The following is a 72089-nucleotide window of genomic DNA, read 5'->3' on the forward strand; positions in this document are numbered from 1 at the left end:
GCATGAGTGCAGCTGCAGATCTCATAATAGCATATTTCTGCAAAGAAAAGCTCTATGTCTTCTACACATCCTCTTAGCTTGATTTTTCCAAACTCCTCTCCCACATAAGAGAGATCCCTCTGAAACTCCTTGTTACTCCAGAAGCAGCCATTTTACTTTTGAATCCTGCTGGCCTCAGCTCATATGAACAAATCTGACTTTGCTCTCAGCTGGTGAAGAAGCAAAAGTTCTCAAAGCTAATATTTTGAACAATGTCCTTTAGGAAATCTCATGTTTGTTGGTAGGTGGCCTTCTTTGGATCATTTGTGAATATTCCTGCTTGTTTTTTCTCCATAGCCTCTTACTAGATAAAACAAGCACATCCATATAATAAACAATCTGGGTTAAAACACATGATCTGCGCATCATTACCGAATGGCTCCTCAGCTATTGCAGCTGAGCTCTGAATTTGGGTATGTGCTTTTTACTACAGTTTAGACTAGACTAGCGCTTTGGAGCCTGTTACAATACAGGCCTGTGTTGTTGCAGAAACATCTATAGCACTGCCTGTTAGTAACATACACACAGAGAGTCCTTACTTCACATCATGCATGTGAAAACTTCCATATGTTCGGCTATCATTTTAAAATGTGGTTTCCTGTTTGCTTTCTCAATGAATGCTCTTCCTTATAAAGTCTGCGATCCATACACAGTCTGTAGGCAAGACTAGGCTAGATTTGAAATATCACTTCCAAGTACCACCCCAATATCTACTGTAGAACACATACTCACTTGTCTTATTCTTAATTCTAGTACATTTCCAGTCCTTAACACACCAAATATTTGCTGTAATGTTTCTATGCCCTTTATTCTGTATTGAGAATATGAGAGAAAAAATTTGAACAGGAGAATCCCTTAAAACTCTTTATATTACATTTATTAAATTTACATTCTCCTTCTGAGTTTTTATTTATTCTACATTCTCCTATAAACACGAGGGCAAGACTTTCAACTAATAAGGGAGGGATAGATGGTCTTCATTTTGCTAGCCAAAATTTCACCCAGAGTTTTGATCTGCAGGATGAGCAAAGAAATTGGTGCCATTCCCAAATACACCTACTGCCTTTAATAACTTTTTGGCACAATTTGTATTCTTCCAAAATGGCAAAAGAATAAAAAGACTGTTCTTTACACTACTATCAGTCTGGATACACCATATGGCAAATTTTAATGCCTCTTTAATTATTTTATTTAGGTAAGATTGTGTGTCTCCAGAAAGCATATTTTGCTAGTCAGAGAAGTCTCCAGGTTTCCAATAAATTAACTGACGAATAACAGGGATGGTTACAGTAGCCTCTCTTCACTATTACATCCAACAATTTGTTTGCAAGGGGTTTGGCCATGACTCAAAGCACAGCTCTGAAAGCAAAGAGCCAGCTGCCTATCTAACTTGGACTAATACCTGGACCTTGGGGAAGTGATGCAAGAAAGATATGTACAGTAGCGTGCTATTTTAAAAAGATATGAACAATTTTGACATTGAAGGCCTGAAAACTTCCCCTTCCAAAGAAAATAAGAGACAGAAGCCTGGACTTATCAGAAAGGTTGTTAATGCAGCTATTTCTCAAATCACAACCCGCTGCATAGTGCATTCCAGATGGTTGCATGAGATTATAGGTATCCTCTTATTCTGCAATATAATGAGGGGAAAAAATCCCCTCATCAGTTGACTCCCCAGGCAATATAGCCTTACCTCACATGTTGGCTAAATGATAAAAAGTCCTGCTAGCTCCTGTCAAGGTGGCGAGTGTGTGTGTGCGTGAAGACAGACCCTTGAGCTGGAGAACATCAGCAGAGATCCAGGGGAGCTGTGCCAGCAGACTTGGGTTGACAAAAAAAAAAAAGCATTCTCATGGGTCTATAGTGCCTTAATATTCTGTCTCCTACCTTTTATTCCCTCCCTCCCATTTGGTTTCTTGTCTCCCTCTTTGCTACCACGGACCTTTCTGTGTGCAGTTTAAAGTATGCCATAAAATGTACCGTTTCTGGAAGTCACAATGTATTATCATTTCTGTGAATGTACCAAGAGCCAGAAGACTTGTGTTTCATCACTATGTATCTGTCGAGTCTATGTGAACCATGTAGGAGGCCGGCCTCTTACATAAACACAGCCTGGCCATAGAACTGGAAGTAGCAACACCTGGACATCGTTTTTGGTCGTAAGTTTGAAATACCAGCTTAATCTGGAACTTTATCCCCTCTGCTGGGCTGGCTAGCTGCTGTGAACTGTGCAAAAACTAAAGATGAAAGCATTTTATAGTACACTGATTTCCTTCTCTTGTTTCTCAGTGTGGAGTAGGGAACAGGAGGCTCCGGACGGAAGAGCTGTCCTGTCAGACTGTCACAGGCAGGGGCAGGTCTCCAAACACAACACTTCTTCCACAGTGGGAGATTCAGCTCTAGTGTCCTGACTTACAGTCAGTTTAGTCCTTCCCTTGATGAGAAGGACAAATAATGCAACAAGCTGAAGGAACTCAGACTGCAATATCTCAAGAAGTATTTTATACTTGTGGTTACATTTCTTCTTCTTTGTGGAATTCGCCAACAAATTTAACAAACTGCTTCAATTCACTAACTGATCACCTACAGGCAGTGGGTGTATGTGGCTAAAGCACCATTTTCTCAGTCAACCTGAAGATCAGACCTCCAGATGAATGATTTGACAGTTGTTCATTCCAGTGGTTCACTCTAGAAGGGTTCATTTTACACCCTTAAAGCTGAATAGAAACAATAAGAGAGAGAGTATGAGGTTTGGCATTTATCATTTAAAACTCCAAGACCAGTTAATTCACTGTACCTTATTGCCTTTGTCCCCTGGCTCTCCAGGATCCCATTCAAGTAGAGAATTGGAAAGTTGCATCTGAAATTACTCCTGATGTCATTAATTTGGTGTGTGCTATATTTTTTTTTCTCTACCATATTTCAGCCATATGTCTCAAGTTTCTGTTTCCTAAAGAAATGTGCTGTGCTCCCCAAGCTTGTTTATAGGCCATGTTTTAAAAAGAAACACATTTTAATTTAAGGGTCACAGACTAGAACTTGAGGAAGCATCTGCATTTTGCTTTTGCAAATATTCTGTGGTGAGGCGAAGACTTTTTTGTAAACTTTCTGGAAAAATCTTTGCTTTTTGAAAATGTTTTCTGAGAAGAGTTTTTCATTTGATAATACAAAATGCTAATGCTAATGTGGGAGAAGCAAGAAAACATCAATTTTTTAGCATGATTTTATGCATCAATAGAATTAAGGAAAAAATAGCCTACTTCTCTGGCCATGTGGGCCCTTATCACTCACATATTCTTCATTTCAAGGGGCATCACTTGGTTTAATACCAAAATATTTATCAAAAATGAAAAATTGGTACTCCTTCTTAGTGCTCCAGATGTAACTCGTTTCAACTGTAAAGATCAGGGATGCTTAATCTTGAACGAAACTAATAGAATTCTTTCAATGGGACTTTAAGATTCCTGCACTGATGGTTCTGTGGGTTGTTTTCCTTTCTTTGGGGATTTTTATTGTATGTTATATCATTTATTTGGGTCTTAGAAGGTTAAGAAGTGGTCTAAGGCCTCAACACCATGGTGCCTCAGTGTCTCCCAAATTATTAAAAACAGATAGAGCAAAATATGAACATCTATCTAAATGTCTAGTGCAATCATTAGTATTGTGACCCCAATTCAGAAAAGGATGTATATCCAGAAAACAAACAAACAAACATATGTTTAACTAAACATTTGTGGGAAATACATTGAAGTGGTAGGCCTTAAGGAGATGACTAAAGTTAAACAAGGAATTTCTATGAATCATATACTCATCCTACATTCAATTTCCTATCAGTATCACAAGAAAGCAGAGCTGCAAAACCCTTTTGCTATTGAATAAAATACAACATTATGCCAGTTTCAAGCTAGTTATGCATTTCCTGTAGGTCATAAATGAGTATAATATTTCTGCCTATCTAACTGCTTCTCACAACATTTGCGTCTTTCTGCACAGCTTCAGTTGTTGCAACAGAGATGCCCAACTGGAACCAGGTTCGCCCATTGATTCCAGCCACATGAGAACAACCTGGGAGAAAATTTAAGTCACAAAGTAGTGGAACAGGAATTAGAATTATAACTTCTGAGACCGACTTGTGGTCTTCTGAAACTGTAAAAAGGTGAAATAGTATATTGATTTATATTGAATTACCAGGCCTTTGCCAGCTTCAGAAAAGGATCAGTAGTGCAAGGGACTAATGCCAAACTAAGAATCCTAAATGATGGCAGTAATAAAAGTACTAAGAGCCTGCAGAGAGTTCAGCAACACTTGGGAAACAATGAATTCGTTTTGAAATTGCATTAGTATACACAAAACTACCACTGATTTGTTAAAAAATCTGCCCTATCCTTTTTGACCTAGTTATTTCATCTCTTGATACTTTTGCTAAAAGAATAAAGAGCAGCAATGGTTCTTCCTCTGTCTCTGAAGACCCCCAGGGGTCTGCAGACTAATTTTAAGGAGTTCAAGAAATGTAATTAAGAAAAGCATCTCTATTACTAGTCAGCTTAAATAAGGCATTCAGGGACTGTTGTCTCCGTGGAAAAAAATAGAGGGTCTGCCAGTCAAAAAACTAAACCTCCCTATGTGTTCTTTATGTATACATGCCTGCGCTTTCATTTCATACCCACGTTCCTGTGGGCATTTGCACCGGCTTCCTCGTCCCAGTCACATGTCCTAGCCTGGCCAGGCTGTTGCTTTTGTGGTGCCGAGGTGTCTCCACCAGCTGCCCTGACACCGAAGCCGGCCTGGCCTTCTGCCGCGGGCGACTTTCAGCCAGGTGAACTTCCATTTCCCGACACGGACAAGCTGAGGGGCCGCTAGATGGCACTTTCAAAGCGTAGTTTTGCACACTCTGTCCAGCTAGCTGCACATCTAGACAGCAACAACAAGGTGCATGGGAAACCTGTATAATAAATGCTGTTCGCTGAAACTTACTGGGATTTCCCAAAACGACCAACATTTTCAGGAGGCTGACAAAGTAAAAGCCCCCTTTTTACTGAAGACAGAATTTCTCCTGCCCTCCTCGCTGCCCCAGCATCTTTCTCTGTGAAATACAAGGGCATTGGTATGTAACCAAGGCATATTTAGTGTAACATGAGATAACCTCTACAGCATCTGTAAGAGGAGAAACTTATGACAGACGAGATTCATGACGTAGTGGGAGCAGCAGCACCTTTTCTGGTTTGAGAGCTGTTAGAGAGGTCAGATTTCCCAGCCACTAAAAAAGCTACTGTATTTTGAGAGTATTTTCTGTATTTCTTAGCTATTTCATCTCTTCTGAGCTGCTTGTGTTAGAGGCGATGATGATGACCGAAGAGCTTGATTTTATAAACAGATGACTAAAAATTTTATTTCAGGCAGTAAGCTCTTCAAGGCTCTTCATCTTTTTTTTACGTTTCTGTGGTGCTCAGCACCATGGCAGTGCACACTGAATGAAGCCTCAAAATTCTCCTGTAATATGGATTACATCAAAAATAATCCAAACATATAAGATCACAACATGTTGCTAATCAGCCATTAGAAGTATAGTGACTACTTCTTTCCCCCAGGGCAGAAGGGAAGGGAACCTGTAACCAGTGCAGCAGAGGGCAACAATCTGTTTGGCCTCTCTCTAAGTGGGTTTCAAATCACTATAACCTTGGGACACCTGAAATACAGAAATCATTAGCTCTGTGTGCTACTATTCAAAAACTCGCTATCAGAGACTGAAAATTGTAATTTTATTTTTTCTTTCATCATTTATAGACTACTCCTGTCTACTACAACACCTGCCACTCATATGTCAATAGACAACTTCAGTCCTTTAGTCTTGCTATTTTTTTGATCTTCGGACACATGGTGCGTAAGGTTAGATGAGGTTTAATGGTTCTGGGTGTCCCAGTCTCAAGTCTTGAAGGATTTTCTGCTGATGGTAAAGCTAGGTTCCCTGCTGTTGACATCAGTGGCACAGTACCATGCCGAAACAGATGATCTGTGAAAGCACCTATATTGTGCTATGTACTTGCTTGCGCGAAAGATATAAGAAATGTAAAGCTCTAGGGCAAAGTCTCACAGTTTAGAACTTGACAGTTGAGAAAAGAGGCAGAAGCTGGTTGTATTCATGAACCAGGCAAGACTTTTTTCACTTAGCTAGCATTTCTGATAGCATATAGAAACCTCATTAACTAACAGTGTCTGCTTAGTCTGCAAGGGTTTGGGACTTTTTTGTTAGCAGGGAAGCATTTTAAGTGCTTTCCAGGGTGATCTCTTTGTGCAAATATGAGGAAAGTCAGATCTTATGAAAATATATCAATATACAAATAAATAAATAAATGAATAAAAAGAACCTTTAAGTTGTAAAGATGAACATGTTAGCATCAGGAGCTATCAGAAATAAAGTTGCATATGGATCATTAATTTGTTTTTTTTGTGTGTGTGTCTACAAATTCTGTTAGGCTTTAATTTCAGGATAATAGGCTGATGGTGTTTCTTTCTACACCAACCCTGTTTTATTCAGCATGTACTAACTGATCATTCATGTATTTTGTTACTGACTGTTACTGTTACATGTATTTTATCTACTGTCACTCAATGTATGTCTCTCAGCCTTATTTGCTGCACATAGTTTAAACCCTGCTATGAATTTGCTCATCACTTTTCTGCAGCATTCATCACTTGAATAACTAAATGCTTAATAAATCATTATTTTCATAATGTGCATGTAAATTTATGGTAAATGAGACAACAAGAAATCTTACAGTTGGGAAAGGAGGCAAAGAGAGATTAAGAACATTCCTTTTGACTGCTTAGCTTGCAGTTCCTACAACATGACTTTTTGCATGTTTAGGATTAAGCATTGGCTTACATAGGCAAGCAGGACTTTACTGGTGCTCCTGCAGAAAATTAAACACACAGAAGTCGTGAAAAAATAGTTTAAAAGTGACTCATTAGCATCAATAATAGTGGAAGCACACAAGCTCAGATGCTCAGATGCATTTACCTCTTAACTATAGGACATCTTTCACAACCCTCTGCTTGGTTTCCTAGCATCACATCTAGGGCAAAAGAGACAAATCAAGACAGATAACAATATGTCTTCATTACACAGCCTTGATCTATTTGCATAAAAGATTTGCACCTTGTACCCTCAATGAGGTAAGACTTCTTTTGAAAAAGAATAGTGGGAATAATTAAAGTAAGTCCTAGAGTAAGTCTCCATGGCTTCTCCAAAAAGCCATGGAGAAGACTGAAGAACAAAATTTACTAACTTCTTAGTCCTTGAAAGTTAATGTCGTTTTGGTGGGTATGATATGACATGTCAATTTTCTAGTTTTTTTTTTATTAATAGTGATTGGAATGCCTTATTCCTCTCCACCCTCCCAGCCACTGAAGCTATTTCTTAATTTCTTTTCTCCTTATATCTTTCCATCTGAATATACAGCAGGATATAATCAGGTAGCAAAAGACAATATTGAAGAAATATACTCACTACAGATACAAGCAGCATTAACCACAGATGACAAGACAATAATTAATGGATGTACAACATAGCCTATCCTTCAGTTTAAATCCTGAAGTTCAACAATAATTCTGTCCATCTATGAAAAGTCTCTCCCTTTTCAAGTAAAGTTGATACAATGTTCCATTTAGTTGCATTTTTCTGTGTCAAAAAAATCTCATAGTAATGTTTTTCAAATAGTTTGTATGTATGAAAAGTAAGAGTTCTACAAGTCTTTCATTAATAGGCCATTGGAAACACATGCTTCTTCTCTAAATATTGCCTTAGCACATCAGTCACTGCTCTGGTTGCCACAGCGTTGTTCTGGGACTGCAGGTGGGCAAGGTGTGATCCGTGGAACAAAACTGCTGCATCAAAATGCTCTCTGCTCTAAGAAATGATCCAAGCGTCACCAGCTCAGGATTCTGCTTCTCTGTTTAATTCTTCACTCTCTTGGCAAGTACGAAATAAACTAAAATTTATTTCAAACGCACTTTCCACCAAAGCCACTGCACTGGAGGTCCTTCTGCTCACCTGAGACTGGCTCCTTTAACTTTTATTTCAGGAGTTCCCACATCAATGTGAAGTGCAGAGTTTTACAGCCTGATTTGAATAATCATCTACTAAATATCCCATTTAAAATTAGTTGGAAATTAGGTGGAAATATTTTCATGTCTCAAGGGAGAATGCCCAGACAGACTGATAATTTGCAAGGCAAAAACTGTACCTTAAAAGTTATTACAGTACAACACATCCGACAACTGCAGAGAGGAACTTGGGTATCCTGTTCAGTTAAGCAGTTACTCCTGATGTATTACAATAGCTAGATTATTTTATTAGCTAGATAGGTAGGTATTATTATAATACAGATTACAATGACATAGTATAATACCTTATAATTACCAATCTTAACAAGAGATTATACAAATCAAGTAAATTCTACCTAGAGCTGTAAACTCTTGTTTCCTTTTAAAGCTAGGAGTTTCAGGACTCCTGGCTTTGAGAGAGTAACCTGTTACTGAATAGCTCAAAACCATTTTCTTCCTGAAGCAAAAACTGGGAGACAAGGAGCTGCTGCTTCAAATTGCAGCAGAACCCCTGATTTCTAACACATCAAGGTAACGGGAAGGTTTGACAAGTAGTTGGCATTTCAAAATTTCAAGCAGCTGTCGATGGAGTAATTAATTCATTACTCTAAGTTACGTTTTGCTATTGTTTAAAGAAAAAAAATCAGAAAATCATTAATGATGTTTTCATCACTCTTTCAATCTGTATTCATTCATGCTCAAAGTCAGCAAACGCTTCACCAAGTACATAATTTTAAGCATGTCTTCAAGCTCCACAGAGTTTTAATCAAAATTAAACCTGGAAACATAACGCTGAATTGTGCCTTCGACAAGAGGCAAACCCTTTCTCCCACTCTAATATTTTGATCTTTTAAAATTAAAGCAAAGCCACCCTTCTCATATACCAGAAGGTATTTAAGTGACCATGCAGTAAGAGTAAACTATAGCTAAGAAATATGCAAAGCAAAGTGAAAGACACTTTTTGACTTCATAGAGCATACTAGAAAAGACTCCCAAAGACCTGTCTAGCAGGACTGATGTAGCAGAAAGTGGAGATTAACAGTGTAGAGGCAAAATGTCCAGATAGAACAACATTTATATCAATGAGAATTAGAGCACTGTAGAATTTGCATTACTAAAGACCAGGGAGAACCAGGGCTGCTAAAATTCAATGATATTGATTAAATGTCAGGAAATACTCATCAGGAAAAATAACCTACGTGCACTGCTATGTACCTATAACTAGCTACAGAAAGAGCTGATCATTCATGAGAGCCTAGTTCCTACTGAAATCACATTAAGAAATGAGAAAAAAATGTTCTAGGAAATATTTTTTGGATTGAGTGTTCTCTCATTGCAATGTTTTATCTCTACCAATAAATGAATGATAACAATTTAGTTTAATTTACGTTCTTTTGTAAATAAGAGCAGGACAGTGAGGTGGATTAAGAACCGGCTGAAAGGCAGAGCTCGGAGGGTCGTCATCAGTGACGTGGAGTCTAGTTGGAGGCCTGTGGCTAGTGGCGTCCCCCAGAGCTCAGTACTGGCTCCCATCCTGTTCAACTTCTTCATCAATGACCTGGATGAGGGGACGGAGTGCCTCCCCAGCAAGTTTGCTGATGATACCAAGCTGGGAGGAGTGGCTGATCCACCTGAGGGCTGTGCTGCCATTCAGAGAGACCTGGACAGGCTGGAGAGCTGGGCAGAGAGGAACCTCATGAGGTGCAACAAGAGCAGGTGCAGAGTCCTGCATCTAGGCAGAAATAACCCCAGGCACCAGTACAAGCTGGGAGCTGATCTTGTGGAGAGCAGCCCTGCAGAGAAGGACCTGGGAGTGCTGGTGGATGACAGATTGACCATGAGCCAGCAATGTGCTCTTGTGGCCAGGAAGGCCAATGGTATCCTGCGGTGCATTGGGAAGAGTGTTGCCAGCAGGTGGAGGGAGGTGATCCTGCCCCTCTACTCAGCCCTGCTGAGGCCTCATCTCGAGTACTGCGTTCGTTTCTGGGCTTCCCAGGACAGGAGAGACCTGGAGCTACTGGAGAGAGTCCAGCATAGGGCTACAAAGATGATCAGAGGACTGGAGCATCTGCCCTGTGAGGAACGGCTGCGAGAGCTGGGCCTCTTCAGTCTGGGGAAGAGAAGACTGAGGGGGGACCTTATCAATGTGTACAAGTACCTGAAGGGAGGGTGTCAAGGGGACGGGGACAAACTCTTTTCAGTTGTCCCATGTGACAGGACAAGAGGCAATGGGCAGAAATTGAAGCACAGGAAGTTCCGCCTGACCGTGAGGGGGAATTTCTTCCCTGTGAGAGTGACGGAGCACTGGACCAGGTTGCCCAGAGAGGTTGTGGAGTCTCCTTCTCTGGAGATCTTCAAGGCCTGCCTGGATGCAACTCCGTCTAACATGCTCTAGGTGACCCTGCTTGAGCCGGGGAGGGGTTGGACTAGATGATCTCCAGAGGGCCCTTCCAACCTTACCGATTCTATGATTCTATGATAATACCCTTAAGGGATGTTCATTAGGATTTCTAGGTGTACTAACCAAGTAACAGGCCACTAGACAGAAAAAGCTGGCACTGGTAATTATGACACGTCCCAAACTGAAACACCTCAAACTGTATTTTAACTGAAGCCCTTTTCTCTTAAATTTTATATTTTTTAATTGTTTAAAATGAATTTTAATTTGTGAAATGCAATTTTTATCTGTATCTCCATTCATAGATAAAAGCACTCTCTTCAGTGAAGGTGTTGAGGCTAAGGCAAAACTAACAGTAACATTTTGCACTTGCCTGTTGATTTCTCAGACTGGAGCAGAGAAAAAAACAGGTCTGTGCAGTGTTTCAGGGTGAGGCACTGTTCATCTCTGCTCATGGAAACTCCTCTGTAATCTTCTCTTCTGGTTGGGAATGCCTAGTCTTGTTGACCTTTTATCATTTTTACTCACATTCCTGATCAGATTCAGGGATTAACAGTTCCGAAACACTGGGAAAAAATTGTAATTCCTTTCCTTCTTTCTACTCAAAATGTAAGAAGTATTTTCAACTTTGGTGTTTTGAATAAGTGACCAAAAATTAGATGGTCAAGCATAAACTTAAGTCATGGAGAAAATTATGTTACGGTTATGTTACGGTTATGTTATGGTTTTTTTCTTAATATCTTTGAAAGTATGCCTTAAAAAAAAACAGCAAAAAACCTTCATTATTAGACAGTGTTAAAAAAAGGGAGGGAGGAAGCATGTAAATTAATGCTTCCCCTCCCCCCAAGTTTATTCTCTTGTAGAAACCTTCTAGTCTGAGGTATACACCTTTCTCCTCTTCACAGTACTTTACTGAACGATTACACACATTTGTTTTTCTTTTGTAAGAGGCCTTCAGGGTTCACCACTGATTTTAAAAAGAATTCCAATTCAGGTGTTTTAGCGTTACCATGAAGCATATGCCCAAACTCCACAGATTCCAGGTATTAATACCAAGACAGGAAAAAGGTTTCTTCCTTTGAAGGAGACATTCTCATATTGTGGGTGAGTGTTTTAAGCTTTCCCTAAGAGTCAGGACTCAAGGCATTTGATATTTTTTCAAAAGATATTTTTGCAAAAGAGCAAAAGAGTAAGTCCTCTTTCGAAAAAAAGCTATCTGAAAACATTGCTTTTCCAGCCCCATACTTCTAATTTTGAGAATGAGATGTCTACAAGAAACATGGGGCTCCTAAATGAATCCTAGCAAAGATTTGATGTTAGTTTCAGCTAAATAAACCTCTGAACCATAACTGCCTCAGTAGAGGAATGTCATATTTGCTTTACAAATTCATTTGGGAGCTGTTACAGGCAATCCAGCCTCTCTTCTCTAAAAATACGTTATATACCACCAAAAGCTGACATAGGATAAGTCACTGAAGATACAGGCAAGTTCTACTTAAACAACTTATTAGGGGTGCTGTTGTTCAACTCTAAATTACAATTGCTCAATATTTTCCTTTATAAAGGATTCTTGTTGCTGTTTCTCTGAGAAATAATGCACTTTTTATATTTACAGTAAGCAATAGACACTCACCAAGAAAAAAATACCTGGCTTATAAATTTCATTATCCCTTTTCTTTATCCCATAATGCAGCACTGCATTTTGTTTCTAGATTTCATTTTCCCAAGGAATATGCTGTTGTCTCCACCTTCAGAATGAGTGAAGACACCTCTAAGATGATATGCGCCTTTGGGAGATAAAGGACAAAGAGGAGACTGATCAGTTCAGGCTACAACTCCATGGAGAAAGCAGGTCAATTGATATCTACAGTGCAGCTGGAGAAGTGTTCAGCAGTTAAGAGCACCATTTTTGAGAACGTGGGGAAGGTTTTTGATAGTGTCTCAGTGCTGCTGGCCCACAAGCACAGCCCCCATTAATCACGATGGAGCAGCGAGGGCCCTTGGAGACAGCGCCCTGGCGAGGCAACCCCAGGATGACGTTACTCTGTGGGTGAGTACCAGGGGCCTTATTCTGAACCTCGGTCCACACTTGACTTCAGCAGCTAAGTTATCATTTGCACAGCTCTGGCTGTGTATTGTGATAGCAGGAATTTATTACTTCACCAACTTCTACCTTTGGAAATACTGTCTGCTAGAAGCAGATCTGCAGTTACCAGTCTGGGCCCCAGGAACAGGGCAGCTTGTTTTATTTCAGCGCAGAAGCATGCTCTTTACACGTTTGTTAGCCTTTACCAATAGCAATGTACACTGGGTTGGGGAAGGTGCATACAAATCAAAAGCAGTAAAATATTAGTAACCTGCAACTTAGTCACACAACACCCATAAACATTTCTCCTCTGAAGTCTTGACCCCACTCTCCCGTTTCTCTGACATATAGTGTGTTACCACGTTACAGTGAAACATCAGAAGCACTGATGTATGGTGTCCCAAGCCATTAAAATAAAGATTTGTGCTTTATATTCTTTGTACTTAAGTGTGACTGTGGGACCATTCCTCCATATGAGACTAACACAGCGTGTCTGAAGCACATTTGTGTCAGAGGAATCACTGGAAGTGAAGCCTGCTCAGCTTTACCTCACAACCATATCTTATTCCCCGTGAAAGTCTTTATGCTCTTCATCCAAGGGATGACAGGGAAGGATGAGGGGGGCACCTAGCTATTGTAGGGGTGGCAACCATATGATCACATATAGTAATAGCAAATAATACTTATTTCATTTTTAAACGTCTGATGAATAAGTGTCTTTCTTCCTCGTGCTCTAACTTTAGTCCCACTGTAAAAGCCAGTAGAGCTTTAGGGTCTGTTTAGAATGTGAAATACATGAAAGTTCAGTAAGTGCCGAGTTAAGATATATATATATATATATATATATATATATATATATCTGTATAGATAGATTTCTTGCACACACATTCCCAGCCACTCTAATACCTACACTGATGTTTATTTGGACAGCTTTTCTTCTAGAATTCCTTCTGTGTTTAGGAAGCAAACATATTTTAATCAGTTATAATATTTCTGGTTGTTAGTGCTAAGAAGGAAATTCTGGTACCTTGGCTGAGCACTGAACATCCACAACTGATAACTCAGACACTGCCTCTCAATGAAGCTCTAGAAGATCATTAAGGTTTAAAATAGATGCTTTCTTTTCTTATTTAATTTTCCCCACAACAACCGCTTTCAGACTAACCTAACATTCATATACATAAAATTCACTAATCATGTAAGCATGTAGCACATACATGTTATTGCAGACTTGTATCACCAATGGGCACCGAGTGTTGCACAATTACCTTTTACATAACCATTTTCATCCCTTATTCATACTTCATGAGTAATTATGGTACCATAATGTCAGCTTGAAAATGATTTTATCTTACCTGTGATGCCACTACTAAACAGTTACTATTACATATTTATTCTTCATTTTTGACAGGTTGACTCAGACCTGGTAGGCTCTGAAGGACCCTCTGGCTACTAAAGAGCTATGGTAAATGATCAAAACTTTAATAGTACATGTAGTTACAAATAGCCTATTTCAAAACAATTTATATTAACTATCCTAGCTGTCCTCAAGTGCAAATGATACCTTAGGAGATTAATCCTTGGACATAGAATTTGCTGGTATCTAAAAGTCATCTGAGCACAAATACCAGTTGCTATGTTCTTTTATTCCCTGGCCTTTGTTAACTACTACTCCTTTTTTGTTACCAGGTGCCAAGTACTAGGCATTAAGCAAATCAGCAGAATTTTAATAGCTTTGGTTTTATCTGGTTCTAAAAAAAGAGGTTCTTTTCCCCACAAAGTGTATGTGTTTGAAAAAAATACCACTTCTGACTTGTATAAAAAAAATCATTGCATTACACCTTCAGCTTTTCTGAAGAAAGAGGTAAAGTTGGTTCTGAAGGTGAGGAAGCCAATATTTTACATTGCCTCATATCTCACCTTTAATAACTTTACTTATTTAATTATTGCATAACTATGTCATCCTTGTTATTTATAGAGTCCTGCTTTGTATTTAGCGTGTCATATTTCCCAGGCAAAGACTATCTTTTGTTATTTGTTTATATGAAGCCTACGAAGCCAAGCAGTTGAGGATGTCAATCCTTCATCAACCCTTTGAAAATTAGTTTTGACTAATTAACAGTCAATAATGAATAGTGATTTCTGTGTTTGTGTTATTATGCAGAAAAAAGGCACACTCGATTAAATGGATCTACTTTTAATTGACTGAATTCTCTGTCGTACAGAGATCCTAGTTTGCCAATTTCACTGGGTAAATCTAAACTGAAAGAAGACATGGTACACAATGAATATCTTCATTTGACATTGTTTGCTAGAATCAGCTGAATAAGGATCATTGTTAGCATCTGCTAATTTTAAAGTCAAAAGTAATAGGTATTTTTGCATTTCAGTCTGATGTTGATAGGAGTGGGGAAGGTGGATGCTCATCTACAAAGGTGGAGAAGGTATGGAATGTCATCCTAATGGCAATTTGCATTTAGGAGATTTGATCTTGTTACATTGTTCATAAGAAACTTAGATCCAGCAAGGTAAGTACTGTCAAAAGTAACATTTTATGCAAGTGGGCATTTAATCATGATAACTGTCAATACCATTATTCGTGAGAAATTTTTCGGTTCAAACACTAGTGTGTCTTCTTTTTTTATAGAAGTAATTTATTCCTATACTTATATTGTTGTCTCTCCCCCCTTTTTTTTTAAATACACTCTTGGTAGGACATTAAGAACAAAGCGAACATTTTACTAAGAGTTTACTCTTCAGATCCTCTTCTCCATGATTGTACCTCAGAGTACTTGTAAATGGAGAACCATTACAATCCCTTTCTTCCTGATGTGCCTTGGGAAGAAATAACAAGTCTGAGTAAAGGTTTAGCTTAGCTAGATAGTTTCCAGTTGTTATTCCTCTTAGTACAATGGCATGAGGACACATCTCTAGCTGTACACTTTTCTGTCACCTAGTTTTTATGTTCTAATCCTGCAAAGATTATAAGAGTCCCATGGATTTAATACATCTATCAATCTCCACTGTAGTTTTACCTGATGGATTTGCACTGGGACAGTGCAAGTGCCAGCCCCTTCTCTAGGGGTGGCCAATCTAAGGTAGTCCTTGCACTTAAGGGGACCCAGATCCTTAGAGGCACACACGTCACACAGTAGCACAACATTTTGTCCTGTGTTGGGCAGTTCAATGAAATTTTGAAAACCTTACGTACTGATTTTGCTAAACTTGGTGTCACTGACTGGCATGTGCCTTCAGATGAATTTGGAGTGACATGGGGTGGGGAAAGGGGCATTTGAAAGGGCCCAGTTTGAACTGAACTTGCCCTATTCCTTTACTATATTAAATCTGATTACAGTTTTGAGAAGTGATCATGGCATAGAACTTGCAATGTACTCACAGAGGACTGGGTGTCTAGGCTGAAGAAGTGCAGGTATAATTTAGTGAACAATAAACACCTGTGCTGGAGTAACAGCTCTCCAGTGTTTGTTTCAGGGCTTTGCTGGTGCACAGGGAGCCAAAGATTTCCCTGGAACAAGGATAGACAATAAATCTACAGCAGGACAAGCCACGATGTGTATGCCGAGAACAAATGTCATGAACATGCAAGTCTTTGCTGTGTTTACGGTCAATTAAGTTCACAGGTATCTCACACAGCGAAGTCATCGTATAGTGAAGAAGATTTAAGTGCTATATCCATAACTGCAGAACTTACTATTTGCTTACTATATATACATCCTGGCTTTACTGCTATAAAAAGAATGCCTATGTGGGACAAGAAAAATGGCGAAAATATATACATATATAATAATAAATAAATAATCAGACTTTAGGAAGGATTCCATGACTTTTAGCAGGCCTAGCTGTAAGAACAGGACTACTGAGAGGCATCTGCTCTTTTAGGTTGCTGTTTCTGTACAAGCTCAAAGGTCCGTCTTACTTGGACAGGGTAGAAAGCAGTTGGGTAGTCTCCCCTTATCAGCCAAAGGACAGGATTCAAGTGAAAAACTGTATGGGTAGACAGACGTGCTGTAGTCTTGAGGAGATTTTATTCATGACTGTAAATCAAATTATTACTATGCAGAGTGGTTATTCTGCAAAGACTGGAGTCAGGAATAACCATTCTGTAATCCAAGACTGATGAGATAATGATTTGTCAAAGGTGATGTTCTAATGCTCGTTATTCAAAGGATCACTGTCTTTTTGATGTCGTGCACTGCATACTACATAAGGTTTCAGGCAGCTCAATTCTAGCACTATTCCTTTAATTTTACTTTTATATAGGGATATCCAGGAGTTGTTGGAGAGCCTGGAAAAGATGGGTCTAAGGTATGAAACAATCCAACATCACTGAAGTCAATGGTGCCAGAAATTTCTGCAACAGCAAATAAAGCTTTTTAGAAATTATTTTTAAGATTATATAATGATTTTTTTCCTCTTTTTTGATTTTTTGGAAGTTGCCAGCATCCTTCCTATGAAACAGCACCTTATTCTTACTACTGGAAAGGTTTCACTGCAGTACTTTACTTGCATTCCTTGAAGTTGTGTAGAAAGTGCCATTTCCCTTGTTTGCTGAAAGGCTAGCAGTGTTTCCTCCCGAGTGGTGAGCTGGAAGACGGGAAGGAACAGTTCCATACCTTTTTAAGTTGGCAGTGGGCAGCCTGCTGGCTCCTTCTATCTGGGGCCTGTCCCAAGCTAAGAAATGGACCAGTGCTCAGTGGCCACAGGAAGAGAAGACACAAGCATGGTCTGAAGCCACTTCAGCCACTTTGAGTGTTCCTCAGCCAGAGCACAATGTGCTTTGTATTCAGAGACACTGCCCTCCTCCCCCTTTCACAGGGTAGTGCAGATACCTCTGGGTAGGCATTATGCTACTAGCAGCGTGATCATTTGCAAGAATTCATGTGGTTATAGGTAACTGCCAGGTCAGCACTTCAGTGAAAAGCTTCTCGGACAATTTCAATATCCAAAATAAATTCTACCTGTAAGTAGTTGGGAGTGGTGCCTGAGGCATATACATGCTTTTAGCCATGCCTGTCATCTTGAATTTTATCATTTCTATCTGTTTTAGCTACAGATAGAAAGAGGAAGTTAATAGACAAAAGTGCTAAGCACTGTTCCAATGCTGCCTAATTCCTGCAGTGTGTTCCCCTCACTGGGGTGAGAGAGAAGATGGATTTTGGTAATTCTGTCTCCAGCAGCTGAAGTGCAGCTTCTAATCTAAAAATCAGCTGCAGAGTTTTCTGAATATCAGAACTGTATCTAAAGTCTGTGCCATACACAAACTATTCTCAATTTCTGGGCTAAGAAACATCTGCAACCAGCTCTGGAAAGTTGCTTTATGCTTCTAGATGCACAGTTTAAAGAATTGGTGCTATCCTCAGTTTTCTACAGAAAATGCAGAATTGGATGTCTGTATTCATAAACATGATGGATTATGAAAAGCAGTGTACTTGTAGAGTGTTTTTTTAAGTCAAAACTAGTATTTGGTACTTTAACGTAAGAGTTCTTTCTCTAATCCTTAGGTCCAAGAGTGTTCATAGCCAAATTTAGTAAGCACACAACAAATACTTTAAAACTTTAAAAGTTTATTGCCCAGAATAGCTGACTTGCTGCAGTTAGTTTTTTGTTTTGGTTTGTTACATGGAAATTAAGCAAAATAGTAGAAAATATAGGTAGGTAGTAATAAAACAAAAGCCCAACCTAATAATAGCCCTTAATATCCATTAAACTATACTTAAGAAAATGGATAGTCAAACATAAAGAAGTAGAATATCTCTGGAAGAAGACAGAGCTTTTTGTGTTACATTATAGATTCCAAAGCCATAGGAAAGATATTTTCTGTCCACATTGTTAACATTTTTTTTCTTCTTAATAGCAAATTGAAAAAGGTCTATATGGAAAAAATTAACTACTACAAGTCTTACAAACCTCAGTTAACATCTTACAGGTTGACAGTTACAGAAAACAGAAGGAAAATGATAGAACATTTAAAATATACAGGAAATTGATTAAAAATTCAAACACCAGAAGAAAATGGCAGCTGAAACTCAAAATGCACAAATATGACCTTTTGTGTCCCATAATCTTTACTCTATAAATTTGCATTCAAGCATTTTACAGCTTTATCAGAAGAGAATTTAAACACATCCACAAGAGATTTGTTTTAGCCATGCCTTTTTTTCTTTTTTCCCCAGCAAAGTGACTTTGCATGAGTAAATAAAAATAGGACCATAAACAAGATTGGTTTAGGTTTTGCTTTGGGTTTTTTGTTGTTTTTGTTTTAGGAAAAGGGAAATAGACTAATCTAAATCATATGAAATGCAGACATATTCCCTTGCTTGGTGCTAGCGCCCAATAGACCCACTGCTGAACGTTGAGTATGAGTAAGAATATGAAGATGTTGCTGATGCATCAAAACTTCCCCTCCTAGATCCACTGCGTGAGCCCGAACGTGAACCAGAGCGAGAGCCAGAACGTGAGCCGGGTGCTGAGGAGACATTATAGGGACTGGATATGCCTTTAGATGAAACAGAGGCTGCTTCCAGGAGTTTGAGCCCAGTGATGTCCTCCACCATTGACCGATTCATTGCATCTTTGTAGGATATTTTCAGCTTGGTCTTGGGGCAGGTCAGAATTTTGGGATAGCTGCTAGTATCTTGCAATTTCTGGGCAGCACGACCATCAATCAATCCATTCCTAATGGCTTCTTCAGTGCTTATTCTTCCACGCACTTCGGGGTCCACAAGGCCTCCAGTGAGGTACTGGAATTCAAGGAACCGCTGCCCAGCCTCGTAAGGCAACCACTTTTCTTTCACCGCTTCAGCTGCTGACATTCTTTTGCGTCCACCCTTTATGCCTTCAAACCCTAAGTAGGCCTTCTGGGCCGGTTTGAGCCGTGTGGCCATATCCTGATCAATGATGCCCTGACTGATGGCTTCCTGAAGCGAAAGCCTCTGGCCTGTAGTAGGGCATATTATACCCCCTGTGCAGGCCTGAGCTTCAAGCAACCGCTGCCCAGTGATGCTATCCACAATGCCCCGTTGTATAGCTTCTGAAATGGAGATTTTCTCCAAGTTTTCTGTGTCAAATATGGCTGCAATAGGACTGCACTCCTCTGGGGTCTCTGAGAAAGAACCACTCCTTAGCAGTGAGGAAGAACTCCTGACACTCAGCACTGTGGGAGACCGAGTTACCGACTCATGCCGAAACACCTCATCGGTGCCATTGCGGCAGGAAATCATGTCTGCAAACTGCGTAAGACTTAGACTGCCAGAACGGTACTGGTCAAAAAACTTCCTCTCAACCAGACCTTTATCAATAGCATCTTGTATGTCATACTGGCTACCTGTTTTTCTGTCAACAAGGACTACTCTACTGCTACCATCTGATCCTGTAATAGTTATTTCTTCCCACTCGCACTCCTGTTCAGCTAGTTCGGTGTAGGTGTCATAATCTATGAGGCCTTTGCTGTATGCCTCCTGCACTGACATCTCCCTGTTTGTTTCTGGATCTACGATGACAACCCGGCGTTTCCTAAGGGTATTCTTCTGGGAAGTGTGCACCACTTTCTTCTTTTCTCTCAGTGGCAGAAGGCAGAGCCCTGTTGCTTCATCCTTTATGCATCTTTCTTTCAGCTGCAAGTAGGTCAAGTTCTCCTCTGTATTGGGATCAAAAAATCCTTTGGTGTCATCACTGGGATCACTGAGGATTTGGTTGAGCTCCTCATTGAAGTAGCCACGCTTGTAGGCCGTCTCTACTGGCAAGCGGTAGCTTTCTTTGGGGTCAATGATTCCCCCGGTAGCAATCTGAGCCTCCAGCAAACGAATGCCATGGCCTCTCTCAATGAGCTCTTTGTTCATTGCTTGAAACAGAGAAATGATGTTTCCAGTTTCTGGGTCTTTGTACCCAGTGACAGCTCTTTCAGCAGAGAGAAGCTTCTCTTTAAATTCAATTCCAACAAGGCCTCTTTTGTAAGCTTCCTCAACAGGCAACCTCACATTACTGACAGGATCCACTATGAACCCTGTGGCTGCCTGGGCTTCTAGAAGTTCAAGGGCTGTCCCTGGTCTTACCAAACCTATTTTCATAGCCTGGTAAATGCCAAGCTTCTCTTTAGTAGCTTCATTGTAGATACCTGCGATACAGCTAGAGCCCTGAAGGAAATCAATAATTCTCTCACTTACTTCTTCCACTGTAATTGCCCCCCTTTCCAAGTCATTCCTTGTTGATTCCATAATAATTCCAGCTTCAAAGAGTGCATCAACTGAGACAGGCTGCCTGATCCCTTGGAATGACATACTTCTCTTCTGCACTGGGAGGAGAAGCAAACCAGTGTGCGGCTCAATCCTGCATTTTTCTTTCAGTTGCATATAAGTGACTGCCTTTTTGGTGGTGGGATCAATGAAGTTCTTTGTAGAACCTTGGCAGTTGTTCAGGATCCTGTATAGGTCTTTGTCAATCAACCCACGAGATAAAGCTACGTCTTTGGGCAGGAAAACACTGTTGACAGGATCAACAATCCCTCCTACAGCCAGCTGAGCTTCAAGAAGGCGAATCCCAGTTTCTCTGTCAACCAGGTTTTTCTTGATAGCTTCAGACACCGGCACGGTTTTGCCTGAGAAGGGGTCTTTAAATCCTGTAATAGCCTTTTCTGCTGTATAAATTTGTTCTCTGTCATCAAAGTCAATGAGATCTCTGGCAATAGCACTATCCACTGTTAATATCTCATTTCGATGTGGGTCTATCACACCTCCTGTTGCTGCCTGGGCTTCTAAAAGGAGGACTGCATTTTCTGGTGTAAGAAGCTGATTCCGTTTGCCCTCAACGAACGAGTACTTCTGTTTGGGTGAAAGAGACACCCCTGCAATAGCGCCTGCTCCTTTGAGATAGGGTTCAATCTCAGCAGCAACTTCTTCCACTGACCTCTGCCCCTTCAGCAGTTTATCCAGTGTAAGTTTGTCTATTAGCTGACAGTCGTACAGCTGCATTGCTGTAATCTTCTTCCGAAGCCCAGTGAACAGCAACTTGGAGGCATCAATACCAAAGTCTTCTTCAGTCTGTGTAGACCTATGGGACCCATATGGGCGTTGCTTGAGCTTCTCAATCTCTCTCTGCAGCCTCAGACGCTCAGACTCCAACTCTGACTGGCTCTTGACGGCAGTTTCCTCCAGTCTGCACCGATACCTCTCTTCAATCCTTTTAATCTCCATCTGCAGCCTTTCAATCTCACTCCTCAGGGCACTCTTCTCCCTCTCGCTCTTCTCTTTCTCACATTGAATCTTTCTAATGGATTCTTCTGTCCGGGAATGCTGGCTCTTCCACTGATTGAGGTCATTCAGGATTTGTTGTTTCTCACTTTCCAGACGTTGCTTCAAACGACTCTCTGATTCCAGGGTAACTTTCAAACGGTTCAGCTCCTCTTCTAATCTCTGCAGCCTTGCTTTGTCTTGCTCCAAAGCGCTCATCTTTATCAGCAAGGTCTCTCTTTCTTGCATAATGTGACTATACTGATTTTTGGATTCTTGAATCCTATTGGATGCCTAAAATTTAAAAGAAGAAATAAATCAAGAGAGGACAGTTAAGAGTTATACTCTCCACAATGATTTCAATGCTATTTAGCCTGTCACTTAACCTACAGCAAACTCGACACTGGAAGGCATCCTAGGCATTACTGTGTCTTACCCAAGACAATGGATATTTGAAACAGGATTTGAAACAGCAAAGAGACAGATGTCCCTTCACTAAAGTATCTCTAGTATCACAGAGATTGTATTCTACTACCTATAGCCTTGATTTGATTTGTTGGTGATTTACTTAATTCATGATAACTTTTCAATACATCTCATAGTACATCCACACAGAGCATTCAAGATTCATTAAAAGTCTGATGCCTAGCAGATGCACACTGCCATAGTCCTACTGAGCTGGGTCAATTTATACCAGCTAAGGACAGGCCATAAATGTGTAAAAAGGAAATGCATGACTCATTTTTCTCCTTTTCTATCAGTTTCCCATGTTACTCCAAAAGATATCACCTGTGTTCCTTTACGTTTTAATTCACTTAATGTCTCCATAATGTATACATTTATACAAACTCACATACACACGTGCAGTCCGGATTAAACTGAATATGCGTTTATGTATTTGTAATACATGCATATGTATACATCTATGTACTGATGTCAAATAATGCTAAACATTCGTGTTATTTTTTAATTAGCATGAAGATTTTTAAAATCAAGGAAATAAAAACTGAAAAAAAGGAAAGAATATCTGAGAACTGGAATGAAAAAATGATTATAAAGGGTACAGAAAAAAGGAAATGTTTTCACAAGTGCTCAGTTATAAATACAGGAATAGCTCTTTGGACAAGAAAATAGGCAGAAGAAAGACAAAAAATACTTTTTCTTTCACTTTTCTGGGCTACCGCCTAAGATTCAAGTTGAGGAAAAAGAGGGCTGATGGTAAGATTTGCAAGTCTGTCTTAGGAACATATATCTCATCAAAAGTCAATGAAATTTAGGTTTATATACAGCTGAAAATATCACCTTTCATTCTTAGATGTAGCCAAGACTCGTTTTACCCAGCTAAACAGCACCTTGACAGCTTGTTGATTATGGAGCTTTTAACTGGTTTAGTTGATGATACAACTCAGATCAGCCTCAAAGGACTACTGTAAGCTATCCTGGTTAAAACAGCACTGAGAAGCACACAGCTAGCAGGGTACAGCTAAAGCACAGGGGTATACCACATACTCTCATTTCACCCTAGGATGGTGTGGTGAAGACTGGTGCAGACCATGAGGGCAAGGCTCAGCTGAGTGATTAAGATAAGTTATGGCTCCCTAGTACTGATCCCAGGGCATAAAGGGACTGAGGAAGTGGCCAAAACTTGCCCTATTCTTTAAAAATTAACAAGGGGAGAGGTCATAAAAAGGATATTAGTCACAAGTACAGTGAACTTAAAATAACAAGGTGTGAATTAGGTTGATTCAAACGGACATTGCAATTAATTAATCGGAGAGACAGTAAAGTCGGGATCAAAATATGTGTGAATACCTCCAGAGCCTGCTTTTGGAATTTTTCAATTTCCTGTCTCAATTTTTCCCTTTCTTTCTGTAAATCATTAATCAACCCCTGAAGTTCCAGGGTTTGCTTGCTGCTCGTCTGGAGCTGATTCTTTAGTTCAGCAATGGCAGTATTTTTCTCATCAACTTCACTTCTGACCATTCTGAGGTTATCGTATTCCAATCTAACATTTCGCAGCTCTTCCTCTAGTAACAAGTGTTCCTTAGTTAGGTTCTCGGTAAGAGACTGAAGCCTTTCAATTTCTATTTTGCACTCATTCAAGTTTTTGCTTTTCTCCTCAGAGGTTTTCTGTAAGTGCTCATATCGTAGGTGAGCCTGTTTTAATTGCTCTTGTTCTTGGACCAACTGACGGCGTAAAGTCTCAATATCGGATGTATATTTTCTTATCTCCTCCATGTATCTCTGCTTCTCTCTCACATGACCATCTAATGCTTCTCTTTGGTGTCTAAGATCATCTTCATTCCTTTTCTTTACAATAGACACTTCCTCTATCTGCTGTGTGAGATTAGTGATTTTAACTGATTGCTCTCTCAGAGATCTCCTCATGCTTTCTATTTCCTCTTCCAGTTTTTTTCTCCTGGATGTCTCCTCCATTACGTTTTTATTCTGCCTGCAAAGTTCCTCCTCTAGCTTATGTTTCTGGATCTGCAAGTCCTTTATAGTGCTTTGGGACTTTGCACTTTCTTGATCCCTTCCTTTTTTCTCTTGCAAAACTCTTTCATAGTCAATTTTCAGTCTAGCCAGGTCCTGCTCTTGGATCCTCAGCTTGTTGATTGTCTCAGTTGCACTGGTGTTTGCTTTCTGTAAGTCAAACTGAACTCTTTTTAACTGACTGTTCTCATCCTCTAGTTCTTTCCTTTGACTTGTTTCCACATCCAACAACTTTCTCAGCCTGTCAATCTCTTTATTCCTTTCCTTAATGGTCTTAGAAGCATCATCAAGTGACTGTTTGTATCGCATGGTTTCTTCAGAGTGTCTCTGAATAACTTGTTTCAGTTCAATCTCCAGCTGCTGTTTCTTCTGAGAAAGCTCAGAGCCAGCTGCCTTCTGCTGCTGAGCATTCTCCTCTACTTTCCGTAGATTATCTGTTGTTTGACTTATTGTATTCTTCAGTCTCCTAATTTCCTCACACAAATTCCTATTTTCTCTCATGGTATTATCAAGCTGAGTTCTATAATTATTTGTGTCCTCTTCCTTTTGCATGGTGACCTGGTGAATTGTGGTCTTTGTGATATTAATCTCAGTTTCATATTTGTTCTTTAAACTAATAATTTCCTCATCATAACTGTTCCTTACCTTAGCCAATTCATTTTCAAGTTCCCATCGGCTTTTAGCCTCTTCTTGAAGCTGAATCTTTAGCCTTTCTAGCTCCTTAGTTTTATCCTGTATAGTTGCAGCAGCCTCTTCAAGAGCCTGCTTGTATCTTGAGCTGTCTTCACCACGAAGCTGAATGATCTGTTTCAGCTCCAGCTCCAACTGGTGCTTTTGCTGTGATACCTCAGAACTGCAAGCCTTTTGTTGAAGGGCATCCTCCTCCGCCCTCCTCCGCTGGTCTGTGGTTTGCAGAATGGCATCATTGAGCCTCACAATCTCATCCTTAAGGTCTCTGTTTTCTCTTGTCAGTCTGTCAACCTGGGCTCTGAGACCTTTTGCATCATCGTCTTTCTGTGCAGCTATCTGCTGGATTGTGGTCTTCTTAATATTAATTTCAGTTTCATACTTGTTCTTTAAATTACTCATCTCCTCGCTAAACTGGTTTCTTACCTTAGCCAGCTCATTTTCATATTCCCTCTTCCGTGTGCCTTCATCCTGAAGAAGAACCCTTAATCTTTCTATCTCGTACTCCTTCTCCTTGATGACCTTCTCAGACTCTAACTTTTGCCAGCCAAGGCTGTCTTTCTCGTTTTGTCTTGTTTTCTGCAGCTGGTCATAATCATTCTTCTGCTGTTCATATCTATCCTCCAGCAGCTTCCTTTTTCTTTTCTCATCTTCAATCTCATAAGTCAGCCTGGTTATTCTGTCATTTAGATCCTTTATTTGGGCGTAGCATTTGTCCAGGTTTTGCTTAGCAGAATTTCCATCCATCTCAGCTTGTCTTTTCATCTCCTCCAGACTCATCAGCTTTGCTTTGAGTTGAGAAATGTCCAGCTGGTACTTCTGCAAATTTTGTTCCAGGAATTTATGTTTGTTGCTTGTCTCTGAATTTGAATCTCTGGCAAGCCTGAGTTCTTCTTCTAGGAGTTCAATTTTGGTGGCTTTCATCTGCAAAATGAAAACAGGAAAAAAATGCACATATGACAACTTTTTCAAAATGATTACATGCAATACAATATACATTCACAACACTGAAAACTTGTAATGTCAAGATTTTTTTTCTCTGCCTCAATGGAAGCTGAAAACCATCCTTTGTTTAATGTCAAAGTAAATTTTAGAATCCTTACGTATTCAGTCAGATATTATTCAGAAATCAATAGGATGACTTTCAGAGGGAGAAGGTATATGATGGGGAGAGGGGAAATGGACTTCAGATGGTAAAATCTGTTGTACCAAGAATTCAACAACGAACTATTAAATAGCCTCATAGAGAATCACCACCATTCTTCTAACAGGTGATTCACATGCCCTATATGTGAGTTCTGAAAGGGACCTCGTTCTGTTCCCACTGAGATGAATCAAATTAAGTGTTATCACATTTGAAACAGTGGATACCAACATTGCAGACATAGTCTGAAATGAGACATGGCTTCTTTACTATGAGAAAGAGATTTTCAGCACTCAAGATAACTGCACGTTCTCCAAGGTCAAGGCTTTTATGGGAGGAGACGGACCAGGGCTTCATACTTTTGGTGAATACCTCCTGTTTACCAAGAAGGCTGAAGTTCTCCACCCCACACATCACCTCAGAGTTGACTGCAATATACCATACTCTTTGACAGAAGATGCATGAAACTGCTTATATGTCTCCTTGATGGGACACCACTGAGTCTTCTGTTGGCTGAGTAAGCTCAGGATTTAGTTTTGTGGACCATTTTGCACTGCACTAAAGCAGAAAGTTTTGGACCAATGATAGCTTGCTAGCCTGTGATAAAAATGGAAGGTAAAAGAATTAAGAAAGGTAGATTACCTTCAAATCTTCCATGCTCTTTAACATTTCACTTAAGAATTTGTAATAATCTCCTGATCTTGTAAGAAGTTCTATGTAGCGAGACTGAGCCTCAGCAGCCTTGAAAAGAAAAAGAGAATTGTTATCAGCCTCTACTAAAGAGCTAGAGATGAACACACTAATACACTTAGGTCTCAGATCACTTAAAGGATTCCAAACCACTTGAGAAAACATGTCACTTGAAAAGAAAAAAGTAAATTCTCCTCTTGATAACTTCACATGACTTTCTCGGGATCCCACAGAATATAAATTCTCCCTTCTGATAAACCTACACCTTCTTTTTCAAGATTATTTTCTTCCACAGCAGGTGTGATAAATCCAAGGCTTCATTCCCTAGTTCATCACATTCTTCCTGTCTGACAGTCACAAGTACCCTAGGTTAAACTTTAAACTAGGTTGAAAGTGACTAATCCACTTAGGGCATGAATCCTACTTTCTCACAATGTGTATGTAATAGATATTGAATAGGAATGAGGTAAATTCCTGAGGGTTATTCTACACAGGGAGTTATTTTCTAAATGAGCCCAAGCATAATTTCACAGCACAGTGACTATTCTGCATCAATTCCCTGTGTGTACCTGCTTAGTACACATTTACAAATAGCAGCGCTAATTTTTAGAATATAGCTGGCTATAACTTGCCATGTCTCATATGGATTAATAAACCTATTCAAAAGAATGATGGGTGAGAAAAGAAAGATACCTCTTGCAGAATCAGCACTGAAGGAGACTGAACAACAGACTTCTTGATAGGTATGTTGAGCAAGGTTTCTAATCCTGAACTGTAGGAAGCAACCTGTAGTTCATAATCCTGCAAAACAGAGAAAAATAAGACCCATTTAGCAACTGCCAAGGAACTCCCTGGTATTTGGACATCTAAAATGCAAATAAGGATGTTTTTCTTGTTATAAAAAGCTACATAACTTTCTTTTTCCTGCCATGTACTAGTGACCTTGTTATAAATAGAGGCTCATCAGTCCAGCTACTACTGCAGGGACTCATAGGAGAAGAATGACAAAGGGAAGGAGAGAGAATAAATATTTTGCTAAAACAGAGAGATACGTGTTTCTGTTAGCTGAGGGCTACAGAGAGGTAGAAGAATTCATGGAAGCAATTGATCTAGATACTACTACCAACCAAACGTTATCAGAAATAGCTTTCTCAGTATCTCTTTTATGCTATATATGCCATGCCAGACATACCAAAATCTCTGTCTCAGAGAGTAAGGTGGAGCTGGAAAAAGCATGGAAATAAAGGCTACATAGAAAACCAAAGACCACAAAACCACGCTCTGTTTATCTTCTTAGTTTTCATGGCTGCTGCACACCACTTCTGCTAATCTGCACTGGTCTTGCTTCCTAGACCTAATCAGTTCTACCTCCTCAGCTACTAATCTGTTCTCTACTCTCTTACTTTTAACATGTGAAATGGAAAGGGTTGGTCTTTCTAAAAGGAGGCTTTGATTCTCCTGAAGAGAAGTTCTCACTGGTATCTCCTGTATCCTCGCGGTCCTCAAATGGTAAGTTTACAAATTGCTTTCATTACACACCAGTGCTTCAGCTGTGCCGCCCCTTCCTCCCTTCTGGAAAAGGTTACCCAGAGAGGTTGTGGAGTCTCCTTCTCTAGAGATACTCAAAACCCCCTTGCATGCAAACCTGTCTAACATGCTCTAGGTGACCCTGCTTGAGCAGGGAGGTTGGACTAGATGACTTCTAGAGGTCCCTTCCAACCTTCTGTGATTTTCTGTGATTTTTCACTTCAGCAATTTCTGCATACACAAAACAGAGAGCTGACATTTCACCCACCAGTAGAGCAGAGGCAATGGGATACATCCCACCATGAAAAACCATGTCTTACAAGAACACTGAAATCCAAGTACCTTAATTGCAGCCGAGCACTGATCTGCATGCTTGAGAAGCTCCTCAACTTTGTCTCGCTTCCCACAGATTTCACTGTGCAAGTTCTGTCAAGAAAAAAGTGAGCTGTGAATCAGTGCATCTGATTTGCCAGTATTTCCTCCTGTATATCCTGCTTCCATCAGAAGGTGTCTCCAGTATGAGACCACTGCAACCCCAGAGGCCTACACCTGAAAGGGCCTGTAGCTGCGCAGTCTTTAAAAAAGGCAAACTTTCTGTGTATGAGAAGATTTTTCTGAGTAAGAAATACCTAGCAGCTGAACAAACATCAGAGCTGGGGCAGGACAGTTGCTTGACTTTATCTTAGGTGTATTTACCCTCTCTTTATTTTTATTCGTATGCTACAATTTGACCCATAAGCTGCAACATCATACAGTTCCTTTGATTAATTCAAAGCTGATGTGTAAGAGTGTTTGTCACTGGGTAGGAGCCAAGCAGGGCCTTACTCATCATCTGTAACAGTACCATCAGAAAGTAATGAGAATAATACTTCCTTTCTCCTGCCTTCTATATGTGCAGTGGTTTTTTGGTAGCTTGCGTATTTTGTAATTCAAAACAGGATACAGTATTGCAGACTACATTGTTACAGATATTTTCTGAATAGTAAAGCAGTTTAAAATCCAATTAATTGAGGACAATGTTAGGTGCTGTATACCTTCTGTTCATGTAGGTATCTCATGATGGTGTTGCAATCGCACAGTTTCATGGACTCAATGGAATCCTGCCTGCGTCTGGCATCACAGACCCATTTACTCAGAGCCTGGTATAGATCTCGGTAAGTTTTCAGCTGTTTGATCTGCCTTTCTAAATCCCAGGATCTTAAAAAAAAATATCAGGGAAAACTGTCAAAATGGAAAGGGCATTCCTTCTCCCTTTTGAAACATTTGTTTAGAAACAAGACACCTTGATAAGCACAGCAATAAACTAGGTAAAACAATGCTGGCTCTGAAATGAGATTCTGAACAAAACTTTTCAGTAAATGAGAATCATACCAGTTACCAGTCACACAATATGGGTTTTTAGTGCCTCACTTTTGAACAAGTGTACCAGATAGGGAGATTGGCAAACCTCCTATTGCCTGAAAGATGAGTAAAACTTCGCATGTGACAAAAAACAATACCACTGACTTTAGTACACTTTATGCATAATTTTCACCAAATCAAGGATAAACTGGACAATTTTTATCATTAGAACTAGATTTTGGGCTGAAGTAAAAAAGTATTAGAATATGCTTTAGTTCATTAAAGCATTAAAAACATCTTAATTTATTTTTCTTTTTTTGTGTGTTAGTTTAAATTTCTTACCCATCAGATAAAGAGTACTGAGGAATAAACATGGTTGCTTTTTTTGAGGAGCAAAATGCTGGCTCGAAGTACTTAATCCAAGAGCATCAGCAAGAATAAAAAAAGAAAATCTTAAAACAATTCCTTAATTATATGAAACATTACATTTTCTTGATCAGTCTTACACAATCCCTTTGAAGTATGTTCAATCTATCCACAGTTAACTGTAGTCTTATTGCCATGAGATCATTATTTGTGAACTCTTACTTTCAGAGAACTTGTTACATTACAACAATGCTATTCTTTTAGATTAACTATTAGATGATCTCCACAGCAATAGCAATAAGGAAAAAGCCATTAGGAAATTCTTACTAACCTGTTATCTATCTGTTTCTCAGCTCTCTGCCAGCGATCTATTAGTTGGGTAACCTTGTCAGAAAATTTTCCAATGTCCATATCATACAGGGTATATGACTGGCAAGACTGTGCATGGATCTGATGTGTTTTCTGTAGTTCATTTTCCAGGGCATTCAACAGTGACTTTTTCATGTTTAGATCTGCTTTCATTTTCTGGAGGAAAACAAAAATGATATCATACCTTTTATTCTTCAGAGAGTACTGAAATTTCACCATCAACAGCATGCATAATGTGTTAGGATTTAAACATTTTGTTTCTAGTTCAGCGAAGTATGTATGCTGATGTCAGCTGGATTTAAATACACATGAAGTGAAGAATATACTCTGGTAATAGAGATAGCCTTAAGAATATATTTAAAGTCAGACTTACTCCTAAGTAATTAAGTAATTTGTTGAACCAAAGCCTTCTGCTCTCATATTCTCTAGTTAACATTTCAGTTTTTCAGTTTCTCAGACTTATGCACAGTAGTTCCAAAAAAAAAAAAAAAAAAAAAAAAAAAAAAACCCGTAGGATCACACCTCCAGATTGTAATATAGGATCAAGCCTCTGGATTGTCATATAAGTTTTACATTTTATAGGTTTTTATTTTTTTAAAGAATTACTTGTGGATGGGGGGTTGTTTACATCTGTAAAAGCATCTTCCACAGAGATGTTACTCTCCATGCACATACACACACACTTGTGTGTGTTCACATGCGCATATCATGAAATGGCACACAGTGCAAGTAGAGCTCTCCCTCGTATTCCCTGTCACAGGGATGACTGCATCCTTTGATAACATGCTCAATTTTTTTGTCTCGCTCATACTTACATCAGCTAAAACAACTCCCAACAACTGAAACAGCAGCTCTGACTCAACATGATAAAAAGGTAACCTTGTGCTCCACCCACACACCTTTTCCCTATTACATCTGAGAGCAGGAAGAATAAAGAAGGTCTATGTCAAAGGCAATCGGTACACAAAAGGACCCGCTCAATGTCAGACAAAGGATATCCCGGAATAGGACAAGCTATCCAGGAATAGGACACAGAATAACACTATAATTTAATTTGTTACAACTAGATGACATGACAAGTAATTAATAACCCTTTTTTGCAAGAAAGGAGATAACGCCTTCAAATCTACCTTCGTAAGTGATACGAATAAACACAAACAACTTTGCATTAGCATGGATTATGGAGAACTCCCACCTTCCATTCCACTGGCTTTGCTATGGAGGCAGCAACAACCAGGGGATGGAAGAACAGGTAACCTGTACTTTCCTCCTAATAATTTGCAGAAGCAATTGAACATCTATGTTATAAAATACAACAGGATCAGCTCTTCAACTCTTGTGTTTTTGCAAGGGCTCCAGTCAGCTCAATAGACCAGGGACAGCAGCTAAGAATTTTGTCTTTGAGACTCAGCCTCTCACCTTCAGACAGGCCCGGTAAGCCTCCACTTTGTCAAGATCCAAAGGAACAGTCTCCTCCTCAGAGAGTCTGACTTCAAAAACTCTGACCACATCTTCTGTTTGTAGAATGACCTGGAGTAGACATCTTAGTGCATTCAAGCTACAATAAATAACACAATAAAAAACAAATCCATTAAGAACTGAAGCAGGAAAGTGCTGTTTATAATCCATTGTGAATCATCAAAGAGAACTGGCAATACAAAAGAAAATTCAGCTATTCTCATGATTCTATTTTTTTAAAAAAAAACAGTATTTCAGAAAAAAGAAGAAATTCACATAGGTGTTTGTTTCTACCCACACGGCAGCATTTGTAGAAAAGAAGATGTCTGATATCAAAAGGCATATTTTCGGACTAAGAATTATGGGAGAAAGAGAATGACTTATTGCTATAACCTTGATTTTCTTACCTGTCTAAGTAGCCAGCAGACACACCATTAATATTTTCCAGTTTTTGAAATAGCGCATTTATCTCTGACTGCAAGTACACATACTTTTCAGAGCCTCTGAAGTTAGGCAGCAAATCCTTATGCTTATTGAGGGTTTCAGCCATTATTTGAGAGTCATTCTGCACACCCTAAGGAAAGAGAATGCCTGATTTACATATTCTTGGTGGCTGAATGATCATTCGACTGCACGTATGCTATTGGTCTCTCTATCCAAATAGTCTGCTATTATCTAACTAGCTCAATTGAGGAGAGAAGCAGTGCTTCAGCTTGCTTTCTTCAAGATAACATTAGTAACATTCAGTGGTTTCCTTAGTGCACAGTCCACAATGGTAATACCTCTCATCTGAGCAGCTCTCTCACTCTAGGCACTGGCAAATTCAGCTCTGTAGAAAGCAGGCCACGGAGCACTTTACTGCCAGCAGCCTACTCCACACAGTGGAAGCGCCAAGGTGCTTCTGCTCTGAAGGCCTTTGCAGCCTCATTGCTCTGTGGGAATTTAATTCTCATATACTGAATCTGTTCTCTTTCCTTATCAATTTTCACTCTCCAGTCCCCTTCAAACTTCTAGTGCTGGGAGGGAAGAGAGTGCACAGGCCTCACGCATCCACATCACAGACTAAAAACAGCACTTCAGTGGTGGGTGCTGAAGTGGTGTCTGTGCAGAAGGATGTTAACAGCGTTTTAACTTGGATGAGGCTTAACATGAGCTCACATCCACTAGACATCAGGCCTTCTGTATTCTTAGCCTGACAGAATTCTTGTAACAGCCAAGAGTCAACTTTTTTTATTTAGGCCCCCAAAGGAGAAGTTCAATCTAAATCATCATAGTTAGCTTCTGATTGAAAAACACATGCTAATTAACCACATAAAAGAAAGAACAAGGCTTTCACAGCTGATCAGTAATACAACTGCAGTGTGCTCTGCAGGACAGAATCATGCTGAGTTTGAGAAGCTCAATGAAAAACATCAACAGTTACCTCTAAATCCTTTAATCTGACTGAAAAGTCATGCAGGGCCCCTTGATCCACTCCAAGAGGAGCTCTTTGAACCATCCGAATTTCAGAAGCTTCAATCTGACGTCGAAGTTTCTGAAGCTCCATCAGTAGCCAGGCCTCCTGCTTCTCATGCTCTCGGTTTCTGTCATTAACTATAACGGTGTTTGAGGAACCCACAGTACAGGTCTCAGTTGGGACCACTGTAAAATGTAATTTTTTTTTAATATATATTTTTACACTGTAAAAATTAGGAGGTAAACATCAGTTGTCAAGAAATCTCCTTCATATGGAAAGCCAAGGCAATGCCAAAAACACCTACGCATTGATTTGACTTGTAGAACTGAGAAAAAGTGGAAGAAATGGGTTCTTATGCAGCTGTTTCAGGTCACGAAATCTCCCCTTTACAGAAAGAGAAACTTGCTTTCCCAAATGTAGCAGTGAGATTTTTGTTTCCTAATAACTGAAAACATATCAGATGGACTAAATTCCTCTTACTTCCTCAGCAAGTTTCAAGAATTTCAGAAAAGTATCCCCAAGATTCACACAAGTGGAAAGAAGAACAAAATCCTTGTGTATAGTCTGTTTTATCTGCTATCTTGGGAGACAGCAATTACAATTCTTGGACACGTTTCTGAGGAATACTTTCAGTATTTTCTGGTCTCTAGAATGTTCAGTCCAATGTCGATGCATTCCAGCGAAATTCTTCTTTTTCCATGTCTCCTCCTTTTCAGAGGTGATTTAGCAGAACGAAAGCTTAAACTCACTAAGCATTTTCACATAAAAACCCCCACACCCCCAAACAGAGAAACTCAAGCAGGACAATCAGAACAAAATGCAGGAGTACAACAAACCTATTTGTGGTGGTCGTGCTTGATTGGGCAATTGTATAATCAAGGTTTGGTAGTGTTTCTGGGCATCAGTGAACTGACTCTGGATATTTCGTTTGTCTTCATCACCAAACATCTCTGAGCCCTGGCTGTTCCTGAGGAACTCTTGGTAATGGATCTCCAGGTCAGTTATTATTTTTTGGTAATCCTCCTTACGCATCGTCTTCAGCTGAAATAAGAAAGAGAATGTTGAAAAAGCAAGTAACTGGAGAAGGTTAACGATAAGAGAACCACTACAGAACAAACTAATACAGCTGTGGAAAAACAGAGGAAGTGCTTCTTAGAACAAAACTTACCCACGCTGCTTTAAAAAGAATGGTGTGAAAAGTGCCATGAAAACTAATATACTTCTGTTGTAAAAATTTCATAGCTTAAGAATAGTTTGTGACTCTACACCCTTATGCTGTCTATCCATGCCTTTGTGTAGTGGGAACTATTACAGCAAGTATGTAGTAAGTCTCCTTAGCTAATCTTCCAATTAATCCATATCGTATTCAAAAGGGATAGTATTTTGCTTGTCCTTCAATAAAATATAACTACTTGTGCAACCCAGCAAAGTAAAGGCCCATGGTTTTGGAGAATAACAGCTGAACAGGAGACAGCAAGCACTGCTCAGGACAGCAGAAGCCAGGTCATGGATATCCTTGGTCTACAGTTAGGACTAGTTAGAGTCTTACCTTGGCAATAGTCATTGCTCTGATTTTCTCAATGTCAATCATGCAATAATGCCAGGATACCAGGCTCTTCATGTTGATATAAAGCTGGTTCCACAAAGCTAGAATAGCTTCATAGTACTGCTCAATCCTGAGATGGGAAAACAAAATTTCATAGTCAAAACTTGTGCATCTCTTACATAGCACAGCTGCAAAACACCTCAAGAAACAGCCATTAGACGTGGAGTGCATTAAGACTTGTTTCCACTAGAAAATGTCCTGCAAATGAATTTATCCATGACTCTCAAATGAATAAACAGTATATCAAAGAATCTAGAGCTGAAATCCCAAACTCTCTCCAGTATTTTGATTTTGGCCATAGGTGATATTGCTAACAAGAGGAAAGCTTTTTTCTAAAAAAGCTGGTAAAGTGATAAAGCAAAAGAGCAAACTCGAACTTTTCTTCTCATATGACAACCTAAAGTAATTTTAAGCATGTAATTCAAGCTAGCAAAAGGCAACATGAAGTGTTAGTTAAAGGATAAACCAGTCTCTTTCAGACCAAACTCACATTTTATGGCATGAGTACAACGATTCCTGAACTGGCTCCACACAAACCAGCTCACATCTACAAGCAAATTCAGTGCATTCACAAAGCATAGTGTGCCCTACGCAGCAAGTCCAGCAGCTGGATCACATGAACACAGACCCACTGCTTCCCCACCCAGGCTCTTAAGTTTGTTGCATTGTGTGGACTTCCTGGCTCAGGTCCCTGTTAGTTCAGGGATCTTCTGCACTGTGTTCCCTTCCACACAGTGGGAAGTGCATTTCTAGAGCATTAGTGACAAGCAGATCCCTTGCACATTTACAACAGCATAGTGCCTATCCTAATCTACATCAGTTATGTATAGTTTCAAGGCAGGGAACATTATTAGAGATGAGAACCTCATTATAAAACCTGAGTTTTAAATGTTCTGAGATTCCAGCCTAGGTCCTAGAAAGTTTCACTGCATTGTATTTCTTCAAGTCAAGAGTCTAATCTGTAAGCCTCCACCCTATAAGAGTGAGAGGCACTCCACTCAAGGCACTGACTGAGTTTTGTGGTCAACTGCTATTTTGAGTAAACTCTTTCATTTACTCACAGTGCTAGCTGTAATTTCACAAATCCAGGCAACTCACTTGGTAGCAAGATCCACTGCTAATGGATTGAGGGGAGGGATGATAAGACTAACAGAGGGCACCAGCATATCAACTCCTCCAGGGCCAGTCACCAGCCACTTGCTGCGCTCGTTATTGTCCTTCAGGATGCATTCATCTCCTTTGCGCACTGTTTTCTGTAAGAAACACAGAACAAGAATGTTTTCTTCAGTTAAACAAGTTGAGCGTCTAAGAGCGATGGACAAAGAAAATGCATCTAGATTACAGAACTGGGAGTGCTTCCTAGCTGCCAGGTCTGGATGTGCAGCCTGGTTTCATGTTGGGCCAAGAGATCAGTACAGGCCTCTTCCCCCTGAAACTGGTTTCTTTGCAAAGAAAACCCAGGAAGACCAACTGGGAGCCACAGTGTGCTCTGAGTAGTTGCCAGTTGAGCATGAAACCTTGGGGCCTGCTGTGACAAATATCAAATACTGAGTGTGGATATACAGCCAGAATAAATGATACAGTGCATTATGGCTGTAAGACATCATGTAGTGACCTGGAGGCGTAAGGATGCTCAGTGCTGCATCCATATTTGCAGAAGGACCAAGAGAGAGTGCCATAGAGCAAGATTCACCAACCACATCAGCCAGAAATCTTGACACCTGGAGGCCGCAAGTGTGGCTGTGGTGCAGGCTTACTTGCATCCAAGGGGGGAAAGCTTTTCCTATCATTTATCTTGACAGGAATTCCTCCTTGTATCATTCCACTGCAGCCAGCAAATACCATTTTTGACATTACTAGTAAAATGCCACAGGCTTTGCATTAACTCCAGATTTGTCTGGGCATACATTGGCCTGAGTAGACTTTAGCTTGTTTAATTGTGATAGCGATTGTCAAACAATCAGGTAACCATTGCCTAAATTTGTTTACCTTTAGTTACAGTAATAACAAGTAGTTATTTTGTGTAGGCTGAATTTCTGTGACTGTAGAATAAAATGTGATATGGAAGAGCGTAGACATAGAGTGCAGACAGCAGAAGTCCCAGACTGTAAACACAAATCACAATGGTCAGTTACTGGTCACTATAGGAGTGCAACCTTGTGAATCCAGTAAAACCAGTTTTAGAGATAACAAAGAGAATAGAAAAACTGGATAATTGGAAACCAGTGAGGGGAAAGAGCACATAAGCAGAAGAAGCACCTAAGCAGACTGTTAAGAACAAATACACAAATAAATCCAAGAAGACTCAGCACCGAGAAGGAAGAAGCCACTGCCATCATCACACTCCTTTCAGCAAAGGATTTAGGGTGCCAATGACTCATTATACATTTCCCCACCTTTTGCTAGATGAAGCCTAAAGTGCTGACCTTAGGACACAGATGGGACACTGGAAGGGTAAGCATAGCACCAAAGAGAAGGGTAGATGCTAGGAAGTGTCTGTATAAATTTTAACTGTATTATCAATAAGACTTTTTGTATTAATTTGAACTATGATTATTAATACTATTTAAACCAAACTAATAATAGCCATTTGCTGTATTTTGATTAGATTTACTTAGCCAGTCAGCACCTCTCTTATTTATTCAGAATTCAGTAAAAGTCAGAGCTCTTTTGTTGAAGAAATGCAAACACTGACGAAAATCAGACAAAAAGGTTAAACCTGTTAGTTCAACATTTTGTTTTCAAATCATTTGCCATGTTCTAATTTACATGATGTTCACTCTCAGTCAGAAAGGGGTACCTACCAGATCCTGTTTGTAATCACACAGAGCCTTGAGGATAATGGGCTTGTTACTCCGGTAGTCTGGGTTACGTGGTTTCAGCTGCACAATCTTCTTGGACTTATTCACCAAACTCTGCACTTGCCTCTTGTATTCAAGAATTCGCTCTCGTTCATTCTGCAAAGATTAACTGTACATTAAAACTTCATTCTAAAAAGAAAACACATCTAGTTCCCAAAGTTTAATTAAGAGAGGAATATATCTGGAGGTCTCTGCAGATAAAATTTCTTCTGGCTCCAGCAGAATGAGTCTCTGGACTATAATGTAAAATAGTTGTTTAAGGAAAAAAAAAAGAGAGAGAGAGAGGAGAAACATCAGACTAAGTATCTTTGCAACTGTAACAAGATGATGTTTTCCTTCCAGATCTATGATGTGCTTCAAGTGAGCTAAGAGACACAAGAATAAATGGAAAGAACTCTATTACAACATGAATGCTACAAAAACAATTAATAGTTATTACACCAAGTGTTACTACACTTGCAGCCTTGACTTCATCAATTGCCTTTTTACATCACTGATCATTTTTCCTCAAGTAGATGCAATTCAGAATTGCAGCAGCTGACTCATGATGAGCAAATAGTTAACTCAGCTAAAAAAGTCCTTTCAAAGAGATAACTGTGATACAAAATGACATAATGAATCATTTATTAAACACACTTATCCTTTCAGGAAAAATCTCTCCTGGCACCTATGAACTAAAGTATTTTACTTTTTTAAACTTGCTAGCATGTCAAAAACTTGTGAATTTGACAGGCTCATTTCAGACTGAAAAAGATACCAGCACAAGTCCCAAGCGGTATTACACAAAGTAAAACAACAGCACTGACCCATTTATAGGCTATCCTCAGAAATGACCATTAATACAGCATTAATGTTTCATGTTCTTTACAGAACTCTATACAATCATTACAGTGAAACTGGTTTTGCATTTGGTATGTGAAGAGCATAAGAGCTTGGCAAATGATTTCCATGGAAGTTAACATCTAATCTGAGTTGAGTCTAACAGTACCTCCAGCTCTTTGATCTGTTCCAGCAAGGTTTGTAGTGACATGCTCTTATCACAGATGAACTTCTTCCTGATAGAATCTTGTAAGTTCTTCAAATAGCTTTCCGTGGCTTGAGCCTCTTCAAAAAACTACAGGAAAAAAGTTGTGATTTCAATTGCACGCTTCTCTCACAAACAAGTCCACTAAAATCAATGGATTTCTTTCAGGAGAAATCCCGTATGAGAAATCCCAGTTCACATACGGAAGAATGGCAGCATTAACAAGTATAAGATAACACTGTGCTATGTATAATTGTGCACAAATTTAGGAAGATTCTGGTATAGAAAAAGTATCTTTCAGTTATTCAGTGATGAGATTCACCCTTTCAACAAAAGCAATGAGGGATATGACAACTACCACAAACTGTTGATCATATTCACAATCTATACACTAAATTCTAAAGCTCTTTCTTGAGAAAAACACATGTCAACAGCTGGAAATTCTTGCACATGGAAAACAGCAAATACAGTTTTTTGTTACTCAACATTGCTAGCAAATGAAAGGAGCTTTTTGAAATGCAGGAATTTTTAAGAAAATGTTCAAATGTTTTAAATGTGTAAATGCTAGCAGAATATGAAGTTTTTGACTGAAGTAATAATTTATGAACAATTACTTGTCTAATACTTGTATAATTCAAAAGTGAGTGTGAATTCTCCACACTGCTACTCACCTGAAAGTATGCTGCATTCTCTTTCAGATGAACATCAATGCATTTGGTGATCTGAAGGATCCAGCTCCACTGAGTTTGTAGTGTATCCATATAAGCCTAACAAAAATAACAAAATAAAGAACTGTAACCATCACACTGATCTCTCTCCCGTGACTAGATTCAAGCACAATTATTTATGCTCCACATAAACACAAATGAAAGATCTGCTACAACAAATTCATGCATACCAGAAAAATACAACTCAAGCATATAATTCCATGACTTCTAAACATCTACCTGACTGAAGAGAGTTAAATACCTGTTTGTTGGATGCAGCGAGAAATTTGTTCATGATTTGAATTTTGTTTCATCAGCATAAAGCCTGAAGTGTATGAACAAAAGGGGATGATTGGGAAGTAAAAAGCACAAACAGTAGTGCAAATAAAATATTTCAATTGCAAATTGTGTGTTCTCCTTCTTCCAGAGACACTGTCAAGCATGATAGTTTATTATGACTTTTAGATTTAAACTTTTAATGTATAGTCATGTACAGTCTCATGTATAGTCTTAAAAAAAATACACATGACTTTTTATTTCACTGCTGGAGTTTACAAGGATCTTTCCTTTAAGGCAGACACTGACTGCAGAAAAAAATATGAATAGTGATTTTACACAACATACCAGATGACTCAGTAATAAACTGAAAATCAGAGGCAAGTGGGTTTTTTTTTTTTTCATATTAACTTCTTCCAGTTTCAGAATTCTTATATATGCTTGAAACTATAATTACAGCATTTTCTAGTAAAATGAGATTTTTCAAATTGATGAAGCCTTTGTATTTGAAAGGTGAATGTTTACCAAGCTGTGAAAGCAAAACCATCCTGGCTAAGCCACAGAAAAGCATTATAAATTTCAGTTACAGAAAGTATTTGCACTTGGATTAAATATAAACCCTCAGCAAAGGGTGCGGCTATCTTCAAAACATGCCTGCTAAGAGAGCAGAAGAAGAAGGAGATGCATTCCTATCATTACCTCTGCTACCCTGAAGTCAGCTTACAGGAGATAAAGCAATCTGAATACATTTAGATAGCTCCATAAGCCAATACATTAATTTTTACATGTATCTATGATCAATTTTGAGAGCAATGAGAGTTTTTCCCTGAGCTGTTAAGAAATTTGCAGTATTAGTGGCCAGGTTTGTGGGAGAAGGTAGTATAATTTATTAGATCAGTCTATGTAATTGGAAAAGAAATGGACATGCTCTCTGGCAGACAAGCCTTTCTCCAGGTCCCAAAGAGGCATTTCATTTACAGACACTCACTGAGAACTTTTCTCACATAACAATGAAAGGGTGAAGTTAAATCATATGAAATCTAACTCACCTCAATTTTGTCTGAAGCAGGGTGCTGGTTGAGCACTAGCTGGTCACTTTCTTGCTTTAACTTGTTGAGCTCTTTTTCTTTAAGCTCCAATTCACTCATACGTTTCTAAAGAACCAAAGCACAGAAGTAAACAACCCCCAACAGTAAATCACATATGATGGTTTAACTGAAACTTCCCAGATAGATAGGATTGTGTAAAATTATCTTTGCTAACATTAAATATTAATTCTATTCAGTTTAGTAAAGTTAAATACGAAGACAGTAGCATCAAAAAGGCATAAACATTCCAGTTCTGGTCTCTAGGCTTACCAGTTATAGAGTAGAGCATCCAAAATACAGCCCTTTCTGTCAAAGAGGATTGATGGACTGTATCTCGCAACATCCAGAACAAGAGAACTAATAAAAGGTATCTCCTCAATGACGTGAACTGTCATTGCTTTTTTAGCTTGGTGACTAGTACTGACACAGGCTATAGGAATATAGAGGCTCAATTTGCCTATATACTCACAGAAAATAGGAAGTAGCAGCATAAAACACCTCTGACAGTATTCTCAGTGTGTTGCTGGCAAGATGGCAGAGGAAGAGAGGGCAGCTCCCTCTAGTATACCTTTACTTCCTGTGGTGGAGATCAGGGCGAGATATGGTGACCCTCATCCCCTACATAGTCCTGACATGGAGAATTAAATTGCTCAATTCAAGTCCCTCAGCATAACACGCCAATACAAGGGCTATGTTAGCAAGCCATGCATCATTATTAGTGAACTGTAATGAAAAGGTCAGTTCCTAACCTCAAAATGAACCACGACAACAAGCAAGAGCACACTCTTTTAGTAGGTATCCAATTTTGATTTAAAAAGGTTGTCACACAGTATTTACTCCAAAAGAGTTGATAAAAATCCCCTGAAATTTAGGAAGAGTAAAATACTCATCCCATGATCAGCCTCCTGAGCTAGGCTGGTCCTCTCTCACTATGCTAAAAGGGAGCCTATGGAAAGGAGGGGAAGATTGGGCTCTCTTACAGAGAAGGCCTCCTGTTTCCGGGCAATGTCCGTGTTCCTGTCACTCCAATCGTAGAGAAGCTCCTCTTCTTCACAGTCATTGATCCACATGATCTCTCTGCTAGTGGCTTGGATAAGGTTCTGGAACTGACGGAGCTGATCCATTCTCTCAAAGGAGTGTTTCTGCAAGGAATTCCAGAAATGAGAAGTAATAAACACAGAAAAACCCATGTGAGGGAGAGAGGGGGAAGTCAAAAGCATCCCACACAAATTCTACTTAAACTAAGAATAACAGTAAAAAACATACCACAATAAAATCTGGCAAAGGACAGTGGATAACATGGCTGGATTTATGAAACAATGGGAACCTAAGGTCAGAAGCTTCTGAAAGTTCATTTCAAACACAAATGTATCAGATATGTAAGCCAGTGAGCAAAACGACATGGGGGAAAAATACAAGAAATGCCTGACCATTCATCATCTAACCTGATTTTTACTGGCATTTGCTGCTGACAGTATATCCTTGACGTTGTGGTAGCATCTTTTGCACAAAAGACACTCTTCATGACAAGATTCTTTCTGTCCTCACATCTAACACACCTCCTATTACTTGAAATGTGCACAGGGATTAGCTTCCAATCCCAAGGGTTAAGTCTGTTTACCATTTGCATAAGACTCTTGCTGCATTTCACACAAAGACTCAATGTGGATACATAGCCCTACAAATAATCTGGTCATCATCCTAGGTTTGAGTGTAATTTTTTAAGCTTCTTATATAGCCTAACTTCACTGCTAAATTTACTCCCATTGAGGAGACTGAGTCCTACTCTTCATCTGCTTAGTGACCAACCTCCTTCCTCAGGTGCAAACTAGAACCTTACTTTTGAGGATGAGTCAATTTTACAACAGGTAATGACTTAATCCCAAGTTCATAACTCAAACTGGGCCTTATATTAACTACAAAACACTACCAGTTTACTGCTGGATGGAATTACTTAAATATGCAATTATCACTGTAGTGAAACCTGAAATGTTCCTTGATTATGAGATCAGTGTTAGCAAAGCAAAAAAAGCATTCATAAGAGGGTATTAGAAATGAACATATCTTGTGCTCACCAGCAGCCCTTCATATTCTTCCTCCAGCTGATGAACTGCAGCCTTCTCACGCTGAAACAAAGACAGTAAATATTTAGTATATCTTTTTAAAGTTTCTGATTGCTTATATTTGCTCTACAGTGTCAGTACCATGATGTTATTACTTCAGGTGGTAATTTGAAAATGCCTACAAGGGATACAGAGAAATAGTTGGTCTGTACTGCTGGCAGATCACCAGAAGTATAAAAACAAGGCTTGGATGAACTTATTTCCCCCAGTGATGTTCAGTACATAAGCAAGGCTGTACAAAACCCCTGTATCACAAAAACAGCCCCTGAAACTGGATCTCTTTCTATCCTGAACTCCTAGACAACTGCAGTCAACCAACTAGTCCCATATCTAGTTTGGACAGATTTGAAGTAGCATAATCTACAATCTTAGCTGGAGACTGACTTTTATTCCTGCTTCTGTGACTGTGAACCTGTACAATCTTGGAACGGGTATTCCATAGAGATAGACTGTTATTTTTCCTACTTGATCAAGCAAAAGGACAAAAGGAAGTAATATCCCTTTCATTCGTCAGCTTGGCTGAGAGATCAGAGCTCCAGAGCTGAGTCCCATTTCTTCAGATTCAACTCTTTCTTTTGTCCATGTAAGCAATTAACGGAAAAGAAGAATAAAAACAAGGAGAGCTTTCTCTCCTCTATCCCTAACTGTAGACCTAACAGCAGGGGGAGTTAACCACTGCATTTTCAGTGGCTTCTTTATTCCAATCATAAAACCCAGATGGGACCAGAAGCCTCAGTGAAAAACAAATAAAACCAAGAACAAAATAGCTCTGACCTCAGCTCTTAGCTTTGACCTCGTTTCTTACAGAAATCCCCCCATTGCTCGAAGCTGTATCTAAGCACCCACCTTATCCTTTCACTTTGTTGTTTTAACATACCTAGACAGTAAACAAGAATAATCATTCTTAGTCATCTTTCCCACCAAATATTTCATCAGATTTATTTGCCAGCCTTTGTACACTGCAATGAAATGTTACATATCCACTAAGTTTTCATTTCAAAATTTTTGGAAAAGAAGGGAAACATAAAACAATCATGAAACAGTAGAGTACCAACATTGAAAGCAGTTGCCATCACGACATCAGTGCTTTCTGAAGAGAAGCTGAGCTATTCAGCATTTCTTGTGGCAGTGGAACACAAACAAGCCAAAGGTATGGATCTAAACTAAGTAATGTGTAAGGGAAGAGAGTAAATATTACCAGATCTGTTTTGACTTTGTCTAGGTGCCAGCGATAGTCTCCAATGGCATTATGAGTTCTCCTGTGGTCACTGATTTGTTGCTCGATGGATGCTGCATCAAAACCCCATTTCACTAGCTCCATTTCAGCCTAAGAAAACAGAGAGTATTTGTCTTTTCATCAAGGAAACCAGAGCATCAAGGAATCGCACTGAAGAAAGCATGACTATAAAACAAAGGGTAAAACTGAACAAGGTAAAGTTCAGAACAGGAATAAAAATTTCTTAAAATTGTCATCACTTAAACAGTGTGAGAGGCTCCCAAAGTAGAACAAACAAAGCAGGGAAAATATTTGAATAGCTTAAAGAACACTTAGTAGTGTACTTCCATCTCTGTTTTCTTTGGGCCAAACTGTTCTTTTACGTTCTCCAGTATAGTTCATTCACATCAGTGGTGATTCCAGAAACTTATTATGACTTGGTCATACTATGTTATTCATGCAATTCATGTGAAAGTAAGTACAGTGAAGCTCTGTAGCCCAGTACACTACACTTCCGTTTTAATTACACTAGCATAATTCCAATGACCTCAGTTTAGGGGAGTCAAGCTAAATGAAAAAACAGAAGTAAAGCTACGTAATCCATAAACTGAAATGATAATAGAACATGTCTGTCTGGCATTTTTGCAACATTTAACGTGGAGGTGCCAAGGGAAAATCTCTACAAACAGTCTTTGAAAAACAGTAATGCATCTAGATAACGACTAACTTGAAATCTACATGATTACAGTTGTTTCATTTTCCTCAAATATTAAAATTCACTGAATTCATTATTCAACTGCTCAAATTCCAAATCTTCTTTTATACCTTAAAGAAACGATCAAAATCAGTCTCTGTGTGTTTGCCTCTGTGTGTACATGCACAGCAGAGAGACAGATATCTTAACCTTGGGTTGGGACTGAATTATCAGCCTGAAGCCAAATCTTTATGACTCAACAGATATCAATAAAGCCTGAATGACACTCAAGTGAAGGGGTTTTAAGGAAGAGCTGAAAAGGTTCCAACAAGTAAAACCATTTTACATTCAGCCACCTAACAGCTACAGGACTTCGACCTTTCTTATTGTATTTATACATACTAAAGAGTCTGTAGCAACAGCAGCAATCTTGGATGACTGCCAACATGTGAACAAAGGCTCTCTGGATTTTAGTGCACCTTCTCTAGTCCTATAAAGGAAATTTGACCAGCACTCCTACCACCTGACTCTCTTGTCAGCAAATCATCGTGGTAAGCAAAAAAACAGCAACAGAAAACCACAGCTGCTCAAAACTTTCTCCCACATCTCATCACATTACACCAGGAAGTATTATCTTGCTCCCATATGAGCAGACAGTGAGACACAATTTGCACTGTGGAGAGAAAAGGCCATAGTGGAAAGTTCAAAATAAATTTTCCCTAAAAAATTCAAAAACCTAACAGGGAGCTAAGTGCTTTCTGGCCTCAACTCAGCTTTGCCTTTAGATTGAAGAAGGAAGAGAGAGTGAGCTTTTTCTTTCCTAGAAACTTTTGTGTGGGGACACTGCTGTAAAGTGCTCGCTTATGCTTCCCAATTAGTGAGAGGTGTCTGAGCAGGGTGTCATGTGGCATCTTTGGGAGATGCCACATGTTCATGATCTTTCATCACTGGAAACATGCCCAGTGCACTGTCAAACATCACTCCTCAAAGTATGGCTAGTCTGACAGTTAGCCTGCTCTCCCACAGTGTGAGGAGAGCAATCATACCTGCTGCTGCTCGCTTGGCACAATGCCTATAAACGCTCCCACTCAAGGAGTGCATCTCCACTTTCCTTTCTTCCTTTGCAACATGTCACAGTAAGGGAGGGCCCTGAAGGACTAGACTACGACTAACTCCCATACAAAAGTATGGGAGCTGCTGTATAGAGTGTCCTCTCCTCATCTGTTTTGCATAGCAGCCACCTGGTAAACACCATACACAGATAATGACACAATCACTAAGCAACAATCTAATAAGGAGAGATTAAAAAAAATGCAATTTCAAACTACAGAAGTCTGCAAATTTTAACTTTGACCACCTTGCTCCACAAGCCCTACCTGTCTCTCAGACAGAACTGCGTACTCATTTTGCAAAGGAACCACAAACATCAGGTTTTCACTTCAGCAGCACAAAACCAGACTACAGGCTTTGAACATGTGTTTTTTACCCTAGGGTACACAATCAACAGCTGTGCAAAGGCAAATTAGTTCTGCACATGCAACAGATAGATATGAAAATGCTGAAGTTCCTATTTGGCAGTAACTTCTGAAAGTCTAGTCCTGTGACTATAACTCTACCTTCTGGCATCCACTGCAATAAAGATAGATTAGAGGGAGAACAACTGCAAAATACTGAACGAAGATTAAATCTGTGAGGCTGGTCCTAACTATGTAAGGGGTTAAAATAAACCCAAAGCATGAAGAGTATCTGTAGAAGGAAGGAAGGAAATACTGAGCATTATAATCTCTAATACAAACATGCTGATGCCTTTTGTTATGTTAACAGCTGTGTCACATTTATGTTTTCAAATCTGGCTTCCACACTTTTTCCTCTGCAAAAGAAGACTCCAAATCCTGTTTTGTATTTCTGTGGAAATTCACTACATGTGTATGTACAATGCTACAAGTAAAAGAGAAAAGAGAAACTCAGAACAAGATATTAGCATCTATGTGTATCTTTAATGTTCTACTGGCACCCAAAACACTACTGTATGGGAAGTAACATTCACAAGCAACATCAGTTCGTACCATTTTCTCTGAGCTTTGGACAGATTTACCTTTTGCTGTCTCATCCAGTTTAAACATTCACTTGTGACACGTTTTGTGTACTCATCCCAGCCTGAGCCACTCTGAGAGGAGTAGCAACCACCACCTTTGGAGCTGGCTCTCCGAGCACGGGGAACACTGATGGCTTTATAAAGGGCACGCATTTGCTCTTGAAGTTGAAGGAGCCTGAAAGTGAAGGAACTAGTTAGCTTCTATGAGGAAAACACCCAGAAAACACAGAAACTATGCAATTCTTATCTCCTACCGAACCACCAAATATTTAAAAAGAAACGCTGAAAGCTGAGGTCATGGAAATGATATTGGCTAAAATTTAGGACACTCTGTGTATGAAATTCTGTGAGAAATATGTTACCATGAGGCCTTTCTCCATGTTAGCATACCCAAACCAAACAGGTTTAGTTTCACTTTGCTGATCTCTGTCACATCTTGCAACACGAGAAAATGTGAGCACTACAGACACTGCAAATTTACATTTGGGACACTCCTTTCTCCAGTCCTTCCCTGGTCATACCTTTTCTGATACATGTCACAAGGCTGGCCCATCTGCCTCATCTCTCTGATGAGCCCATCCAGGATATCCATTTGATCATTTGCCTGAGCAAAACACTCTTCCAGATCTCTGTTCCCTCTAATCTGGACACCATCCCCATATTTCAATTCCTAAAAGAAAGAGAAGGATATTAAATTAAATATTCTTTGCATAAGCTTCAGCTTGGTTATATTAAGGGAGATGTTATGAAGAGTAATTATTTTTAAGAAGTGTGATAGGTTCCAAATATTAGGCAGCTGCTGTGGTCTTTCATTGTCAGTTTTAAGTGGCAGAAGGACAATTAACAAAGGATCCACTCATTCTAAAGTCCTTATTATGAAAAAAATATATGAGGGAATTATTAAAATATAATACAAATCAAATATTTCCATAAAGAATTAATATACCAACACCCATTTTATTTCTAAGAAAAGTGTACATATTTGCTCACAGCTGTTTTATTTCCCACTTAGTTGTAATCAGGTCTTTAACTGTAGTCTAACTATAGTTATACCCAAGTGTGTGGAACAACTTCAGCGCAAAGGCTTGGAAAAGAAACCCTATCCTACTGCGGGATTCTGGATATTGCACCTGATTTTTACATAAGTTTTTCTGAGGTTCTAGGAGTTACAGATGCTGCTGCTACCATTTCAAAATACAGAATGCACCCTTTCTGGTTGCAACCAGCTCTATGCCTAGCCACATTTGCATCTCATCCAGTCACCCCAAATCTAGTCAAATGCTCTGTGCTCCTTCTCCATGGCCTCAAATGTTCACAATGCTTTGAGCAAGAAAACAAGACTTTTTGACCTCAGCCCCCACTCACATAGTGACACTGAACCAAACACAATCTAAGCATGATCTGCTTTTGCAAAGGCCTCATTACTTTGTCCCTCAAAAAGAAAATGTAAGCAATGCATGTTGTGGAACCAAGCTGGAACTAAACATTGCTTTCTTTTAACTTCATTGCAGTAATATTAATCCTTAACAAGAGGCAGTATTTACTCTGGCATTGATTTTTATATAAACATGCTCATATGTACTGCATTTCCAAAAAGGAAATAAACTGCTAACCACAGAGTTCACTCCTGAAGGACTTCTGTGTCCACAGAGGGTCCAAAAATGTACATTAAAATCATATCTACTGCAAAAACTGTTAATGGATTTTGGATCTCAACAGCCTCAATAGCAGGATGCACTCACCACCCTGCTTTTCCTTCAACTTCAGCAGAAACCAAGGACATTCCATATTTGCCAGGATTTAATCTAGCACCATTGTGTAACATAGCCACCAAACACAATTGGTTTATATTAGTGCATCATTTAGCAAAGATGATCCTTACATATTTGAGATGAAACAGTCAAGAAGATTCGAATCTGGTTTCATACACTTCCTTAGGAATCATTTGGTAAAATAAAACAAATGTATTCAAGGGTTTTGCTACAATCAGGTTCATTATAATGATGCTGATATTCTACAGAATACACTAAGAGGGTGTAAGTGGTCTTAACATTATTAAAAACTGTTCACACTGACAGTGGCTTTGATCTAAAACGGAAAAAAAAGATCCAGTCAGACATATTAGAAATTTGGGGGAGAAGGTGTTCTAACTAAAAGTCCCCTTTTTCTTAATCATATGCATTTTAACCAGTTCTACTGAACACTGAGTACTGACAGGAAAGGGAGCCTTATGAAGGACACACTATTCCACTGCAAGAGTAAACGGCAAAAAGGGAAGAAAGCAAAAGAACCAGACAGCACTGAGTACAGATAACAATGTAGCATTCATTTCCTCTAATATTCATAATCACTTTTGATAAGCAGAACAAAAAGCACTCACAGGTTGTACTATGAGTTCAGCTCGCATCAGGCAATCCGAACAGTTTTGCAAAAGCTCTTGAATGGTGTTCTGACGTCTGGAAATTGTACAGGTACCATTTTGACTGTACGGGGAGAAGAATATGATGAAGTAAGTACAGAGCAATCACACATTTTCAAGAGAAATAAGAAGTACAAATTTCCAACAGCTAAGGGAAGTTATACAAAATAACAAAGAATATTTGTCTCTCTGAAGTTTAACCAGATTTATCTGGCACATTTCTGCATAATCTTCCTGTGAAGTTTTAATGCTGATTCCCCAACAGCATAACCATTTTATAATTCTGTAACAGCAGACTTAGAATGACTTCAACACAGGATCAAGCAGAAGGCAGAAATGCATATGGTAAAGTAAAAAGGGGTTCTTCCAAAACAGATGTTTGTAACTTGGACTGAGAATACATTGGCAGTATATAGTGGGAATAAATTATTAAAGATCTTTCTTAAAGTCAATTTATTAGTATGTAGCCTTCACTTTATGTTATGTTATCCTACACATTACCACAAGAGCCATTGAAGTTTGAGTATAAAAAGAAAGCAGAGATGGATTCCCTATGCAAGAGTATGTGCACACAAGTCTATACAACTGTATGAAGAGCCTCGTTATCAGCAGAAATATGTGAAGCTAGCACAATGTCTTAAAAAGGCATTACAAGATGCCTAAACCATTACAAAAATAGATGTAGTGGTTGGAGTGGGAAGACATGTCTTCCAGCAAACAAAACAGGGAGTGTGGGAGTTCCAAGCAAAACCCTGGAACTGAAAACACTGGTAGGGAAAAAAGCCAAGGTAGGTACATGATCATTATTGTTGATTTGCACAGAATCTACTGTATCCTTACCACCAGTCATTGCTTTTTCAGCACATGCCCATTCAGGAATTCAGTCACTAAAATGTGTCACTGCTAGCCAGTGAACGTGGGTGAGCTGTTTCGAGCTAGCAACCATTCCTAGCTGATGGGATCAGAGTTCCTAAGCAAGCTCAGACAGTTCTCAAACCAATACACTTCCCAGCGAAACTAGAATAAACCACTACTAAGAGATGGTAAGAAACTAAGAGGCTTCCAAGCCTTGCCTGGTTTTCTAACTCCTATGCTCACAGGAGGTAATCTTTTCCAATACAGATCACTAAAAAAACAAATCTCCAATATAACACTAACATCAAAAAGACTATCCATGCAAACTTGTCCAACTCAACAGAACCAGCAAATCATCTGAATCCAATGGATGTCTTTCCACTGAGTTTAACAGACTGTGATGAGATTTAGCAATAAGAATTTTGGCAATACAAAGAAGACTGGAAGATCTGTCTCCCTGATAATCACTGCAGGGAAGGGACACACTCACTAATAAACTTCAAGAGCTCTTATGTAGCTCCTGTAAGTTTGCACTTCAGCAGTGTGCAGTTTTCCTATCAGCTTCTTGAACATGCGTAAAATGTTTTAGCAACTTTTTCAACCTGCTCCTTTTAAGGCCAGAGAATTAACCCTCAAGGACACAGAGACAGGACTGGATATCATTGGGTGACTTAAAACAAGCTGTCCACAAGTAACTCCTGACCTACACTGTGACGCTCTAGCTGCAAAAATGTTGTGCCCCACTGTGCTATGCACTCCTGTGTATCTTGGAAACAGCTGAAAGAAAACAATTGTGAAAAATAAAATATGGGTTTGGATTTTAAGCCAAGCTTCCTATCAGCTTCCTTTTCTAAATCATTCCTTCTCATTAGGCATAGCTGTTGTTTTTGAACGTAGAACCATCTGACTGCATCTAAAATTTACATTAATTACACCTACAATTATTATTATTAGTAAAACATGATAAAGAAGGGAAAGGAGTCTTCCAAGTAACTTTCTCTTACTAGAAAGTGAGAAGAGTATTTTTTCTTCTGTCACTTTTTTAATCATCTCCTGATAGCTTTAAATGTCTGATATCCATTAAAGCCAAAAGAACTATAGATGAGAATGAGATCTCTATGATAATAAATCAGCATATCTCCACTGGCTTCAGCGGAACTTCACTGATGTCAGAAAATCCACTTCACTTTACTCTGAGAGGAGGTCTAAACAGTGGCTGTCATAGATAACATACTAAGAAATTGAGAAGAAATATTTTTTTTCAAATAAATCAAGCTACTAAACTAATTTATAAGCCAGAAAAAACAGAATTACAAGTATTGAGTTCAGCCCAACAATATTAGGATACTGCATCCAGCATTATTGTCCAAACAGTAAAAAAGTCAGACAACTGAAGATTGTTTAATACTGATGTACAAAATTGACTCACTGACAAGAGCAAATGGGAGCAGCAGGAGACCAAAGAGCACTCTGCATTAGATTTTCAAATAAAGATCTAGAAGCTATTTGTTTACAGTTGATGAGAACTTTCATAAAAAAGCAGTAAGTGTTAAAGGCTTTTATCTAGTAGATAAAGGCGTAACCAAAAACACAGGCAAAAGCTGAAGCAATAAAAAACTTAAATCAGAATAGTGGCACAATTCTTCAGCAATGAGGCTATTAGCACTTCAGGTATCTTTTTTTGTTGTTACATGTTTGTCAATACAAAAAGATCAATAGGGTGATAATGAGTGAAAAGGTAATGGCCTGTTAAATGCAGCAGATGACACTTGGAGACCTAATGACTTTCATCCTATCAGTCAACTAAAAATGGTGCTACACTCCATTACTGGGCATACCTAGAGAAAGCAGAGGGCAATACAGGAGCTGATGTACAATGGTACAGCTCCTCTAAGTCAAGGCGACTCAAAGACTTAACATCTGAAGATGATTTAGGTGCACAAATAAACTCAAAAAGAACATAAACCAAACTGCATATTTAAAAGGTAAATAGCTGCAGGAAGACAATATCTGAACATATCTTGGTCGGCATATAAGATGGCACTAGCACAAGCTGACATAAATACAATCTAGTATTTTTCATCCACGTGATAGGAATGCATTTCATAAGCAGTTTCAAAAGCCTTCAGCTTTGGCATAATCTTCCTCTTACTGAAGCTGACAGGCCTATAATGGGAATGCATAGATCAAAGCAGAAAGCCCAATGCACAGTAAGCAGACATTTCGCCTTTAGCAGAAGGAAACAGCCAGACGAAAGAAAACCATATACATTAGGTTGTCAGAGAGAAAAACACTGGAACAAAGAAACCTAATGCATGATCATGGTAGGTGGCATTATAATGTGCAGGCAAGAAAGAACCTGGATTTTCAAAGTGCAACCATGTAACCTGGATGCTATTAACAGAAATACACTTATGTCCCTCAGAAAGACGCAGAACTCTGACAATCCTCACCTGACGCAGACTAACTGGATTATCATGGAAGGCATTTTGTCAGTGTGTCTCTCGCTCACTCTGATTTTGTTTACATGAAACAGAGTAAAGTGTAAGTAATGTTTGGTCATTGTAATAACTACTGCTCTTATGATGACATTTTTATTTCATTTTCATTTTTAACTGTGGCAGTATCTAAAGCTCAATTGATCGATACGATCCTGCTGCACGGACAACTGCAGGTATGCACAATGAAAATGAGTATAAATTTTTCACTTGTTTTACAGTATCCCTGTAAACATAGTACAGATACTCAAGCATTCTAGCTATCTGGGCAGAAAGGGAAAGAACTGAAGCTTGGGCCTTTTGACAGGTCTTATAAAACAAGAGTACTATACATATTTGCAAGGATCTGTTTCATTGCTATACTGCTTTGGTTTTGTAAAGTCAAAGAAACAGTACAGATGCCTGAAGAAGCCTGGACTGCTTCAGAACTTAACTACCTATTTGTACCTACAACTCAAAATTTCAGACTGCAACCTTTATTTTGAGGTAAATCATGAATTTCAAATAGACACTATTAAAAGGACTTTATTTGATCATCACTAACTATTAAAAAAGCAAAGAAAAAGAAATGGGGATAGCATCTCTGTTTTAAAATTATCAGAATATATCAAAACACAGAAAAATCACTTACGATTTGTAGAGAGCTGCAGATTTTAAAATGTAAATCCTGTATCTCCCTATTGCTAGAGGAGCACTAGGAAAAGTTACAGTATCTTCAAGTTCTGGTCTTTTTGTACAGAAACCACCCTGCTTGCTCCATGTAAGACAGAACACATTGCTGCCTTGCTAGACTGAGCTCTTGCTTTCCCAGAGAAAGAAGGTGAGGGCCCAGCATTGCTGCTACAACCAGGCTTTGCGCAGAATGGTATTTTAGACATCTCGCTGCTACAATATGCCAACTGAGCTAAACTCAGGACTTCACTGGTGAAGCCTCAATTTCTGAGCTAGGTTTGCACCTAACTCATAAGCAGTATCAGTGATCCTCACAAGATCCACAGCTCTACAGAGAAACAAGAACTAACTATTCCTGCTTTCTATAAACGGGGCTGAGAAATGCTCTCAAGGCCAGGCAATGAGTCATGAGAGCTGAGATAAGTATTCCAAACACAATTGGTGCCTATTTTCCCAGAACACACCATAGGTGATTACTGCTGTTACTGACATATTAAGCAGTTGAAAAAGCATAAATGACATTTTTGAATAAATCATATATCCTCTGTAAACACTTATCTTCCACCCTTACAAAGTCCTGCTGAGTTGTTATCAATGCAGAACTTGAGTGATGAGAGAGAAAGCTACATTCTACCTTTTCATTTGCCCAGTGCTGCTGAAGACAAGCATGCTCCCAGTGCAAAGCAACGTGGCACGGAGGCTGCTCTAGTCCTTCCTCTGTTAGTGTACATGAGGAGGCTGTTGTATTACCTGGGCAACTATTAGTGCCTGGAGAAGCAAGGTGAAGGGGCCATGCAGAAGTAGTCCTGGCAGCTATATGGAGCCTTCCAACAGCTCCACACTACCTTAAAACTTTGAAAAGCACCAAAGGGATCCTCTTGGCCCAAACACCTCATTTGAGAGAGTATATGCAAAAGACAAATAACTCCTGTTAAATATTTTGATTGCTCCACAAAACATTTAGCCTTTTGAAAATTAAAAGCAATTTTTTTTCATTTAAAAATTAAAGTAAGCTTTTAAAAAGGTCTTTTTGCAAGCTCAAAGTATCCAGCAACTCCCACAGCTGACAGCAAGGTTGAAGCCCAGTAAAACAATACCATCTTTTTTTTTTTTTTTTTCCTCACCCACACAAACTTGTTTGAACAAGACAGGGATTCATCAAGGGATTACCTAGTATGCCGAGGGTAAAGAAGTTAAAAGAAAAACCTGAACTGGATTCTAAATTCACAGCACAAAGACCGGATCCATTACTGGCTTAATCTCCCCTCTGCTGCCTGCTAGTTGTTTGTGTGCATCTGCAAATACACACATACACTCAAATCAAGTATCAGAAAAATGGTTTTAACAGGTATTTATATAGGCTGATTATGACAAATACAAAATATTTGGAGAGAAATGAATACAAGATGGCTAATCACAATATTCATAAGAGTATAACCTATCCTATATAACAACTTTTTTCTTTCTCAAAGAATGTGAATGCAACTGTCAGTAAATCAAGAATGTCATAATCAGGTTTTCTTTATATACATCACTGTATATTAATTAGTATTAATTTTGGCGCAGTGCAGCCTCAGCAAGCTAGTCCTCTCTTCTGAGGACCCACATGGGTTAGGACATGGTGGCAGTACCCCTCTACAGGTATCTTGCACAATGAGGCTCTTCATACCCTTAGAAATACGTTTGGGGAAAAAAGAAAAAGAAAAAAAAAAAAAAAAAAAAAAAAAACAACTTTGGTGGAATCTTAAAACTACGGAGGCCAAGTACCTTCAGTGGAACCACAATTTCACAAGGAGTCCTGCCACACCTTTTCCAAGAAAATTCCCACACTCTTGAGTGGGACACATTCATCAGTGAGGTTTGTGATATTAATCACCAGAAATAATGACACCATTTTTAAAGGCAGTACTTGGTAATTATAATAGGCTGAACAAATGTTTACATAGGCAGCACCCTCTCTCCAATTTCTAAGTCCGAAAGAGGAAGGAACTGAATCCAGAGTCCAGCCTGGAAGAAAATACATCTCCTCTCGAGAGAATGCAGTATTGAAATGCAGTAAAACCCTTCACTTAAGAGGCTTTCATTCTTTCAAAGATGGACAGCTTGAAATGGAAGGGACATCACAGATACACCTATTAAAAAGTTGAGTTAGGAAAGGTGCAATTTGGTTTTCTTCCTATCTTGTTGCAGTGTTACCAGTTGTTAAGACTTTGTTGACTGAAGTACAATACATGCTCTGCTAGCATGATAAGTATTTGGCAATTCAAGTGTATTCTTTACTGTCTTCTGGTATTTTTATTAGTTACTAGGGCACTTTTTATGTCCAGTGAGCCACCTGACAGATAAGTTTAAAGGGAACAAGGTTATTGCACCAGCCCCATTACTACTCATTTTGGTCAGGATCCTGCAACCACTGATGGGAAGGGCAAAAAAGCTAACTTTAAAATGTTTGAAAATTGCAGACCAGACCTCTGGTCATTTTTTCTTCTTCCACAGTGTATCTATGTTTTATCTCTCCATAGCAAAGACACCAATAAATATTTGACTGATGAATTGGCAGATTTGAAGTGTGTGACTCACTGTCAAGCTGTGTATCTGTACTCAAGGCCAAGCTCATTTGAGTTCCCAAGCCAGAAGAAACTGGGAATGTTGTAAAAGCACCTTGCAGAGCCCTAAGGGTAGGGAGCGTCTTACATTGCTCTGTGAGTAATGCAATACTCAGCACAGACTTGTTCAGCAGAATACGCCCCAAAAGTTACACGACTAGACCCTAAGTCAAATCCTACTGCATTTAAAATTAAGGTACGGTAATTTTCCCCATTTAAAAAAGAAGCATCAGTTTTTGAGTTCAGTAACTTGCCACCCACTAAAATCTGGCACAAAAGATACCAGGCTGAATGCAATTATTAAAACCAGTTCACAGGTTATGGCCCTCATCCTGCAAACACAGCATGCATAGGATTTAGGGGATATTCTGCATAGAGTACATGTGTAAAATCATGCACAATTGATTTTTTATTTATATAGTAACAAAACTCTCATTTTGTTTTTTGAAGCACATTCGAATTAAAATCAGCACCGATTAAAAATAAATTTATGCAACTCAATAAGGTGCAAACATATATAATTATGCAAATAATTATGTAAAGTGTTTTGAATAGTCTCATATATAAATATATATTAAACAAATATATATATATATACATATTTCAAGCTCATTAACAGGGGTCTTTAGTTCCATGTAGAGACTTCCCAGCAAAGTGAAGAGGCATCTGTACTGCAAATCCTGTGTCAGATAAACTTTTTCAAAAAGGAGATACAAATATTCCAAGTTGCAGAGAGCAAATGAAAGGATGTTGATACAAGGTTGACAGCCTCTTGATCAGGCCTGTCATTTCTTCTATTCTTGCTACACAATCACTGAAAGCTAAACAAACAAACAAGAAAAAAAACAAACAAACTGAGGACTGTTTAAAACATGTAACAAAGGTCAAAGAATGCTAAATTAAAGGAAGGTATTTCTCCTCTAGCATAAGTCAGGAGTAATAGGGAAGTTACTCCAGCGAAGCTGATGTAGTTGAATCACAGTAAAGTGACTCACAGTGAAATGGTCAGTAATTTTTTATGCCTGTCTCCTACAATCATGAAAAGTAGTTGCACTTGAACACCACTAGCAAAATAGGTGTTCAAAAATGCTATACAGCTACTGCATTTTGGAATCTCGGCATATATAATCTTCCCTAGTAGAGCACTGAATTGCTCTAACTGTATAGCAATAAATAGGTATTCTCACGTTATTGTAATGGTACATATACATGGCATAGCAGAAATTAATTGTAACTAACATACCTATGCACACATCAAATCAGAAGGCAAATGAAGAACTAAAACTAAGGACTGGACATAAAAAATAGGAAGAATGAGAACCTGTCTTCCACTGCATGGATCTCTTACAGCAGGTCTGAGGCACCGAAACGAAGCTCTACATGTTGGCTAGGATAATCGCACTTCTCAACGGCCATTTATGGACACGCTTCATAATGCTTCTTCGTTATCATTCGCTTCTTTTTGCGTATGTTTAATCCCTCTAACACCTTCCTGCAACCTAACCAAGATATCCTAACAGTAAAGCTGGGGGGTAAATTCTAACCCAGGCCCCACCACAGCCCTCCTGAATGAATTCCTAAATCCGTGGCATCGACAGTCAGACCAGCAGCGTTAACAGAGCTGCTCCTCAGGTACCAAAGAGCAATCAACAGCGGGGCGTAGCATGCGCGGCTCATCACGCACCACGGCTGCTTTCTTCAGCCACCGCAACTGGCACCCACTTTTCAGTCCTGTGAACCCCACACCAAGGGCATTAACGGAAAAGTCTTCCTCACTGCTGTACTTATTTTTCATACATTCAGAGCGAAGTCTCTGCCAGAACAGAGCCCGCAGTTTTAGTTTTTAGAGGCCTAGTTATGCTTCTGCTGGTGACGGCAGCGAGACCGGAGACTGGATATATCCCCTACAGAGACATTTACACCAGCACGGTTTATTTTGCATCACCGAGCAAAACCAGACTCTGTCAACATTGGGCTGTGTCAGTAGAGCCGATACAAACGTGTCAGTATAACCGATACAAACGCCTATACAGCAGGGAGCGAAAAGGGGAGCCCAAGGTATGCTTCTGCCATTAATCCCAATATTCTCTTCATAGTCTCCATGAAAACAAAACGACAAAAAAGTAGTAATAATTAAAACTACTCTTTGATTGCACGTAAAAGGTTTTCAAAATTAGTCTTCTTAGGAGGAGGGGAAAAAAAAGAAAACCAAATTTGAAGGCAGGTAAAACCAAACTGCAGGCCGTACTGCGAGGAAGTTCACAGCAGTTCACCTGAGCCACAGCACCGCTGCCCTGCCGGACAGCTGCTCCCCGCGGCTGCCACAAACCACGAACCGAGTGGGTTGCCGCAAACGCCGTCGCTTCGCAGGGATTTATTTGACGGCAGGAGCGGTGCCGGGGGGGGGTTACCTCGCCGAGGCGGCCACGCCGCCCCGCCGCTTCCCCTTACAGTGGCGCCCGCCGGCCGGGGCGCCATTTCGTGCCGCCTCGCGGGGGCGCCATTTCGTGCCGCCCCGCCCCGCCTCGCGGGGGCGCCATTTCGTGCCGCCGTGCTGCGGGTGATTCCTCCCCGCCGCCCCGGCTGCGGGCTCCCTCCCGCTGTGCACGGGCCCCGGCGCCGTCGGGGTCGGCGGCACCTACCCGTATCCGTCAGAGGCGTAGTCCCCGCCGTAGGTCTTCTGCTGGTAGTAGTAGGTCTTGTGGGTGTGGGTGGTGCCGCCGCCGCCGCCCGCCACATGGGAGCTCATCTCGTAGCGCAAGTCCGTGCCGGAGTCGGCCCGCGCCATCCTGCCCAAGGTGTTGAGCCGCGGGTGCGACCCGCCGTTCATGCTCATGTCGGCGGCGCGCCAGGGGCCGCCGCAGCCCGCGCGGAGACCGGGTGGTGCTGGGGCAGCTTACAGGGGAGGGGAGGGTGGCAAAAACAACCCCGAACCCGGCGGGGGCGGGGGAGGGGACGGCGCTATTGCCAGCGGAGAAGCGCGGCCCCGAGGTGGGAGCAAAGGTGCGCGGCGAAAGGCAAGGCAGGCGCGTCCTCGGGGGCGGGAGGCGGCGGGGCTGCGGCGCGGAGGGTCCCGACGGCGGTGCCCGGGCGGGAGGCGCGGCGGCGGAGGGCGGCGGGGGCTGCTGGCAGCGGCGGTGGGAGCGGAGGTGCCGTCCCGTGCCGTCCCGTCCCCGCCGGCACAGGAAAGGCGAAGCCACACCTTTCGTCGTCGGCTTTAAGCGGCGAGCCTGGGCGGGGAGCGCCGCCGCCTCCCTCCGCGCCTCCTCGGCGGCTGCCGCCGCCGCCCGCTGCCTGCACGGGCGGCGCGGCCTCCTCGGAACACCTTCCTGGCCCGTGCGCCCCACTCACCCCCGTGGGCACACACAGCACCCCTCCAGGAGGCCCGGGCACGAAGCCGGGCTTCCCCTGCCACGAGGGGAGAGCACAAGCCTGACACTGGTTTTCCAGCTTCTTCAGTTTGTGGGCTTTCCTAGCAATTCACCAGTGGGGGTTGACGCCCACCAATAAGCTCCCTGCATATGGAGTGTCCTTCATAGCAGACACGAACTGGCGGTGCTGGTACAGCTCTCATGGAGACCTCGGTAGTGCCACCTTGACTCGTTGAGGTCTGGGAAGTCCAGGCAGCTGCACCTCCACTGTAAGCAGCCTGCACAAGGGGGCCTCCCACGCAGAAGGGCCTCTCATGGCTCCACCGGGCCATTCAGACTCAGAAAAGACAGTGGCGATTCAGTAAGCGAGGTTACATCAAGGATGAGGCTGGTCCACCATCAGCACCCCTCTCCCTGCACTCCAAATTCCAGCGTGTTGCACAGCTGCAAGGCTTGTCAGGAAAGCAGTGCCTCTATTTCATCCATTCATAAATGCATCAAGTCCTGCATTTGGGGATGCTTGTGATTTTTCAAGACTCTTTCATTTCTAAGGCAGCACTGCAGTTTCTGTGGCAATCAATGAAATGATTGAATTGTGTAATGCGCTGACTGCACTTACGCATGTGAAAGATCATATCCAGATACAGGCATTCAGACTGATTTTCTCACTTGTTTTTTCTTGGTGCCTGTGTTCTGGTTCTCTGAATATTAAGCTTTATTCTTAAAAAATAAAAAATAAGAAGCCAGATTCTAGAGACAAAGTCATTTTAACACATTTGTGTGTGTGCAGGGTGTCAACAAAGGCAGTTTGCCATGGTTCCCAGTGGTTCCTTCATTCTCAACCATAGAATATTGTCTCAGTCGAATGGATCACTTTGGAACAGTTTCACAGCTATACTTAACTATGCTTCTCAGCTCTTTGGCCACTTGTCCATGATGTCAGAAGAGATAGAAAACATGGCCAGATTCAAAGAAGTTGCAGTCACTCATGAATAGCCTGCCAGGCTTTTCTGAAATAATCACAAGGCATTCGTCCCCAAGTGCAGAACAACCCATCAGTCATGCTCTGTGACAACATATGTGCAGTAGGCTGTTTAAATATGTTGGAGTTCACTGGCAGCTCACACTGTCCGTAAATTCTTCAGCCCATTTTTGCCTTTCTTATGCTGATCATTTTCCTAGTATTTTAGATCTGAGAGATATGCCAAAAGGCAATAAATAAAAATAACCCTGACACACCAAAGGACAAGGCTTCCAGAACTATTCAAGAGAAAAATAAATGAGAGCAATTTTTCTTGATGCTGCTGAAACTGGTGGAGTACCATGGTATAAACTGTGTGAGAACTTGGCATGCTGCTGGAGCTGGTGGTGGGCACAGCAGAGCAGAAGTGTGAGAGCTGTCCCAGTCAAACATGGAGTTTCTTGATCCCAAAAGGCAACCTAAAGGCACAGCCTGGAGTTGTGTAGAACACTACAAAGAGCCAGAATCCAAGTTGGCTATTATCTGTGAAGTCATACAGTGACTTCTATGTTGTAATATATATTCTGTACTATATATAGCATGCATCATTATATATCTATGCATATATATTTGTGTGGATTTGGAGTGCTTTTTGAATAAAGATTGTATCTACACAAATTGACGTTGTATTCCAAGTCATTAGGGAGCAGAGTAGAAAAGCAGTAAGGATGAGGAAGAAAAGCAAATACATACTTCTAACGCCACAGATAAGAAAGTAAAAAGGTAGAAAGCAAGCACAGATGTGGAGTGGGAAGGAGATGCAGAATGAAGGGAACTTGAACTTTATGCCTAGATTTGCCAGTCCAAAATTTTAAATAGAACATTATATTATTGCTACCAGTGTACCCGAAAGTCAGATTTTTCAAATGATGCATCAAGGCTGGGACATGTATTTAGACATACAAACTTGAAGCATTTTTTCAGCAAGTCACTTTGAGAGCTGTCTTTTTGTATGTATGTATTTTGAAATCTGGAATTATCACACTGATTTGGGGTTCTTGCTGAGTTTTAGAACCACTGCCTGTTAGCCCCACCTTTCAGCTCAGAGTGGTGTGCCGGCTCAGTGAGAAACTCCATTACTTGTGATGGAGACTGCATGCTTGTGATATACCCAAAGGCTTAAAAGTGAGTCACTGTTACCTGGACACGTAGAAAATGTGCTTAAACAGCAAATAGACTAGATTCTGCCAGTTACATTTGCACTATTTGCCCTGCTGAAATTAGCAGGTGAAGATAAGACTGAATTGCTACTGAAAATAACTCAGTGCACCTATCTAAGCTATTTTCATACATAAGCAAATGATACTAGCAAATACAAACTTTTTTTTTTTATTTGTTGAAGTAAAAAAAATGGATACTACCCTGAGTGGAATCAGTTACCTTGTAGCAAAATCAAGTCACATGGGAAAATACCAATGTCAGAACTGCAAAATATTGCTTGAGCCTTACTCTTCTACTTTTGGAAAGGCCCAGTCCTGAAGTACTTAAGGTCCTAAGTTTCTTAACTCTCTATACTTTCCAAGAGAACAAGCCTCTCTACATGAACCTCAGCATCTCATTTTTCTCCCTAAGAATACTCCATGCAGAAGAGAATAAAATGCAGTCAGCTTGGGATTTCTTGTTCATCTCCCTTAGCATGAAAGTGGGGTTCTCTGTCTTAAGACATGGAGCCATAAAAGCTATCTGGAACTTAGGAGACCCTCTTCAAGCAAGATGCAGTCTGAAGAAGGTGTAATAGGTCCGTTCTGGTTCCTTAAGGCAACTCAGAACCAAGGTCCCTTCTATTGCCCTATCTCCAAATGCACTTCCTTTGAAATGACACATATCAAGAGGATATTAGCAGAAAGTAAATTCCAAGGATCCAAAGGGGATATGATCGTGCCTAAATTCTCATTTAGAGAAAAAACAGAAGTTCCTTTATATTTCAGCTAAACATAATTTCTCTCATTAGATTTTGTAAACAATTCCTTCCCAACCCCAAATGTCATATCCAAAAGCTCTGTTTTGGGCTTGGACTACTGGCTAGAGGGTCCTTAATTATTCATGGAACTGCCTGATACGAATACAGCAAGCTGAGCTTGTCCCTGTCTATATCAGGTAGACATCTATATTTTATCTTACAAAATGAATTTCTAAAGCACACTGAAATTCTCCTCAGCAGCTTGTTAATTAACAACTTTCAGCAGTAGCTGCATTCCTCTCCTACTTTACATTCCAGTTTCTGATTTTAATTCATGACACCCTCTATTTAATACCCTTATTGTATGGAGAAGAAGAAAATAAATTTGAAATACTTGAAACAAGCTGATAACCCAAGATTATCTCACATTGAAAGCACAAATTTGAACGTGATTTGTGGCTGATTTTCATTATTGTTGCTTAGGAAAAATCAGGTCGAGAATTCCAAACAAAGATTGAGCCATCAAGGTAAAACAGAATGTGACTTCTGTATATTGAACTCCCACAGTTTTGGGTAGTAAGGACAAGTTTGAACGTGCAAGCCAGGAATCTGGCTGTGTATCTTTTTAGCATGACTGCTGTGTGCAATGGCAGCCTGACAGCTTAGATTGAATGGCAGCATCCAGAAAGTCCATGTTTCTTAGGAAATGAAGGTCGGTCCATGGAATTTCCACGTCCTCATTTTATTCAGGCTGAAGAAAAAAAATATTCACAATTAACACTTGCTTATTCTTGAAAATTTGTATGTCTGGAGTCTTAGCTTTGCTCTTAATGGGAGGAAAGTTTGCCACTGATACCAATAGCAACACTAAGAGTGGCTGCAAAGATGGGCTGAAATGTCATTAACAAATCAGACAATTTACTCATGGAATATCTCTGTCATGGTGAAGCTGTATCTTAAATACACTCAACTGGTGTCTAATCATGGGCAAATTTACAATGCCCTGCAGCACAAACAAATTTAATATGTAGATATGGCCCAACAAGTGTTTGGAGGGATTGCAGGGGCAGGGAATGATGGACATAGTGTTTTCAGTGCAAGCCTGTGACTTAGCAAGCCCTGGACTGCCCACCAACAGCTGAAAGTCCTGGATCCCTGAACACCAGCTGTACTAATTTTAGATACTGGAATATTATGATACCAGCTTCTGGTTGAGTAAAAAACTTTTTACATTCAAGTGGAAAAGGCATCCTAACACTGCACAATTCCTTCTACACTTCAAAAGTAAAGGGTGTGGTGAAGGATGTGTTAGCCTTGTCAAACCTGACTGACTACTCAGAAAAAAATGTCAGAAAGCCTCCCTGTTTTGCTTCAGGTAACCAGCACATGACATCCCTTTTCCCATCATGTTCCCATCATCATGAGCAGAATGTGCACACAATATTTGTACACAGCTTTTGATTTCACATTATTGCAAGCAGAGCAACTGACAGTGATAGTACAAGGCCAAGTATTTAATATTACATTATCTTCTGTTTCTTCAAAAATCACTTCATAACTCTGTTTCATTAACACTGGTGAAATATGCTGAAGCTTGAGAAGTTAATGTTAAAAAATATTTAAAAGCACTGAGAGCAATACAAGGCTATTTCTGACTTGGTATTTCATAGTAGTGGGGCACAAATCTTTTAAGCCACATGACATGCAGGCAATACACATTTGTGGGTAGGAATTAATCTAATAAATGCATGAACTCTTGGCAGAACACATCCCTGTTCATTATTCAGACAGTTTCGTATCTGGTGTTAGATTCTACAGTACAGCCAAGCCATGTGTAGCACAAGAGGAGAAGTGGGACAGTGCAAGCTCTCAAGTGATCTTTACACTTGCTTGACACTGGGGCTGCTGTGTTTTACACCTAGCTGTCTGTGGCTCCATGCAGATAGGGGGCATGATGATTTTATTGACACCCACTCCTTTCATCTTCTGATTATGGCCTCTTTCTTGGAAATGGGAATGAAGGGTCAAATGAGAGTTGCCACAGTGGTCTCTGTAGACACTCAGTGCTTCCCCCTCATTAATGTGAATCTTCCTTTAGCATGGTTGTACATTATGGCAGATGCTTGTCATCACAGTGTGTCAAATAACTGGGTCACAGCATTGGCTTGGAGTGCTGATAGTCTTATTAAAATGTTATCATCATAATTAAAAATATCTTTTAGTTTGTAAGAGGGAATAACAGATCAGAGCAGTTATAAAGGTCTTGAGTATCTTTATGAATTTAATGGCAAAAAAGTGGAACTTTTAAACAGATGTGTATGCACGTCCACCCCACACTGAGCTTCTACGGTATAAAATGGCTGCAGGCTGTGCAGACAATGGAGAATTGGATCTAACATATACAAAAGAATAGCAATTAACTCACTTTGCAATAGTTCTTGCAAACAGACCTGTCCTTTCATGTTCAATTTGTGGGTCATACCACAGCTATTTTGATAGCAAACAGGGAAGATAAAGATGCAGTTCTTTGCTGTGCCAGAAGCTCTTCTTCTCACAGCTGAGGAGTGGAGGTGTCATCCTCACAGAAATATTTTGTTCTCCAAAACCTTAAGGCTATGGAGGGCAATTTATCTACTAGAAGAACTGGAAACCTCCTTACCAAGATTCCCACTCTACAACCTGCAGATGTTATCAGTGTGTCGTGTGCTCCAGCCATGCTTGCTTGTATACCCAACGAGCAAGGGCTCCCCACTCCAAAGAAACCTCTGGCTACTTGCTGAGGGCAGCATTAAGAATTGTTTTGTGCAGAAAAAGCCTTTTCAAATGGCTAATACTTGACTCAGAAGTTTTCCCTGAGTCATTTTTATTGTGATCATTAAACAGGGACTTCTGTTGTTGTAAAGTTTGCACTATGTGTGAGGAAAAAAAGAGGCAGGCTTCCCCATGTCCCCACCTCTCCCTCCCCCATAACTCCATACCAGTAAGTCCAGAGGTGAGAGGTTGATGCCAGCTTTTCGGTTCCATACATCTGAGTCATGTTGAACAGAAATGTGAGAGTGAGAAGCTCTTATCTATTTCAAGTTTATTCTCCTCCATACAAAAGCACAATCATTGCTGTAACCCATTTAAAATGTGAATGGTTGTCATTAAGTGGGACCAGAACACTACAAGGCAGATAGTTGGTGTCATGAAATATCTGAGGGGCCTACTGCTCTCAAGATGTCAAAATGTAAATGTGGAAGTGTTACTCTGTCTGGACCAAATTCCAGTGCTGCCTGAACTGCTGAACTACAAACTTTGTAGTTCAAATAGAAAAACTGATTTCATCTGGTTTTCCGCCTTCTCACTCCCTGCTCCATATAATTATAAAAATCTGATAAAGAGACCAAGGATTAGAGCCCTAATATGACATGAGATGATAAAGAAGTTACTTGGCATTAATGTTTTCTCCCCTGATTGCCATGTGATTTAGATGTATCTGTGGGTATTTGCAGAATCTTCTCTATGCAAGTAGGACTGAGTCAGACATTTAGGAAATAAAATTGCTATTTTATTTCTTCTTCTCTTTTTTTTCAAACCCACTTTTTTTGTTAGGATGAATTCAATATCTTTAGGACACAATAAGCTGTTTCCACATCTTTTGCGTGGTTAGCAGCATAAGAACTGGTGAGGCTAAGCCTGATGAGAAACAAGGCCAAAAAAAAAAAAAAAAAAAAAAAAAAAGATTGTTCCATGTCAACCTTGTTGTCACAGCTCTGAGGCCTTTTTTGGCATTGAGGGGCTAACAACTCTCTCTAGTTTTGTTTTCTCTTATATGAGTGTTCCTATAAAATCTCCTCCAAATGACTTACTTTGTAGGGAACAAGATTATCTTACTTTAACAGTGCTTCATTGTGCACATCTCAGTGAAATAAATGTTCTAAAGTATTCCTTGAAACAAACCTGTAAACAGATACTGGAAGACCACACTACATAGAATAGTGTGATCTTAACATAGTATATACATAATGTTCTTGTTTAAACATAGGTCATTATAATTTCTTTCAATGTAATCAGAAATTTCACTTGTCCATGCCACTTCATTGAAAGTTGTCTAGTACTGCCAGATGCATGAAAAAATACTTTTTTTTTCCAGAGTAGTCTCTAGCCAAGCTTCTGAAAGATGCAAGTTTGGTCTGCAAGCAAGCAATAAAATAACAATAATGAAGTGGGCTGCTGGTTGTAACTCTCTGCTTTCTTATACTTTTTGTAGCTAACACACTCCATTGATTCAGATAAGAACAAGAGAAACTGTCCGCTGGCTCTTCTGGGAGAGGCAGGAGCACTCAGAGCTCACTTCACCTGCATTTCAGCTGGTTTTTGGGTGGCAGCAGCAAAACCCTGCAACTGAGAGGCACTCCTGTGCAGCATAGCTAATACCTGGGTCAGATATGTTTTGCTATAATGTTATGTCTGCTTCATCTAACTACACCATAAGATTTCAGGATTTTCATTTTATGTGTGAGCACTTACTGTGAAGATGCTACTTTAACTGAGACTACGGTAGGCCTTCTAGGTGTTGAATAATTTAAATAATAAAATCTCCCAATTTTTAGAAGAATTCACAGAATCATTCAGGTTGGACGGGACCTCAGGAGGTCTCTAGTCTGAAGTCCTGCTCAGAGCAGGGTTAGTTATGAAATTAGACTGAGTTGCCCAGGGCTTTGTCCAGTTAGATCTTGAAAATCTCCAAGGATGGAGACTATACAACATTCCTGGGCAACCTGCTCCACTACTCTGGGAAGTGTCTGTCCCCATGGGGGAAAGTTTCTCCTTATATCCAGTTGGACCCTCTCTTGTTTCACTTTATGCCCATTGTCTCATCTCCTCTCACTATACATCACTGTGAAGAATTTGGCTCTGATAACCTCCTTACCGGCATTGGCATGCTGCTGTTAGGTCTCCTCCAAAGCCATCTCTTCTCCAGACTGAACAAGTCCCGGTCTCTTAGCCTCTCCTCACCTTGCAAGTGCTCCAGCCCCCAACTATCTTGGGGTCCCTACACTGGATTCGTTCAGGTTTATCGACATTTCTTGCACTTGGGCCCAAAATTGGATGCAGTATTCTAGGCGAGATCTAACAAATGTTGTGGAAAGGGGGATAATCACTTACCTCAATCCACTGGCTCTGCTCTTGTTGTTACAACTGAGGACACTGTTAGCCTTCCTTGCTGCCAGGACACACCACTGGCTCATGTTTAGTCTACTGTTCACCAGGAACCCCAGGTTCTCTCTCTTTTTTTTTTTTTTTTTTTTTTTTTTGCAGAGCCAATCTCCAGACTGCACTGATGTAAGCTATTCTATCCTAGCTGCAGGACTTTGTCCTTGCTGAATTGCATGAGGTTCCTGTTGGCACGTTCCTCCAACCTGCCTATGTCTCTTTGAGTGGTAGCCCTGCCCTTGAGCTTGTTGACTGCTTCCCCCAGCTGGGTGTCAGCTGCAAACTTGATGAGCGTTCATTCTGTCTCCACTTTCACATCACTAACAGAGATATTAAGTAGATAGATCACAGAAGAGATCCCTGAAGAACTCTGTTTGTAATGGCCTCCAGGTAGTGTATGAACCATTATCTACCTTTAAGCTCAACAAACAAGTCACTTTTTCACTCACCTGCTAATATATCTGTCCAGACTCTAACTCATTGCAGTTCACACCCTGATTCACTCCTGGGCCACTGATTGTCCATACTGCGCACATGCTGGTTTGCCCCCAGGCTCCTGCCCAGAGAAAATCAACCAGCTGCCTCCTAGAGGGCACAAAATTCCCAGACCCCAGCTACATGGACACAGACATTACCATTTGGTAGGGCAGATTTTTCTTCCCTGGCTGGTCAGGGTTGTCTTCCCAAACAGACCATGGATTGCATAGGTTGACTCTTACTCTCTTGCCATACTAAGATACTCATTTTGCTATACCATTGCAACTAGAGTGCCCGAGCAGTTTTGTGTAAAAGGAGCTGGAAGACTCTTCTGAGGGAAACCATTAGAACAACTGCAGAATACAGAGCACAGAATGACAGAAATATTTGACTGCTGAGGAAAGAGGGAAAACATTGCTGTGAGGAAGCAACTGAAGAAACCTACAGATGTGCCATGACCTTTTGGTATTTTTAAGGGAGAGTATATGTTTGTTTTCTGGCTAGGTGACCACCCATTGCAAGCAGACCTACATGTAGCTGCAGTGTACCAGAAGCAGCCTGCGAAGCAGACTATAACATCCCCTGGGCAGGGATTAACTGCCCAGCTGTGGGATGGTGCGGGACTGCAGCACAGTTAGAAGTCTAAGAGTTAGCTCTAATCAGGCACAAATAGCAGCAAAACTCCTGCAGCACAATCTTAGTGTAGGCTGATGACCAGAATACACAGCAAAGCCTCAGGCAGGCTTGGGCAGCTACATGCTGATATTGCATTGCCATAGTTGTATTGCCATTACTACCTGAGCCGGCTACGTTCAAAGAAGTGCCGTGAAGTCCGCCCATGTTGCAGTTACTCCTTCAGCTGCAGTGTGGACATACTTAGTGTGGCAGATGAAAATCAGTGTAATGACTCATATCATCCACGGTCCTTCCTGCCTCCTCTTCCTCCTCAGTCTGTGTAAGGATCTTGCTTCCCCTCTGTGGATACAGCCACTGGAGTGAGGTTGTGGAGAGAATTACAACTCTGTATTGCTTTGTGTAGGTGCAGAGCTAGCCTTCAGGGTATTAAGTGAAGTAGTCGTCTGTTGTTCTAGCAACAGTACATCTTCAAGAATGCTAACAACAGCACACTTTTGTAGGCTGGCTGGCTGTGCTTTAATCACTACACCAACTAACTTTGCTCTGAGCCAATTTTGTGGTAAAAATACTGTTTCCTCAGTAATTAAGGATAGGGATCATTCCTATAATAGTGGTAGGAGATTTCCCTAAAATCCTCTGTCACAAAACCTAATTTCCATACATTCCTGGGAGACTAGGTCCTTCACACCAAGAAACACTGTACTGCGGCATCACTTCTGGGGGATGTCCTGGCTTAAGCAGACACCTGTCATATGTACGGAGGCTTCAGTCCTACAGGCAGAATTACTTATAAATAAATACACAAAAAGTCAGACCTAAGGGATCCCCATCATTTTTATATCCTCCATTGTTACAATCTCCTTTCCAGTTTCAGAAGTCTTCAAAAAGATTAGGTTTTGCTTGCCAATTGGGCTGAGGGATTTGTTCCATATATAGTACTATATATTTCATGCATAATAAAAGCCTTGTGCTCTACAATGACGACAGAATTAATTCTTTCTTTCTTTGGTTTGCATTACCTTCCCCCCTTTTCCTTCTTTCTGCAGACTTTGATGAATTTCCTTAGCTAAAAAGCTACATCCACTATGCACCAAGGGACTGAAAAATCCATTTCTGTGTAACATTGTTTTTAATGGGAATAGCCTATCAAGGTGCTTGTTGTAACATGCGTTGTACGATTTTTGCACCAGCAAACAATTTTTTATCTAGCATGGAGAATTATTCAAAAGGGTATTACTTCTGCTGAGACGAGAGGCATGAATGAGTCACATCTGTTTAATACTCATGAAGTGCCCTGCCCCAAGGAGTGCCTCTGTTTTTCTCCCCTCCCTGTCTCGCACTCACTCTCTCAAGCCTTAATTGTCTTTAGTTATAACGCTTTTGAGAAATCACTCTTAAAATTATGGCTCCTGTTAAAGTTAATTAGACATGAACTCTGGCCAGAAGAATAGGGATAGTTCCATAATTGTTATTCTAGTTTAAAAGACGAGGATTCCCTGACCACAGGAAGTTCAAAGCACTAGCAGTAAAAGAAGAAGATAATCTTCATCCTCAGGAAACACCAGCTTGACTTGGGATGCCAACCAATTTATGACCTGAGCTTTGCTTTAATCATATTTGAGGTGGGACCTCTCACATTGATAAACACTAGGGTTTCTAAAGTTTGCCACAACATAACCTATGTAGGCATACGCATTATGGCAGCATGCATTCAGCCCGTTTCAGAATCTGTTTTCCCTGAAGCTGAGTATCTCCCCTAAACGAGTAGATGTTGCCCCATGTGACACTTTTGGAAAAAAATTTAAGCTTAAGTGAGGTTACATCATTTAGGCAAAAGGGAGAGCTAAATATTCACAAATCTACAAACTAAAAAGTCATTCAAATCTGCAATATTTAAGAAAGTAAGGGAACTTTTATACAGATCAAATAGTCTATATAAAAGAAAGACATGGCATACTAAAAATGTAAGCCTACAAGGGAACAATAATTGTAGGACAGTGCTCTAAAATCCCTTTTGGCAGAATTCGCATTGAATTTAGGGGGACCAAATTCTCACCCACAGATTTTTCTTAAGTTGCTTCCTCATATAAAAGTAATTTCAAACAAGAATGCTTTCTACTGATTCATAAGGTTCTTGTATGTTGAGCACCAACAGTGTATTTAGTGCTGTTATAAACAAGCACAATGTAGTCTTTGCCTGAAGGTCACCCTAGTGTAGTCAAAACACAGCTAGAACAGATTCAGAAGGGCATAAAACACCTAACAGCCATTGATCACATTGCAAACAGATACAAATATGGAGAATGATGGAGAAATATTTCCAATGTTACTGTTTAAAGGGTTCACATGTATACAGAAGATTTTTTTTTTTTTAAGGGAGGAAGGTCATAAAACTCATTATCAGGATGAAAGCCAGTTTTGTTAGAAGGCACAAAGTCGGGATCAGTAAATGTATATGATATATAGTCAGGAGGGAGTCTGGAGCAGTGTGAAAGGCAGATAAGGAAGGAATGTGTCAGGAGATATAGGGGGAGGGGGTCATGCAGGCAGGGCACAGCGGATGAAGACAAGATACCCAAACTCAGTGTGGAGACTGAGGAAAATCTGGAGAAAAGGGAGTGTGAAATAGTCAGCAGAGCAGGAAGGGAGGCTGATTTGAGCAGATAGATGCATTTAAGATAAACCATGATGTAGAGCAAGACTTACAAAGATATCAGAAAGGAGCAGAATGATTCTTCCTGGAAGTTTTTAATCTAGATTTTTTTGTTGTTGTTAAAAAATTAAGGTATTATGTCTTTTATTAAATGATTCAAAAATAAAAAAGAATTGCCGTGAATGGAGCACAGAACTATCTCTCCCCTGACCTTATGACATTGCCTCTCTCTTTAGCAGCTATAAGCAGAGGGCTGAACTCTGCTCCCAGAAAGGTCATGCAGTATTCAATTGCCTATGAATGTAATATTCATTTAGCAGAGGGCAGTTTGACCTTAAACTAAGAATTTAAACTTCAGTGGAGCTGAGGTACGGTGTGAGACATGGCAGCAAAAACCCCACTGCTTTGCAGGGCAATTCGGAATTTCAGGAGCAATGCAGGCACAGATAAGCACATGGCTGAAAGCAGACCTATTGCCAAGTGAAATATAGTTGTAGAGCTATATTGGCATTGCTAAGACCCCAGGAGAAGCTCCCAAACCTTGCAAATACGCAATTTGTGCCATCAACACAAGGTAGCAGGCCATCAAGCCAGATAGTGACTGCCAGCCCAGCAACTGCGGGGATCCCAGTTTGCACCAGGTAAGGAGCTTTCTTCTGCTCCTTCCTCTCATCAGCAAAAGCTGCCAGA

The 72089-nt window shown here is 40.1% G+C and overlaps 1 protein-coding gene across 3 annotated transcripts; it reads right to left on the bottom strand.

Annotated features, from left to right (window-relative positions):
- Window positions 1-18191: 18191 nt before the first annotated feature.
- Window positions 18192-59061, bottom strand: DSP (desmoplakin). Of its 3 annotated transcripts, none has more exons than XM_062569992.1 (24): window positions 58785-59061; window positions 49473-49575; window positions 47614-47762; window positions 47093-47267; window positions 44286-44414; window positions 43040-43090; window positions 41945-42106; window positions 40926-41030; window positions 39565-39660; window positions 38858-38983; window positions 37813-37965; window positions 36107-36261; window positions 34952-35078; window positions 34239-34443; window positions 33370-33587; window positions 32354-32520; window positions 31908-32046; window positions 30451-30644; window positions 29447-29609; window positions 28755-28838; window positions 27579-27686; window positions 26838-26936; window positions 25478-25975; window positions 18192-22165 (listed from the first exon to the last, which is right to left on the bottom strand). In XM_062569992.1, exons 1-24 carry the CDS (start codon window positions 58976-58978, stop codon window positions 18971-18973), a joined length of 6795 nt encoding a protein of 2264 aa, XP_062425976.1. In that variant the 5' UTR covers window positions 58979-59061; the 3' UTR covers window positions 18192-18970. The 3 variants fall into 3 exon arrangements, with proteins under 3 accessions (XP_062425976.1, XP_062425975.1, XP_062425974.1); XM_062569991.1 differs by having other exon boundaries at window positions 25010-25975; XM_062569990.1 differs by having other exon boundaries at window positions 23684-25975.
- Between the last annotated feature and the right edge of the window lie 13028 nt (window positions 59062-72089).

This window comes from Rhea pennata, chromosome 2 (genome assembly GCF_028389875.1).
Source record: "Rhea pennata isolate bPtePen1 chromosome 2, bPtePen1.pri, whole genome shotgun sequence".
In the NCBI taxonomy this organism is placed as follows: domain Eukaryota; kingdom Metazoa; phylum Chordata; class Aves; order Rheiformes; family Rheidae; genus Rhea; species Rhea pennata.

Excerpts from the sequence above, each read along its gene's own strand:
- DSP (XM_062569990.1), bottom strand. The coding sequence starts at position 58,978 with ATGAGCATGAACGGCGGGTCGCACCCGCGGCTCAACACCTTGGGCAGG. Across the intron at positions 42,107-43,039 it reads AAGAATATGAAGGGCTGCTG|AAACACTCCTTTGAGAGAAT; the intron begins GTGAGCACAAGA and ends AATTCCTTGCAG. Across the intron at positions 29,610-30,450 it reads GAGAAACAGATAGATAACAG|ATCCTGGGATTTAGAAAGGC; the intron begins GTTAGTAAGAAT and ends TTTTTTTTTAAG.